The sequence below is a fragment of the Gastrolobium bilobum genome, unplaced genomic scaffold (assembly GCF_033153095.1).
Source record: "Gastrolobium bilobum isolate Gb01-03AN ecotype WA unplaced genomic scaffold, APGP_CSIRO_Gbil_v1 utg20048, whole genome shotgun sequence".
NCBI lineage: Eukaryota > Viridiplantae > Streptophyta > Magnoliopsida > Fabales > Fabaceae > Gastrolobium > Gastrolobium bilobum.
In genome coordinates, this window is record NW_026898170.1 from 386,483 (window position 1) to 446,183 (window position 59,701).

The 59,701-nt window shown below is 35.2% G+C and overlaps 6 protein-coding genes across 11 annotated transcripts; 2 read left to right on the forward strand and 4 right to left on the reverse strand.

The window, feature by feature from the left end:
- Nucleotides 1–1,849: 1,849 nt before the first annotated feature.
- Nucleotides 1,850–2,646, reverse strand: LOC133313517 (ATP-dependent 6-phosphofructokinase 7-like). Its single transcript, XM_061514899.1, has 4 exons — nt 2,641–2,646; nt 2,444–2,495; nt 2,186–2,340; nt 1,850–2,095 (listed from the first exon to the last, which is right to left on the reverse strand). Exons 1-4 carry the CDS (start codon nt 2,644–2,646, stop codon nt 1,850–1,852), a joined length of 459 nt encoding a protein of 152 aa, XP_061370883.1.
- Nucleotides 2,647–3,629: 983 nt separating this feature from the next.
- Nucleotides 3,630–8,592, reverse strand: LOC133313519 (phosphate transporter PHO1 homolog 3-like). Of its 5 annotated transcripts, none has more exons than XM_061514905.1 (13): nt 8,083–8,592; nt 7,237–7,550; nt 7,098–7,146; nt 6,743–6,814; nt 6,508–6,637; nt 6,301–6,421; nt 5,899–6,157; nt 5,707–5,811; nt 5,561–5,605; nt 5,294–5,443; nt 4,117–4,395; nt 3,877–4,013; nt 3,630–3,729 (listed from the first exon to the last, which is right to left on the reverse strand). In XM_061514905.1, the coding sequence occupies exons 1-13, from the start codon at nt 8,590–8,592 to the stop codon at nt 3,630–3,632; spliced, it is 2,271 nt and encodes a 756-aa protein (XP_061370889.1). The 5 variants fall into 5 exon arrangements, with proteins under 5 accessions (XP_061370889.1, XP_061370888.1, XP_061370887.1 ...); XM_061514904.1 differs by having other exon boundaries at nt 7,237–7,561; nt 7,998–8,592; XM_061514903.1 differs by having other exon boundaries at nt 7,237–7,579; nt 7,998–8,592.
- A 10,558-nt stretch (nt 8,593–19,150) lies between these two features.
- LOC133313526 (ribulose-1,5 bisphosphate carboxylase/oxygenase large subunit N-methyltransferase, chloroplastic) lies at nt 19,151–22,110 on the forward strand. The gene is made up of 6 exons (XM_061514914.1): nt 19,151–19,714; nt 19,820–19,848; nt 20,051–20,262; nt 20,487–20,612; nt 20,994–21,398; nt 21,607–22,110. Exons 1-6 carry the CDS (start codon nt 19,236–19,238, stop codon nt 21,823–21,825), a joined length of 1,470 nt encoding a protein of 489 aa, XP_061370898.1. The 5' UTR covers nt 19,151–19,235; the 3' UTR covers nt 21,826–22,110.
- A 324-nt stretch (nt 22,111–22,434) lies between these two features.
- Nucleotides 22,435–26,679, reverse strand: LOC133313518 (rhamnogalacturonan I rhamnosyltransferase 1-like). The gene is made up of 8 exons (XM_061514900.1): nt 26,412–26,679; nt 25,869–25,936; nt 25,698–25,786; nt 25,449–25,611; nt 23,879–24,168; nt 23,234–23,438; nt 22,810–22,967; nt 22,435–22,708 (listed from the first exon to the last, which is right to left on the reverse strand). Exons 1-8 carry the CDS (start codon nt 26,677–26,679, stop codon nt 22,435–22,437), a joined length of 1,515 nt encoding a protein of 504 aa, XP_061370884.1.
- A 2,509-nt stretch (nt 26,680–29,188) lies between these two features.
- Nucleotides 29,189–42,646, forward strand: LOC133313524 (transmembrane emp24 domain-containing protein p24delta9-like). 2 transcript variants are annotated; one of them, XM_061514910.1, is made up of 5 exons: nt 29,189–29,220; nt 37,858–38,038; nt 38,186–38,395; nt 42,087–42,163; nt 42,321–42,646. In XM_061514910.1, exons 1-5 carry the CDS (start codon nt 29,189–29,191, stop codon nt 42,463–42,465), a joined length of 645 nt encoding a protein of 214 aa, XP_061370894.1. In that variant the 3' UTR covers nt 42,466–42,646. The 2 variants fall into 2 exon arrangements, with proteins under 2 accessions (XP_061370894.1, XP_061370893.1); XM_061514909.1 differs by lacking the exon at nt 29,189–29,220 and having other exon boundaries at nt 37,706–38,038; nt 42,321–42,645.
- Nucleotides 42,647–43,786: 1,140 nt separating this feature from the next.
- Nucleotides 43,787–49,615, reverse strand: LOC133313527 (serine/threonine-protein kinase VIK-like). The gene is made up of 11 exons (XM_061514915.1): nt 49,164–49,615; nt 48,964–49,038; nt 48,764–48,880; nt 48,385–48,479; nt 47,772–47,892; nt 47,587–47,666; nt 46,134–46,193; nt 45,806–45,927; nt 45,631–45,716; nt 45,432–45,547; nt 43,787–44,330 (listed from the first exon to the last, which is right to left on the reverse strand). The coding sequence occupies exons 1-11, from the start codon at nt 49,425–49,427 to the stop codon at nt 44,204–44,206; spliced, it is 1,263 nt and encodes a 420-aa protein (XP_061370899.1). The 5' UTR covers nt 49,428–49,615; the 3' UTR covers nt 43,787–44,203.
- Nucleotides 49,616–59,701: the final 10,086 nt, after the last annotated feature.

Below are 59,701 nucleotides of genomic sequence, written 5' to 3' on the forward strand. Positions count from 1 at the left end.
ACATATATATATATATATATATATATATATATATATATATATATATATATATATATAATATTAAATAATTCCATATCTTCTTAATAAGTCACCCTAATAATCCTCTTAATTATCAAAAGAATAAAAGGGAAATATATTGTGACAACCAAGTTGTGTTACTACCAAGTGACTACCAATTAATCTCACCGTTAGATCGATTATGTTGATCCAACGGTTATATTTATTTCCATCTTTGTATGTTCATGGTTTTCTAAATTTAATACTTTATATTTATTTTCACCTTTGTATGGTTATGATTTCCCATATTTAATGCTTTCACTTTAAATATGGGAAATCATAACCATAGAAAGATGAAAATAAATATAATCGTTGGATCAACATAATCAATCTAACGGTGAGATTAATTGATAATCACTTCGTAATAACACAACTTGGTTGTCACAATATTCTTCCTCAAGAATAAATTATATAATATTTTTTGGGTCTCCAAACATGATAAGTACATGCAATTTCAAACCGAGCAACACTAATTATTATCTTTAGAGCTGTTAAAATTGATCAGCTCGTCCAATTAGGTCTCAGCTCATGGGTATTGGGGCAAAAAGACCCATAATAATAAAAGCTTGCACGGGTCAAAACCCTAAAAGTTTGGGCCAACTTGTGGGTTATTTATAATTATATTTCTTTTATCAAATTCAATGCATTTAAAATTATATTAACAAATAAATATTTAACATTTTGGTAAAATATTGTATATACAATATTAATTTCTCATAATTTAAATTTTTAATGAAAAAATATTTGCATACAAATATACAAGTGAAATGTAAGCAAAATTTTAATTATTTTCCTAATAATCCTCGAAGGTTCTATATCAAAAATATTAAAGTTCTAGCTTCTTATTATATCTTGGAATATTGACATTTATTAGGGCAATACTTCTCTCATTTAACATGAGAGAAAAAAATTTTCCCCGTACTAACAAGAAATATGGAGCCCACAAGCTAAAAAAAAAAAAAAAAATGTAGGCATGTGTTTCTATGTCTATGTGACATAAGATTGTTATCTCTTACAGTTGGAGAAAATAATTTCCCTATTTACTATTAAATAATACTTACAAAGAAGATTTTTATTGTTCAGTAAAAATTTTAATATAGGTTAAAGTTTTAACGGTTTGATTTTTCAGTAAAAATCAATTAAACAAGATTTTGTAGCCCTCTCAACTTTTTTGCTGCAACAAATCAAATAATGTCTTAGAACGGAATGGAGAAAATCTATAAATATGGTGGAGGGTTAGACCCGTTGTTATTCCTATGTTCTAGATGGTCCTTTTTTAGTCTTTTTCCCCTTCATCTCCCTCACTTCTTCTTGTCCCTTTCTTTTTTACTTTTATTTTATTTATATATACATATCTATATACATATATATTTTATTTTATTTTATTTTATTTTTATTTTTTCAACTGTTTTGTATCTTTCATGTGGATTTATCTACCACCGACCCTAATTAATTTGGGATAAAGGTAATGTTGATGTTGATGTTTTTATAATTTTAACATTTTGAAAAGTATGAATGGATGTTCATAACTATAGAGTTATTTTGTGTTGCTATACAATAGTTAGCAATTAATTGATTTTTTCTTAATAAAATTTGTCAATAAAATTATGACCATTAGCTTATTAAATTTAGGGGTGACAATTCTGGTTTACACGACTAGGGGTGGCAAAAACGAGTCAACCCGTCGGGTTGGCTCGTAACCTGGCACAAATAAGCCGGGTTGGATTGGCATAAATGAGCTGCGAGCCAACCCGACCTGGATCCAAACGAGCTAGCTCGCAGGTTAAACGGGTCAGCTCGCGAGTTGGGAATTTTTTTTTATTATTAAAAATAGTAATATCATTGTGTAGCTGATTTCTTTATTCACCAAAGTGACATCTGAACAATGTCCATCCTGCAACTGGTCCAATGGTTCTTCTCCCTTCTTGTCTTCATTGTCATCCCTAGCACCCAAAAAGCTAGGTTGATTTGTTGAAGATAAAAGCCTAGCCCACATTCTATCAGTTATAACTACATGGTTCTGTCTCTCGGTGATTCTCTGCATAACAATGCAACAAAACATCCGAGAGTTAGCAAAAAATCCCATATATTCTGCAGAACCAACAAATATCATGCCTAATTAACTTACATAAAAGGGTATATAAGTTTGTCTTCCATTGACAAGTCCACTTGTATAGCCAGTATATCCTGCCATTGCTCCATGAACAGCACTTTGAGCAAGAAGGGTGCAGTACACATTGTCAGAAGCATTGCTTGGAACAGCTCGGATCATATAGGTTGGATCTGTAAAACAGAAAAGAAAAGGCAATACTCTTTCAGCCATTGCTCCTTTCAGTTTGTGTGTGTGTGTACAGATACAATTCTATAAAGTTTAATCTTTACAAACCTATATATTTGAGAGTTATGACCAATGTCTTCTTCTCTTTAGCAAAAGAATCCTGGAAGATGAAAATGAAAATATCTTTATAACCATTTGTCAGTTGTGAAAAAATTGACAGAATAAAATACAACACAAGTTATGGCTGTATACTTTTGTGCATTTATATAATTAAGTGAACTAAATGCGCTTGAATGTTGTCAAACAGTCATGGGTATTTTGCTTGTATATTTCCTTGTTTTGTGTACGAGTTATATTTATATTATTTATATAACTCACACTGTGTTTGTCTACTGCTATGTTGGTATTTCTTAATTTATTGATTGTGTTTTATTAGTTACTGTGTTTACACCATTATTCATCAGGCAATCAATAGCTTTGGCAGTGTTGATAATTTTGTGCAGTGTTGAAGAACAAATAAGATTGTTCCATAAAAATCAATTTTTTTGAGCCAACTTGCGAGCCAATCCACTGGCAATATTTCGAACTAACCAACTCGCGAGCCAACTCACTGACATCATTTTGAGCTAACCTGCGAAGTTTTTTTGAGCCAACCCGCGAGCTTTTTTTCGAGCCAACCCGCGAGTCAACCCTAACCCAGCTCGGGTCGAGTTGGGTTGAATTTTCTGGCTTGTTTTTTTTTTCGAGCCAACCCTAACCCGATCCGTTTTTTCGGGTTGAGTGCGGGTGCATCAGGTTAATGTTGTAATTATCTTTAATTATTAGTTTACTTTATCTTATTAGGATTTGGATTTATCCTTTTAAGTCCATTAGTCTCTATATATTGTAACATATTATACGTGTTCAATACACAATTTTATCAACTGTAAGTGTATTATTATTATTATTATTATTATTACAAAATTTCAAATTGAAGTTACGCTTCCTAACTTCTATTAACAGTGTATTTTATTTCTCATTAAAACTTTAACATTATAATTTGGGACTAATTTAATGTTGAAATCCAATAAGATCTGTCCAAGATCCAGGATTGGTGGACCCAGGTTTAGAACAGGTTGAAAAGTGGTATATAGTGCAATCTTCAGCCACACTATTTTGCATTTGAATTAGTGAAGAAATCGAATTTATCACTCAAAAGTAACAACAGCACGCAAGAACGCCGTCGAATATTTGCAGTTACAAAGTTGAATACGCATGAAAATGTTATTGTTCTGTGCTTGCTATTCCTGCCAAATCACTCATCCTTATCTTCACCTTCATCGTAGTTGAAGGGTAGTGGCACAGACTTGAATGCACGGTACTTGCCAACATTGTTCAAATGCTCATTCTCCACTCTGAACAACATAATTGTACGAATTAATTAATACATATTTCAAATGAACTTTTAAAATAAAGTTTCTCGAAATGACACATGAAATATTTTGGCACTTGGTGCATACACAAACAGAACTACAGAAAAACAATATTTTCCCTTGGTTTACCTAAAGAAGTTCCATATGCCACGACGAATGATCTCTAAGCTGGCAATAATGCTGACCATGGCTTGTTTATGCAGAAAGGAAAAATTAAAATTCAATACTGTCTGTAACCATGCAAACCTTAACAAGACATTCAGCACCTGCATGTATATGGTTTGTCACATATCAGCAACCTTTACAAACAAAACAGAAGCAAAAGTTCAACGTAAACATACTAGAAAATTTTCCTAGTACGATACATACCATAGCTGAGAAATATACACTTTTGTGAGGGATTAGGAGTTTATCTCTGAGCCAGCGATTCTTGGAATGTCTTTGTAGAAGGCCCCAATCTATGACAAGGTCCCAATAGGTGGAAACAATAGCTGTAGATATTGAGAACACCCAAGCAAGCACTTTCCAACCAATTGCCTCATCAAGACTATAAGCTGTTCTTAGGCAAACAGCTGCAATAGTGAGGAAATATTTCAACCCGTTATATCCTTGCATTGTATCTTTCTCCTCAAACATGCGCCTTAGGCACTGACAAGAGAAAGAGGAATATCATTTTGCAGTCTCAGTCATTTCTTAATCAAGACTAGGCATATTTACTCTCTTCATTCTTGTTTTTTTGGAGAAAAATGGAATGAAGTTAGTGTTCTGGACCAGCCTCATGGTCCTGTTTTATGGGTTGGTCCTTAGATAACCGTTGAGATATATAAAATTATTAATGTAGCATCATCCAAAAGCTTAAGCTCTTGGGTTGAATTGGTTCTTTACATGGTATCAGAGCCTCGTGTTGCGGGTTCGATCCTCGTCGCCCCTCACTTTTTCTAGTGGAATTTCTTTATTCGCACAGGTAGGTGGGTCTGTGCATCGTCTACTCTTCAAGCCCAGTCGGCTCTCGTGTGAGGGGGCGTGTTGAGATATATAAAACCATTAATGTAGCCTCACCCAACAGCTTAAGCTTTTGGGTTGAATTAGTTCTTTACAATAATCATTTAAGAGATCACTTCCTGCATCCCAAAGTGAGACTTTTAAACCCTCGCCCTAGAGGATTTCTCACCCACTGTATAGCTCATCCGTTGCACATTGGAGGTGCGTTACCTCATGCACAACAATGAGGACACTAGGCAAAAACGGTTATGGCTCTCTCTCATTTATAGGGAATATTTTCCCACCTATATATATATATATATATATATATATATATATATATCCCTTTCACCTATTGAAGGGGCATCTTGCATTCATCACATTTATGAGTTGTTGTTCTGCCAAAATATATAGTCAACCGTGTGTCTCTTAGCCATCTCTGAGATGACTCCTTAAAAGAGTTTTGGTCCATACCATTGCCTCTAGGATCACCAATATAGCAAGATGCTTTACCCTCTCCAGGATACAAACCTAAGCTCACCACACTATCAGTTCAGTTAGGTACCTGAAGAAAACGAGACCAGAATGGAATCACAACAACAATGAATGAAAAAGTTAAGAATATCCTGCTTGACTGGCAAGTGCTTTGTCGTTGTTTGAAGTCACCCCAACCATAGTAGCATATGTAGAACACAAAACTTCTTAAGGCTTGTCCCTGAATGAGTAAAAAGGTTCATTGTGTTTCAACGATTACTGAAGGGACAAAGAGCAGAAAAGCAATGACAAGCGAAATAGAAGAGCAAAGTATAATCCCATTTTGCTTTTCACAAACCTGGCTAGTAAATTGATCTACCAAGAAAAAATCTGGCAGTGTGACCTGATAACATTTAAAATGAAAGTGTTAGATTTCCAATGAAAATTGGAGTCCAAATAAGTGGTGTCCTTTGCTGACCTATGTTAGCTACAATTTTTCTTTACCTTGTAGAGAGGAGCACAGATGCAGTGAAACAGACATGTGAGGAAGTACATTCGGCTAGATCGATATATGATGTTTAATGGGCATAATAAAATAGCAATCACAATCTGCAAAGTAAAAATGAATTCATCATTTAATCTTAGAAATAAAACTTAATGACATGGTCTGTGAAAACTGAAATGTAATAGCCTTACAAGAACCAGGATCAGTGGCATAAGTTCAGTGAATGCTTTGTAATCTTTTGTCACTGGATCTATTTGCATGTCTAGGTTTGCAAGCACACTTGCTAGTGCCAATGTTGCAAGGACAAAACTAAGGTGAAGGATTTGATGATATCCTAACTCAGTGCCTTGCTTTAAACCAAATATGAATGAGTGGTTCACTCTGTATCGCCTCCAGAAGTATATATTTGCAGCATACATCAGCATGTGTAGAACTACAAATCCAAACAAACTGCAGAGTTTGAAATGGAAAGTTAGTTGCATTTTTCGGCTTCTTTCTTAGATCATCTCTAGTCCAAGCTTTTATTGATGTAGGAGGTTTAGGATTTAAGAGACAGGCAAGACATCTATTTCAAAATTTGCAAATAAAGTTACCTGTAAAGAGGAAACATGATTTCCATGTACTGGCTACTTCCTGAATGATCCATGATTTTATGGGTTCGAACGATCATAATAAGGGCTAAGGTTAGAGCTGCAGCACATCCAGCAAAGAAACCTGAAAAGTTTATCAAGATACAAAGAGAGTCAGGGAAAGACTATGTGTTATATTAAATATATATGCTATATTCAATCTTTGTTTACCCATGGAAAATGTAACCCTATGCCTTTCTCTCTTTGTTTTTGGTCTCAGGATGCTCATTCCTTTATTTCGATTTGAGTTGGAAAAGTGCTTAATGAATACTTTTTCCACCCTCTCCATAAGCCTAGTGACCTGCAGGGGAAAGTGATTCATAAGGAAAATTTAGCAATTGAAATCATTTCATATGACTTGAAAATGATGATGCTATTGCTTAGGTCCATACTACAGAATTCTCACTTCATCAGAGCTTCCAAGGTTGGACTTGTCAACCATTTTCATGTAAGCTTTTGCTGCACCTCTTGATGTGATCTGAAGCATAAAGCAAAACAAGGTGAATGGGCAATTTTGTTTCATTTGATCTCCAGTTTGCTTCAGATACTATTAGAAAAAACCTGTGTAGCAACGGAATTTCAATAAAATTTTCCTCGCAAAATTCGTGGCTAATTCGATTTCCCTAGCAAACTCCGTCGCAAACCTCGTTTGCGAGGGAATCTGCTACAGAAAATAGTTGCGAGAATGAAATTAGTGAGGGAAATTCCATAGCAATTCCGTAGTTTTTTCTAGTAGATAATTTTTGAAGGTTGAAGAATACCTTATCATATTTCTTCATTATCTTTGAAAATGCCAATATGTTTAGAAAGCTGTTTCATGAATTACAAATTTATAAGAAATATGAAGGCAATATTCTTATTGATGTAAAAGAAAAGATTATTTATGGTAGCATCTACTGCCTGTATTTCTTCAGAAGTTGAAGCTTGTAATAGAATTCAACAAAAGCCCGTTTAAGTTTTTCTTCAACTTTGCTCAAATTTTCCTTAGTGAATTTTAACTCTGTTGGGGATTGGATAAACCCTTTTATAGTTGAACGAGGAGTCTCACAAGTGTTATTCAATTGCACTCGATTAAGTACTTCCAAGGGAGCTGGTTTGATGCCTTCAAAATTCTTCTTTGTCTTGTGTACTTCAATTCTTTTGTTGGTAGTTTGATTCTCATCACCTTTGTCATCGCCAGAATCATCTAATTGTCCATGGTGGGTACTGCTATCCTCTTTGATTTCTTCAATTACCATGGAAACTCTTCCTGTTCATGAAGCAGAAAAACGACTAAACATGTGGTGTCTAAACTTCTCTAATACTCAGTTCAAACATTAGAATTGAGTTTACTCAGGATAATTAAATTTTCAAATTTCAATTTGACTCCATCTTTTCTGGTTAATTACTAATCATTCATTCAACATAGATCTTCTGAAAGTCTAAGCAATTAGACAAGATCAACCAGCATTATTTTTATTTCAGCCCCACACAAAAGCCACCACATGACCATGAAGAACCTAATATAACATGAAAAATAAAAACAAAAGCTTAAGCTGTAAGATGATGAGGCCCATGAATGAAATCTATCTCCCGCGTGTCACTAAATTTGCAAATCCAATATTTGTGTGGGAAATAAAAAACTTCAAACCAGTTAAAGCTAGATCAAGATGGTAACTTACTGTTTAGTTTGACTCCTCTGGGTGTAGAAGCAGACAATGCAGTGGTTGAAGCAGCAACATCTGAAGCCAGATGAGTCATCTCAACTGAGCAATCAAATGACTCAGTTGGATTCTCAACTTTTATTCTGAAAGCTATTAAGGCATCCATTTGCTTGTCTAATGCAACTGCTTCCTTCATTACTTCTTCCACTTTTGACTTATAGAACTTGTCCACTTTGTTAAACTCATCATCTAGCCTCCTAAAGTACATTAACTCGTATTCTCCACCTTCTTCTGCAGCCATAAGAAAAGTAGTTTCATATTTTTCATAACCATCTTTCACCACTGAGTTCACCAAAATGGGTTGGTGGTCAATGTCATGTTCAGAGGGACTCAAGGGTTGGTAGTGTTTCTGTGTGAGACCACTGAAAGCTCTATAAAGTGAAAGCTTTCGTTTAAGACCTCCAGGGTTAACAGTTGTGCCATTGGGGTGTGGCCTGTTTCTTTGCTTCTTGTGTAGGATTTCTTTCAAAAGAGCTTTTAGATAACCATAATCCATGTATGCTTCTTGCCATTCTGGCACCATTTGTGCTGTAAATTCTTTTCCAAACTTCATTTTTGGCTTTTTGGGTATTTGGTACTAAAGCACACAAGCACTTGGTTTTTTGCTTATATGACCAGCTCAGGCAATAATAAGAGTGAATGAGCAATGACAAGGAAATAATAATGGATAAAACTGGTTGCCAAAAAGAGAAAAATGCTTTCTTTCAAGCTTCGGCTCATGTTTGCAATATGGAATCTTGAGAAACTTTTTTATGAAGAAAGGTGGAGTCAGCATTGTCCTTCTTTTCCAGAGCCAATGGCAGATAAAAGGTGTCTTATTTATCATGCTGAAAAAACAGAGTGAAATTGGGTTTGGTTTGGTTCTTCTTGCATTATGACAAATAAATGGACCTCACTTTCTGCATTAGTGTACCTCTGCTTAAGTGGGACAATGTATGAAAGGGAGAGGCCCGAGTTAAAGCTTGACAGGCTGTAAACCAAGGTACGAGGGGTTAGTTTAAATCTTTGAAGACTAAGCCAATATGAATTAGATTAGTTTGATGATAGAAACTTAGGTGAGATTTATTAGATTGAGCCATGAATATTTGTTAGAAAATATTTAAGTGTGAGTAATGAATGATAAAGTATTAGGTGCATTAAAAATGAATTAAGAGAGCATTATGTAAAGTTGTGTCATTTTAAATGAGAGAAAAAGATAAATTATAAGGAGATAGAGTGGACAAAAAAAAGAGTAAAGGTGTGGATCCCACCTCTTAAATATGTAATTTAAAAGGACAAATATTTTTCTTATATAAATGGAAAAAAAATATGTAAGTTTACACGCTTGTTTGAGAGTTACTTTTAGGAGGGAAAGAAATGAGAAGGAATGACTTTATTAATTCCTTCTATTGTTTGTGAGTTTAAAAAAGTGAGAGAAAGAATTTAGAGATTCTCACAAAATCCTCCAAATCTATTCTTATTCTTAAAATTAAAGTTTTTCCAATGTGAGGGTTTTAACTCTCAAACAAGGGGAGAGAATACTCTTCATTTCTTTTTCCTTCCTTTCCCTCCTATTTCTTGAATTCCTTTCCTTCCCTCCACTCCAAACTTTCAAACAAAATCTTAGGGGATGTTTGGTAGAAGGTTTTTTTTTAGGATTTCCGAGAAACTGAGGTTGGTAATCTTATTTACCCATGTTTTGTGTGAGATTTTTAATTTTTTTTCGAGAATCTAATTTTCCCAGAATTTTATTTTGTGTGTTAAATTTTCTAAAAAGACCATCCTAGAATACCATCTAGGATTCCCATAACAAAGTAAAATTTAACACAACCAAACATAACATCAAAAAAGTTAACCAAACATTTTCAGAATATTTTAGCCTACCAAATAACTTTTTGATAGGAGTGTCAAAACGGGTCAACACGACATGAATTTGACACGACACAAATACATCAACACTAACACAACACGAACTTTTATTCGTGTCAAAATCTTCAACACTGACACGACACGAATTTTTTGCGGGTTGACACGACACGACACGAATAACACGCAAAATAGGGGTCAAAATGGTAATTGACAAAAAAAATTAAAAAAAAAGGATCGATATTAAAAAATTTAAAAAATTTAAAAAAAAAATTTTAAAAAATACGGGTCGACACGAACACGAATACATCAACACTAACACGACACGAATTTTTATTCGTGTCAAAATCTTCAACACTGACACGACACAAATTTTTTGCGGGTTGACATGACACGACACAAATAACACGCAAAATAGGGGTCAAAATGGTAATTGACAAAAAAAATTTAAAAAAAAAAGATCGATATTAAAAAAATTAAAAAATTAAAAATAAAATAATTTTAAAAAAATACGGGTCGACACGAACACGAATACATCAACACTAACACGATACGAATTTTTATTCGTGTCAAAATCTTCAACACTGACACGACACAAATTTTTTGCAGATTGACACGACACGACATGAGTAACACGCAAAATAGGGGTCAAAATGATAATTGACAAAAAAAAATTTAAAAAAAGGATCGATATTAAAAAAATTAAAAAATAATAATAAAAAATTAAAAATAAAATAATTTTAAAAAAATACGGGTCGACACGAACACGAATACATCAACACTAACACGACACGAATTTTTATTCGTGTCAAAATCTTCAACACTGACACGACACAAATTTTTTGCGGGTTGACACGACACGACACGAATAACACGCAAAATAGGGGTCAAAATGGTAATTGATAAAAAAAAATTTAAAAAAAGGATCGATATTAAAAAAATTTAAAAAATAATAATAAAAAATTAAAAATAAAATAATTTTAAAAAAATACGGGTCGACACGAACACGAATACATCAACATGAACACGACACGAATTTTTCACGTGTCATTTTTCCCAACACGAAAACGACACGAATTTTTTTGCAGGTCAACCCAAACACGAATTTCGTGTCGTGTCACGGGTCGACCCGCGTGTCAAAATCTTTATTGACACCCTTATTTTTTTGATAATATTCTCAGAAAACTCATTTTTTACCATATTTCTTGAAATTGTGGTTTTTGGATAAAAAAAAATTCTTGTCTATCAAACACTCCCAAAAGAGAAGTGAGTATTATATTTACAGGTGAGCCACTTTGCTATAAAATAATGTATCGCTTATCTTACTATCCTCGTTGTTGTACATCAGTTCTTGTCCATTTGCATTATGTAATTTAAAGTGCACTGTAATCTTAAAATACTCACATTTAAAAATACATGCATTTTCATTTATGTACTTTACAAATAAATTCACTAGAGAATTCTTTTATTAATTTCTTATGTCTTGGTTGGTAATTGACAAGTCAATAAGTTCTTCCTGTCATTTTAGAAGCTAGCTAGCAGGCTATCTAACTCTCAACAGCTACAATAATGAATTGAACACTTCTCTTTTTATTGTATCAACGGTGGGTCATCTGACCTAAAACTGCAAATTGCAGCAAATCAAAGAAGTTGGACAGAAAGTATCTCAATAAATTTTTTACTTCTAAGTTAAAGAATATTTAACTATAAATATTGTATTGTGAATCAAACTGATATAAAATTCTACAATATATAGAGATTCTAATGAGTTTAAAGAAAAAGTTCAAAGCTAATCAAAATCCTAAAATAAGGAAACAAATATTTACACACAAGAATGTAAATACAAATAATATTTTTATTTCTAACACTCCCCCTTAAGCTGATGTGTATATATCATAAGCTCTCAGCTTGTTACATATGCAATTTATTTGGAGACCTCTAAAAACCTTGGTAAACACATCTGCAAGTTGATTATTAGAATTGACAAATACTATCACGATCTCTCCTGATTGAATTTTTTTTCGAACAAAGTGACAGTCAATTTTTATATGCTTAGTCCTCTCATGAAAAATTAGGTTAGAGGATATTTACAATGCGGCTTGACTGTCACAAATGAGTTTCATGAGCCGTTGTTCACAAAGATGTAGTTTCTTAATCAATTATCTTAGCTAGAAGAGCTCACAGGTTATATTTTCCATTGCCCGATATTCTATCTCTGCACTTGACCTGACTACCACAATTTGCTTCTTACTTTTTCAAGAGATTAAATTTCTTCCAAGGAGAACACAATACCCCGAAGTGAAGCGTCTATCTGAAGAAGAACCTTCCCAGTCAGTGTCTGAATAGCTACACACATTTGTATTCCCTTTATTTGTATATAATAAACCTCTTCTTGGTATTCTTTTGATGTATCGGAGAATCCTGACAATTGTATCTTAATGAGAGTCACAAGGAGAGTCAAGGAATTGACTTGCCAAACTAACTGCAAAGAGATGTCCGACCTTGTCACAGTAAGATAATTCACTTTCCAAATAATATGCGATAACGTTTAGGGTTTGCCAATGGCTCCCCCTATCAGGTGATAGCTTAACATTAGGATTCATATGTGTATCAATGAGCTTATATCCCAACATACCAATCTCATGTAGGATATACAGGACATACTTTCTCTGACAAATGGAAATGCCCTGCCTGGATTATGCCACTTTGATCCCTAAGAAATAACGAAGTCTACCAAGGTCTTTGGTTTGAGATTGACTAAATAAGTACTTATTTAACTGATCAATCTCAGCATGATCGCTACCAATAATAATGATGTCATAAACATAGACCAGAAGGTAAATGCATTGATCAGAAGAGCTATGTCGACAGAAAACAAAATTATCGGCTTCGCTTCGGGTTAAACCGAAGGCTTAAACAGAGAAACTGAAGCAACTAAACCAACCCCGAGGAGACTGCTCCAGGCTATATAAGGATTTATGAAGCTTACATAACATTCCAAAACACTCCCTCTGAGCAACAAAATCTTGTGGTTGCTCCATGTATACTTCTTCTTGCAAATCACTATGTAAGAATACATTTTTGATATCAAGCTGAAGGAGGGGCCAGCGATGAATGACAGTAAGTGCAAGAAAAAAACGAACAGAAGCCATCTTGGTAAAAGAAGAGAAAGTGTCCACATAGTTAAGGGAAAAAAATTTGAGTGTATCCCTTGGCTACTAAGCGAACTTTGAGGTGGTGACAGTGCCATTAGGACCAACTTTGACTGTAAATACCCATCGATAATCGATAACTGACTTCTCGAGAGAGTACGAACAAGATCTCATGTACCATTGGAGTGAAGTGTCATCATTTTGTCAATCATCGCTTGGCGCCAACCTGCATGACATAGTGTTTCACCTATGGTCTTAGGAATGGAAATAGAAGAAAGACTAGAAACAAAGGTAAATTATTGTGAAGAAAGTTAGTCATAACTCAGGAAAACATAAAGAGGATGATGGTCGCGAGTGGATCAGATACCTTTGCGACGGACAATGAGAGTAATCTTTGATGGAGGATCCAGAGGGAAAGAGACAACCGTTGAGGGCGGTGAGTAAGTTGGAATAAGGTCTGCAATAGGGCCGACACCTGCAACTAGTAAAGATAAATCAACAAGAGGAATAGAAAGAATATGGTCAATATGTGACACTGAAGTTTGGGAACTAGAGAAGGATTATTGATCCATGAAGGTGACATATGAAAACACAAAGTAGCGTTAGATGTCAGGAGAGTAGCAAGGATACCCCTTTTGAAAGTGAGTATAACCAAGGAAAATGCACTTGAAGGCTTTGGATGTTAATTTATCTTTTTCCGGAGTGAGGTCATGAACAAAGCAAGTGCATCCAAATGCATGCGAAGGTAGTGGATAGGGAGACGCACTTGGAAATAAAACATTGTGTGGGACTTCATTATTAAGCATGGAAGAGGACATGCGATTGATGAGAAAACAAGAGATGATAATAGCATCTGCCCAAAAACAGAGTGAAATATTCATATGAATGAGAAAGGTACATGCAGTTTCAACCAAATGTCTATTTTTATGTTTGGTCACTCCATTTTGTTTTGGAGTGTGAGGACAAGTGGTCTGGTGTAACTTCACATGTTTCTCCAAAAAATCAGAAAATTCAAGAGACACATACTTTTTTGCATTATCACTACGCAAGACTTGAATAGAAGCACCAAATTGAATATTAATCTCAACACAAAAATTTTGATAGATGGAAAATAATTCAGAACCGTTTTTCATTAAATAAACCAAAATACAACGAGAAAAATCATCAATTAAAGTCATAAAATACTAAAAACCCAAAATAAACAGAGTTCGACTCAGACCCCAAATATCATAATGAACAATAGAAAAGGAAGCATCAACTATTGTGTTGACTCTATTGGAAAAGGAGGAAGGAGTGTGATTTAGTTGCTGACAAGACTGACAGTTTAAAGACTGCAGACTGGACAAAAAAAGAACCATATGCTGAAGTTTGAAGAGACTTGGATGATCCAGACGACTGTTGATTAGTTCATGAGACTCCGTGAGAGAGCACGCCACTAGTGAATGAGGCACGATCATATAGTAGAAACCTTGTGACTCACAACCCGCTCCAATCGTCTTCCCCGTACCTGGATCTTGCATAGAGACAAATTGGTCAGAGAAGGTAACAATGCATGAAAGAGAATGAATCAACTGGTTAACAGAGATTAAATTGAATGGAGTGCAGGCATATAATAAACAGAGGTAAATGTCAAATGGGGAGTTGGGTTGGCTTGCCTAATAGCACGAGCAAAGGCCTTAGTGCCGTTTAGGGGTGTAAATGAGCTGAGCTGGACTTTAGCTTAAATAGGACAGGCCGGTATAAAATATTTTCGGCCTGACCTGGTGTGTTAGCCTTGTATAAGCTCAAATTATAAGTCTGGTTTGTCCTATATTTAAAAAATAAAAGCCTTAGCCTATTTTAGCACATTAGGCATTCAATAATTAAAATAATATTATTTTATTATTCAAAATCATTAAAATAATGATTTTATTTAAAATAAATAATATGCTATAGGCTAACCTGATGTAGGCTAGGCTGTAAGTCCTTGTTAGGCCATCTGGCTCATTTACACCCTTAGTATCATCAGAAGAGTAACAAATGGTACATTATTAGAATAAATAAGTGAGGTAAAAAGATTCTTATTACCACAAAAGTGATCAATAGAACATGAGTCTCTTATCCGGGGTCCAAGGGATGATTGAGAAAGATAAGCAACATAATTATCAATATCTTGGGTAGGAGTCCGAGAAGAAACCTTTTTAAGAAGTGCCTCATAATATGCACTCGAAATGGTTACTCATCCAGTAGTAGGTGGCGTAGCATCGGGCTGAGGAAAGTTTGAAGTTGGTGGCTTTAAGTAAGGGTACTTCCTGTAGCAACGCTCTTCAATGTGTCCAAGGTTCTGGCAATAGTTAATGAAGCCTCTGTCCGCGATCACCCTGTCTACGGCCACGTCTGCGACCGCGTCCATTGTTCCAATTGGAATCATTGGCACGAGAGATGAGGGCAGTTGAATTGGTGGCTAGCACATGAACAAGTGTGGGTGCTGCTTTATCTTTAAGGTTCAAGAGGCGCTGGAAAGTCTGTGACATGCTAGGAGTCCCAGCACTAGTTAAAATATTCTCACAAACACTTTCTAACTCCTCTGGAAGATCGAAAAAGGTTACAACCATAAAGAAATGCTCCACCTACTTCTTGCACTCAGAGGCATCTGCAGCATGAGGTAACATAGCTAAGAATTCCTGCATCAAAAAACAAATCTTACCAATATAAGCCTCCATTCGAGCATCTCGTGATTTGCACAATTCCATTATTTGAGAAGCAATATAGTAAAGTTGCTTAATGTCGTTAGAGTAGAGGCATTTGGCTTCCTCCCTACGTCATAGTAGGTCTCAAAGGGGATGAAAATATCTATAACTGCCGGATCAATGGATTAGCAAAGGATGCTAAGGAGCTGGGCATCAAACTTTTCCTAATTACATTTCTAATCCTTGGGAATATAAGCAAACTTGGTCGTGAGATGTTTCTCGTGTCCCTAACCAGTAAACCAGATCTTAACGGATGTAGACCAAGTCTTGTAAGTCGCAGATCCGATTAGTTTCATCGTTGTACCAGTAGTGCTTTTGTCCTCATTATTTGATCCCTCCATCACAAATTAGATGTAAACATGCAAAAAAATAAAGAAGCAACTGGAGAATAACATGGAAGCAAGGAATCGCACGAAAAACGTCACAAAAAAATGACCAAACAGTGAGTTTTTCATCGAAATCTTCTTGTAAGATGGGATCCACAACAAACGGAGACCAGATCTGGAAAGAGGACTAGAAGACGAGTAAGATGGTGGTAGTCCGGCCCGGACAGAGCCTCACGTGTGGGAAAATGGTGTTATCGCCGGAATCTTCCACTGGCGCGTGGCTGCCCCAGTAACGGTGAGGCATGGATAAATGTGATTGCCTTCTCGAGTCGGTCCTGGTCGCACAACTATTTGTCGGAAAAGTGCTTCGACAGTGGTGAACAGTGGTTTTCGGTGATGAACGATGGTTGACGGTGGTTTTTCTGACAATCGGAGGTTGAAGACAGGCAATTGGTGACCAATTGAGGGTTAGGTACTAAAAGTGGGTTGCCGGTATGATGCACAACAAGAATGACTTGCCGGAATTACTCACGACAAGGTTTTTCTATGGAAGCGAGGTTTCCTATAACACAAGATCTGGTACCAAGTTAAGAATATGGAACTATGAATATTGTATTGTGTATTGAATTGATACAAAAATGTACAATATATAAAGACCCTAAATGGGCTTAAAGGAGAAGCTCAAACCTAACTCAAACTAAAATAAGGAAACAAATATTTACAGATAAGAACGTAATAAATACAGATAATATTTCTATTTCTAACATTCTGTAAACGATGTTATGTAAAAATTGTGAAACTAAAGGAAAAGTAGTCTATTTTGCCAATAAATTATGGAGCAAAACTTTGTTACAAATTATGTAATATCTGGTGAGAAGATACTAAACAAAACAAACGGCAAGTGAAAAAAAAAAATGGAGGAAGGATGCAAGCCCCCAAAATGGGTGATGAAGTTAAAGGTATAAGAAGAATCTATGACTCTATACCCTGTTCATTTTGGATTTTTTTTTTTATTTCTGGGTTTGTTTTGGACTTTATTTTGTTTATTTATTTTTAAAAAATGATTTTTGTATTGATAATTTGTGCGTTCACGCTTGGAAAAAGTTAAATTCTCATAAACTTGTTAGAAAATAATATTTCTCATATTATAAGAGATAAATTTTATTTTTTATACTATGCACACAAATTTTATCTCCTAGAATATGAAAATCATTAATCCCAATTTGTTAACCAACTTGCTATAAGCTAAATAGACCGGCCCAAGAGGGATACCATTGTCCTTATAAAATAATACCAATAAAAACCCTATTTATTTTGTTGTCAATTGGAACAGAGAGGAGTTCATAGACGATTTGGAAAGAATATTTACAAGAACCAAAAGTAGAAACATTTTATTTCTTCTCTATATGTTTTATGAATGTATACTTAAAGTAAATTCACTATATATTTTTATGTTTTACTTTATCTTATTCCATTTTTTATAACTGAGGAGTCATGTCCAAATCAAAAGATATTAATACAATTGAAAAGCAAACGAACTAAAAAATAAATATTTATAGAAATAGCAAGGTTAAAAAAACATATTTAGAAAAGCATACATGATATTCAAATAAAAAAGTATAATAAATTAATCAATTCTTAATAAATAAACATTCCGACATATTATATATGAACGAATAAATTATATAGTATCGTTATCCCATCATTAGATTTAGAGGTGGCAAAGTGGGCGGCCCATCCCGCCCCGCTATCAACCCGTCAAAAAATGAGCCAGTCCGCTCTGCTTTTGAAAATGGGCTGAAAAACTCAGCTCGCCCCACTCCGTTTGACGGGTTTGGCGGATTGGCCCGCCAGCTCGAGCCTATTTTACATTGACCTGCCTCGACTCGTCAAAAAATGAGCCCACCCCGCTCCGTTTGATGAGTTAAACGAATTGGCCCGCCGAGCCGAGTCCGTTTTGTCCGCTATAATTAGATTCATTACCCATTAGTATTAAGCAAATAAGCAGCAAGAGACAACTGATTTGAAACATTTCAGTATCACAAGCATGGGTTTTCAAATTTTTAGATTTTTATATAAAACAAACTTTTTGAACGATTGTGATAAGCTTCGTTAATTTAAAATATGTCTTGCTTTTGTTTTATAATTTAAAAAGGAGCATAATCAATTTATATATGTAAGAATAATAAATTCTAAATTTAATATTTAGCATTGATTTACTTGCACTTAATAATTATAGTTTATTGAATTACATTTATTAATTAATTATTAATTTTTTAAATTATTATTGCCTCTTAAAAAAAATATGTAATATGATATATGTAAAAAAAATATCTAATGCATCTAAGCCGCCTCATATAAATAATACATTAGAATAGTTAGATATAAGAAAAATTAAAAACTAAGATAAAAAGTAGGTAGGTGTGCCATAATATATACGGTAGGTAAATAAAAAGTTTAATACTTTTTATATCAGAAAAAAATATTTCTGAAATTACTGCAGATAAGTTATCTGTATTTACTCGTAAAATGATGTCATTTTGTAATTGAAATATTAAAAAATTATAATTATAAATACTATAATAATCCTGAAATAAATTAAAATTACAAAAATACTTTAATTTTCGTCTCATATCGTATTGGACTTACTGCAAATAACTTATCTCCCGTAACTAATCTTTTTAATATTATAGAAAATAAATTTATCTCCTGTGTATAGTAGTGAGTTCTAATAGGTACATGAATACCTGAATTCACACTCGTATAGTAAATTCTTTTAGCCTGGATACCAATCATAGAATAAATTATAAATAAAAGGGAAGAGTGTGTTATTTTAAAGGATGTAAAGATTTTAAAGGAAGTAAAGTTGTGTTATTTTAAGAAAAAGAAAGAGATAGATAAAAAAAAAAGAGAATTGACAAAAAAAATAAAAATACGAGTCCCATTTTTTTGTGAGAGTAAAAAAATATAAATATAAGTTATATTAAAGAGTTTCCTAAATAAAATTGTGGAATGCGAAATGTGAGCTTAAACTTTAAAAAGCAAGAAGGGTAGAGTCTTATCCATAACCACGAGGAAGGACAAGATCGAAGACTCACCTTTGAGACACAACACAACACAGTATACAAAAGCAGGAACAAGAAAATGGCTACGGTCTTTTCTGTAGGTTCAGGATGTTCTTTTCTTCTTCACAGCAGGGGCTTCTCCTTATTACCCAAAGGGCCACTCCTTCACCTCAAAAGGCCTCTCTCTGCTGTTAACTGTGTTGCTTCTTTGGGAACTGAGATATCAGTGCCTGCAGCGGTTGACACCTTCTGGAAGTGGCTGAAGGAAGAAGGTGTTGTCTCTGGCAAGACACCAGTGAAGGCTGTTGTGGTGCCAGAAGGCTTGGGACTGGTTGCACTCAAAGACATTTCAAAGAATGAGGTTGTTTTGCAGGTTCCCAAGAGGCTATGGATAAACCCAGATGCAGTGGCAGCTTCAGAGATTGGGAATTTGTGCAGTGGGTTGAAGCCATGGTTGGCTGTTGCACTTTTTTTGATAAGAGAGAGGTCAAGGGATGAATCACTTTGGAAGCATTACTTCAGTATTCTGCCTGAGGAAACTGATTCTACTATATATTGGTGGGCTTCATTTGCTTTGCTACTATAACATGCTTAATGGGACTTTTTTTTTTTTTTTTTTTTTCTCTCATATGTTTCAATTGGTAATTGGTTATTCCAGTGCAGGTCAGAGGAGGAGCTCTCGGAGCTTCAAGGTTAGTCATGTCAATGTTTTAATGCAACCCCATGTAAATGAATGATAAAAAAAATTGTGCTTTGGAGTAGTTTCTTGTTTCTTATATGGTTTATTTTTGGAAATGATTTTAGTGGTGTGGTCATTTAAAAGTTGCCAATTACCATGTTTGCAATTTTAGCATTTCACCACAACATGTACCTGATTGAACTGATTTGTGGTAGGTACTCAACTTCTGAAGACAACACTGGGTGTGAAAGAGTATGTGAAGAATGAATTTCTGAAATTGGAAGAAGAAATCATACTCCCTAATAAGAAGTTTTTCCCTTCTCCTATAACACTGGATGACTTCTACTGGGCATTTGGAATTCTCAGATCAAGAGCATTTTCTCGCCTTCGCAATGAAAATCTAGTTGTGATTCCACTAGCGGACTTGGTAAGGTCCTTTTCATTTTTCTATCTTTCTGTATCCTGCAGTATGAGGGATAAAAAAGAGAGAGATAAACATAAAGGTATAAACTGTGTATGATATTCAGAGTAGACATCATTTTTCTTGTTTTTCTTTTAGCTGATTTTGTCTTGTCCAGTCAATGTGATCTTCACCTTGCATAAAAAAAAAAGGAAAAAAATGACGTTTTCCCAATTCAATTTCTGGATCAGATAAACCACAGTGCCAGTGTAACTACAGAAGATCATGCTTATGAAATTAAAGGAGCAGCAGGCCTTTTCTCTTGGGATTACCTATTTTCCCTAAGGAGTCCCCTTTCTGTCAAGGCAGGGGAACAGGTGAAGTGTTGTTGCCTCCTCTTTTGTTTCTTTTCATGTTCCATTTATACACAATATCCCCTTAAAATAATGAACATATCTATGTCCATCCAAGGGATTTTCTCCAATATGAAGATCATTGTATCTAAGAAGCTTATATATGACCTAGCCAGCTCTTATGTATCAAACAAAAAGAAGCATATTGTGAAATAAGTGCATCAGTGCTAGAAAGTTGCAGTAGTACTTCACAGCTCATTTATATTTAGAGCACAAACTAGCTTTTTCATGGTGACAATTTCATGCTTTTCCATTCATGGTCACCTTGAAAACCTTGTAGTTGGTAACATAAATTACAATCATAGTATAGTTACATATAACAATTGAAGGAACTTTTTACTGCAGATATACATCCAATATGATTTAAACAAAAGCAATGCCGAGTTAGCTCTGGACTACGGTTTCATTGAACCAAATGCAGACCGTAATGCATATACCCTGACACTGGAGATATCTGAGTCAGACCCCTTTTTTGGTGACAAAATAGACATTGCTGAGTCCAATGGTTTTGGGGAGACAGCATACTTTGACATCTTCTACAACCGTCCACTTCCACCAGGGTTGCTTCCATATCTGAGACTAGTAGCTTTAGGTGGTACTGATGCTTTCCTATTGGAATCACTATTCAGAAACTCCATCTGGGGTCATCTTGAATTGCCTGTGAGCCGTGACAATGAGGAGCTAATATGCCGAGTGGTTCGAGAGGCCTGCAAATCTGCCATTGCTGGTTATCATACAACCGTTGAAGAGGTATGACTCTGCATATTAAAGGATTTCTTTATAGGTATCCATATATTCCATCAAGAGGATAACCAAGATGAGATGAGGTTTGGTGTATATAACCAATATATCTAAAGTAACTACATTACATCTTACAATGGTATATGCACTTTAAATTGTGAAAATTTTGAAGCTGATTGAGCTAAAGAAATAACTGAACAAAGCATGTGAATGGCAGGATCACAAGTTGAAAGAAGCAAATCTAGATTCAAGGCTTGCAATAGCGGTTGGAATAAGAGAAGGGGAGAAGATGCTCCTGCAGAAAATTGATGAGATCTTCAAGGAGAAGGAATTGGAAATGAACCAATTAGAATATTATCAAGAAAGGAGGCTCAAGGACCTTGGACTTTGCGGAGAAAATGGTGATATCCTTGGTGACCTTGGAAAATTCTTTTAATCTCGGAGGCAATAGTTGCACTCGTTAAGGAGACACTACTGTCTAGTGTCTACATTTCGGAAGGACGAGAAAACAGAACACTTCGGTAAATCATAAATGGAATCTTCCAAGATGAATCCATACTATGCATTCAATCAATCTTTAAAGAGGATCATAGTCAAGTTTGACTCAGCCCCATTTATTGAAACCCATTACTTGACTACTGCTTGTACAGAGAAAACTGTAATACATGAATTACTCTTCTGTACCGGTGATAATTTATAAAACAGTTGACCGTTGGGATTGTAACGAGAATGAATTTCGGAATGCGTGATGTGAGTCTTAAGGGAGCAACATAAACTATTATTATAACTATGCTGAACTTAAATTTGGAAGAAAAAAATAATTAATTAATGGTAAAAATGAAGGTACAGCTTTGCAAGCTTCAATAGAAGCTGATATTTCTTTCTCTTTCTCTTTCTTTTTCTCTTTTCCTTTCTTTTGCATGGTTTCCTACAAAATCATGTGTACATACTTAAATCTCATAGACCTTATGCTAATCTGGATTCTTGAACACAGCACTCGAGCTGCCTAATGGAAAGGAGCAAATTTTAGATTCCTCTTGCAAACTCATGGTACTTGACTAGAGTTACGAGGACCTAGCATGTTATCACACTTTGTTCCCTCACAAAAGCACTCATAAGGGTTGGCATAGAAATAATCCTCCTCCTTTGGCTTGTCTACATTAACTCTACGATAAGTTGGCTGTCCCATTCTCTTTTCATGAACCTGTCGCACAGCATCTGCAAACTCATTCCATCGAAGGGTTCCATTTTGCTGCATATCAAGCAATCCTACAAGTTTTTTCCGATCCAATAAGATGGATTTTTCAAAACCAGAATACCTGCAAGAGAACTAATTAAAAGTTTTCTATAAATTTTCGTCAAGGCTGCTTTTAGCCTTCTATGTAAAATCAAATTGCAACAAGCAAGAGTACATACATACCTGCGATGGCCTTCCACCAGTTTTGCCATGTTCCCATCATAGGAAGGAATAAAGGTGTTACTGGCTACTGAAACCATAAAATCCAAAGCTGCCATTTGCGATGAATGGTTCTGAAACTGCTGCAACTCATCACGGGCCAGCAATGTCTCTTTTTTTACCTAAATTAAAGTAGAATAATTTTAAAAGGTGTGAAGAAACTATGACGACGATGAGAATATGAAATTTCTTTCAAAAGTATTTAGTTGAATCTGCCATATAATATGTGATACAAATTGTAAATGGACAATTTTGCATAATCCCCAGTAATCCATTATAGCACAAGTCAGAATCATTCAGCAGCAGTATACAACATGAAATATAGAAGATTCAAAATATAAACAGAAAAAGAAGAGGGAAGGGAGGTGGATATAAATGGTGAACTCACAATTCTTGGAAATTTAGCTCGGAGTTGTGCAAGTCTACGTTCACCACCATAAATCTCACCAGCGGCAAGATAGACCTGTGTCTCCCTATCAAAACCTAAGGCTTGCAAAATTAAGGCTGCCTCCTCTGGTGTCAAAGGACAGAGACCCTGTGATCTTCTCTCTTCAGACACTATCTCCTTTTCTCTCCACGAAGGGAATTCATACCTGAATTACACAAGCAAGACAAAAATTTTACACTAGATAGATCTCTCTTTCATCAGCTCGTTACAAATAACTTCAACAGCAAGATTCTTAATTTTTTATGAAGTGAAGGTAATTAATGTGTGATTGTGAAAATATGCCAAATCCATTATATCGTGTAACTCAAACTATTGATCCACTACTCTCCTCCAAATAAAAGGTGGAGCCACCGGCACAAGCAACTAGCATCTAGGAGTCTCTCAATAAAATATGTTCATTTCTCATTTTGGATCTATGATAGGACAGGAGATATAACTAACTATTTAGAATCGATAGTAATTTATCTATGATAAAAAATATATTATCATGATCTGTATCTTCCCAAGTAACTGTCAGATAAGAAGCCAATATCTCATAAAAACCTATACACAAATATGTGTAGCAAAACATGGAACATAAATGACCTCATCCGCTTGAGCTCCTCAGCTTCTTCATTAGTGCAACCATGAGTACAACCAGAGAAAGCCAACATGTCCATCTCATATCTCAGATGCAATGCCACAAAAGGTCCCTTCTCACTGAGTATCCGAATCAGTTTTTGCCCCAAATTCTCAATTTGAGGAGTGAATTTAAGTGCCTGGTAATTAACACGACACCTAAGTTTCTGTAGATCAAGTGGGAGACCATTATTTGCGAGACGTGCATCAGTTTTGTTGAAGTGTACCACCTTATGCTTGGCAAAAAGTGGCAGAATCTGCAGTGCCGAGTCAATAGCATTGAATCAAACACAAGAAATGTACTACTAAAAATAAGGGAGGGGAGAGAATATAAGCATAATTTAACTTCCACACACTCGAAGTGCTATTTTGGAACCTACTTTGGGTTTTGCCACAACAGAAGCAGCTCATTTTAGTTACTAAAATAGTAGAAGCCATCCATATCTTAAAATTGTATTTTTCTTCATACAACTGATAGTCATTTCAATTGATATGTTGAAATCCTCCATTCAAATTGTAATATATTTTGATAATATAACCAATAGATTCCACTTCCTACAACCTTCAACATCTGTCTTTCTGTATCCCTGTATTTTCCTTTCCATCTGTCATTTCCTCTTTGAAAAACAAGTCAGCAATAATGCATCTAGTAATTTGCAGATTACCAATTCTCAGCTGATAACTGCCAGCGCAGATGATGAAGAAATCAATAACTTTGGGAAGGGGGAGGGGGGAGGGGAGGGAGTGCCAGGCATTTCAAATCAAATCTGCAAAAACTAGTTGACATTCATAGAGAGAAAAAATAAATTTAAAAGAAAAGTTCTCACACGGAAGAAAACCTTAGCTAGTCATTGTCCCCAATTCGCCCTCCCATTTTGGAAAGGTACAAAAGTAAAGAGGCAATTTACTATCAAGACAATTATTAGAAATTCTGCTGAACTCCCATTTTATATACAATTTCCCACTGCTTTTAAGTCTAGGCACATCTAATAACAAGATCAAGGGTACACGTCTACAACACAACTAGTAATTAGTAACTAAAAAAATGATTCAGAACAGATAACCATAATAATGGATGAATGAAGATAACGCTCCCAATTAATTTGGAAACGATACAATTGCTGGCATTTACAATCCGCCTTACCATCATCATGTAAGTAATAGTTTGAAAAAGATGACCATTACATACCTTACAATAAAAAAAATTAACTGTCCTAAGATATTCTCAAAAGATCCCATTTACACAAAAAATAACAAATTAGGGAAATGTTAAGCCACCAAAAAAAAAAGCACTGTATTATTACAGTAAAATTAGCCCCTCAAAATCAACCTAAGCACAAAACATGGCCTTCCCTTAGACTGAAAAGTTAAAGAGGCCATACAGTCCTAACACTCTAAATGTCAATGTCTTAAAACCTAAGGTGAAGAATCATTCATCAATCATTGTATAAAACCATAAAATGTCAAACAAAAAAAAAAGCTCGATTATAAATATTACATAGTTTTTAGCTAAATGCAACTAATAACATCTCCAGACCTGCTCCAAGTAATACTTTTCATTTGACCAGCTAATAGGAGGCATCTCCAGGGTGGAGAATCCATTTTCCCTACTAAACCTTTTGGGCACTCTTTTCACTATTCGAACTTCATCTCGTAGAGAATGAATGAAATGTCTCACATCAAAAATGTCCTCGAAATTACTGCAAAAAGAAAACTACTAAACTTTAAAATGACAAGGAAGCTAAATTAGAGAACACTCAGAATTTGTTCAAAACAAAGTACTTACCTAGGGTCTGCCCAAAAGGATTTCTTATCAAGCTCTGGAACCACCAATGTGAGATTCAAAAGTCGAGCAACTGTCACCATGTCACAAATCTGAAATGCCAAAACTGCTAAATGAACTTTTAAGCTTATCATTGAATAGAAACAAAGTAATGGCAGAATAGGAAGTACAAACCGCTGCACGCATTTGATTCAAGCCCCCATTGCAGGATACTCTTAGAAAACCATTACTTGTATAATTTCCTGCAAGGTTTCAGGTCATAAGGCTTTTATATTTGACAAAAATGCGTAAGAAAAGAATGGTACAAATAACAAATAACACCCTATCTACGAAACCCATCTATTTATACATGTGTGAAGGCCTATAATGGCACATCAAGTCATTTTCCAATTTCAGTAGGTTTACACCAAGGTTCTGCATTAAATACTTATCTTTTTGCCCGAGTTATGAATGAGCAAACAAGAGATATTCAAGACGAGGTGCCATGGTGCATGCTATTTGTAAATGATATTATACTTATTATCGACAAAACCATAGCTGGTGTTAACACTAAACTGGAATTATATATACAGGATTTACATTAAGTAGAAGAAGTAACACTGAATACGTGTGTTGTATATTTTCCAAACCCACATCAATAACTATTGAAGCAAACAATAACTTTGCTGATACAGAAAGCACTTAATATAAGTAACTACGAAGCAAAGAAAAACTAACTTGCGGGAAGAAAAGGGGGAGGGTGTTGAGCAACTCCATTTTCTGCTTGGAGAGGACTTTGAGTTTTGTGATATATTCGACTAGTAATCCCAGAAATGAAATGTGAATGCCGTAGTTCAGTCACTGTAACTAGCTGAACCAGACATGTCCACAGCACAATGCTTGAACAAACTCGAATGAACCAAACCCGCAAACGTGTCCTTGGAATCACAGGAGCCTGAAGCTTATCGTCACACCTCACCTGAATACCCTCCGATCTAACCTCCATTTCTCTGCCACACACCTCATTGCCGCTTCATCACCATAACCTTCACACAGTTTCCAACAATCCCACAACAACCAAATCAACACAACACCCCATACACACACAAAAGAAAACAAAAATAAAGAAAGAAAAGTCATCATTCATGCACAGTGCATTGCAGAATTAGTAACCCCATGAAATTGCAGACCTACCTCAGACACTGTTTGCGGCTTATGAAGAAATCGAAATCGACCCAGAATTGAATTTGAAGCGGGCGAATGCGGGTGGGGCTCAAAAAATGAACTTTCTGCGTATAATTTCTTCAACAGAATTTGAAGCTCTTCAAACAAAGTGAAAAAAATAAAATAAATAAAAAGGTTGTTATGGAGAAAGAAGAAAGGAAGCTAGAAAGGGTAAAGATGCAAGGGAGATGAAGAGAAAGTATCAAATCCGAACAACCAAACACAGAAGGCTCATGCATTTCCATTCCTTTTTAGGAAACACCATTTTTTTTCTCTCTCCTTTTTTTTTCTCTCGACAATTTCAATGGAAAGAAAATGTATTTTTCCCCCTAAAATTTATTTAGGGGAAGAATCAGATATTATCTTTATTTTTTTTCATGTTTATTTTATTTATTTATTTTCAACATTATTATATTACAATTTCAATTGACCTTCCTTCTTTTTCTATGATTTTACAATTTGAGATTATGATATAAAAATATTAAAGAGAAGTAAATAAAGTAAACATAAAAAATAAATTTAGACACAATATCGTATGATTCATTCAAATATTCAACTTTATTAAAATATAATAAGAAATTAAATGAAAATTAAAGAGGAGAAATGAAAGATATAAGTAAAGGTGTATGCATTGTGATTGAATTAGTTTTTTTTTTTTTTTTTGGGTGGTTAATTGAATTAGTTCATTTCATGTAAGAAAAAAATGAAAGATTTTTCAAAAGATAAAATAAAATATCTGTAAAATAAACTGCTACAATCATTCATTTCTAAGATTATTAGGATAAGTTAAAACTTATTAGCATACAATGCAAACTCTTGACCTTATTATTGGATCAACACAGAACTATTCCCACTAAAACGGGAGTTTTAATCAACAATTGTAAATGATATTATAATTTAATTCATACATTTTATAAAATGTTGGAAAAGCAATGGGAAAAATGGTTGTTATTCAATGCAATCTCGGTTGCAGGACACATAGTAAGATGTTTTCTTTGTATGAATAACAAAAACATTCGACACAATTCTCTCTCCCTTTATTGCTTATCAATTTATTCAATAATATAGTAGACTTACGAAACTCATGAAAACAAAATATCCTCTAAATTTCACCCAGAACAAAAGTTAAAATGAAGTCTACTTAAAAATGTAGCGCACAATCAATCCAATAATCACAACATAGTTGTAAAAGAGCTGAAAAAAATAAAGATAATGAGCATATTTCATATGTAGAAACTAAAAAACTATTAGAGTTGTTAAATATTAAGGGTTTCTATGATAATTTGTTGTCCATTGTTGAGCATATTGCGACTTAGGGATTCATATCTCAAGCAATGCATCATCTTATCATATCCGCTTCTAATATTGATTAACCAATTATTAAGTATTGCCCTTAAACCTAATCAATCAATGAGTTAAGTGGTCCAACACACCGAAGAAAAAGCAAAGGATTGAACTATATTCTTATTTTTTATGGTAGCTTTCTTTAATTCAAATTCATTATTTGAGTTGGATGTCCGACTAAAGATCTATTATTAACTATTAATGCGCATTTAAAATAGTAATAAATTTGTTTTTTACTCATGAAACTTTGAGCTCGTGTATTTTATGTTATTTTGCTAGCGTACTGCTTTGAAGTTGTTTATATTGGATGAAAATGAAATCATATCTATATTTGAAATGAAGAGATGTATCATTCTTATGAAATTTTAGTGAAGTCTTAATCTCTAACTTCTCAAGGAGGGGACCGAAAGCTAAGAAGTTAAGATTAGTTTACAAAATTAATTGTAATCGAAGGATTTTTATGCATATGAAATATTTGTTTTATTCAAAAAAAAAATTATAATCACTTTGAAATTCATGGATCAATGTTTGTCAAAAAGGAGAAAAATGCAACACCATCCCCTCAAAGTATGTGAAGAGATTATATAATATTTGTTCTGGACTGATCGGATAGTCTTGTCTGACTGTCTCGATTAACCGCCTAACAAGACGAAGAGCACTTAAAATCTAAGGGCACTTGGACCCTCATTACATGTGTCTCCCTCACGCATCCCATGCACATGTGCCCCTTCCACATTATGAGTCATGTAATCTCCCGTCATCGTAGGGCTTATAAGACTACAAACAATTATGAAATCACATTTCCCTCACTTAAAGAGAATCTTCCCCACTTTATAAATAAGGTATCACACCTAAGGCATCTTCTTCTCCATTGCTTCCCTTGTAGAAACTCTGTCAAATTTCCTACTCATTAGCCATAATTGCACCCTATTCATCTTTTTATTTACATGATTCTCAATTCACCTGAGATTTGGACAGTGGCTCCACAGTCTTCAACCATTTCATTGCCTCTTCGGTCATAGTCAAATTGAAATAGTTCACCCAATTCAGGAGATATCCTACTATTTTTACTTTCTGTCAAGTTCAATATCTATATGTAAAATATTTAGAAAAAGAATATACTTTAGTGTTAGTGAAAAATTGCGACAATATTTATATGATTAGACGGAGAAAAAGATCAAGATGGACACATGAACTTTGGACCATTGAATAGTACCTGATGAAAAATAAATGTTTCAAAGCTTGACCACATACGAGTTGCATCACATGCATTATGCTTAATAATTGTAAGATGTTACATTTCCCTAAAAGCAAGAGCACCATTATTGGCTTTCAGCTTTTCTCGCATTAATTCCACGATAATAATAAAATATTATCATATAATATTATCTAGCTCGTGAGTAGAAAGAATAAAAAGAAACGGATGATCGAGGAGGATTGTTACCCATTGTTTGAGATAACAAGAGATATAGAAAGGCTCGTGCGCATAATCTTTTTTCTCATTGTTTGTGGGCATTTGCTTGGTCCAAGTGTACAAAGTGAGTTACATACATACCCACAAAGGGTGAATGTGGGAGATGGGCTTGACTAGGCTTACTTTGTGCTAAACTATGGTTTAATCTTGATCGGGTCCTCTAGCATGCCTTCAATGAAGATTTGTATTTAGGCAACCCCTCCTATCCCCCATTGACTCTAAGAACTATTGAATTTATGCGAAAGCGATTTAAAATCTAGTATATTAATATGCTTAGTGAATCATTATCGTCTCACAAACATACAGGGCATACCTCATGAAGTGCAGAGCTTTGAGCAACTTCCTCGTGTGTAAAGTTGTCTACATCATAGCACGATCAATCTTCTTGAGTCTGGCTAGTGGTGGTAGATCTTTCTGATTATCTCTCAAGGGGGATAAGACTGGTGTGTTAGCACTCACTATCATGGAGATTACCCCCGCCTCTGCAACCACCAAAGTGAGACCTGTTAGGCTAATAACTATAAATGTAAAATATATATGTTCCAAGAAACCCTAGCCCTAAAATAAATAGGTTCTAAGTTTTCTTGGGTTCTTCTTACATATTATGTACGGACTTTAGTGAAAGAACAAAACCCAACATTGGTCAAACCACAATTTCTTCCGTTGTTGTCCCTCTCTAGTTCTCTTTTTCTCGCCTCCTCAATCCTGAAGCAGACTTTGCTTGATTCCACAATGGCGGGTGATTCCTCTCCATATTAAAATTTAATGTCCATGGCCAAGTTGGCGGGGCAAGCCTTTTCTGCTTGTAGATTTGGTTATTCTAAGTTTTTTTCGACTCAATCGATTAAGTTGGGTCTTGCTTTAAACTTCTCTTTGATTTGTTGTGAGATTCTTAACTCTATTGATTGTGCTTGTAACTAGGGGTGCTAAACAAACCAGGGGCTTTTCAGGAGCCTTTGGCTCGGCTCGTGAAGGCCTGAGCTTACATGTCTAAATTTGGTTGTTGGCACCAGGCTTGGACTTGTATAAAAGCTTGTTTAATAAAAAGGCCTCATGCTCCAATTCAAAAGCTCGACCTTAAAGCCTCTCAGGCTGGTCGAATATATTATTTTTTATTTATATTTTATATTTTGTATACTACTTGTAATAGCTCTCTCTTTCTCTTCAATCCATTTCACCCCATTTTATTGGTTAAACAGACTTTTTGAATGATTTTGTTCTACATTATGTTGTTTGGATATTGTTGAAATGAGATAATATTTGCTGAGTTGTACAGTTGTTGGAATTTTAATCATTGATTACACAATTACATAATCATAGGAGATTTGTATTAAATAGATTAATTTTCTTATTTGCAGTTGATTGACATAATCACAGGAGTTTTGTACATTGTCTAGGAATAATATTTGGATAATTGATACAGGTGCTTCTGATCATATGATTAAAGATTCTTCCCAGGTTTTCAATCTCTGTAATTCTTCACAATCCGTTATTTCCACTGCCAATGGGGGTACCTAAAAAATTACTGGTCAAGGATCCTTAACCCTTTCTGGTAGCTTATTTCTAGACTCTGTGTTGGTTGTACCCTCTCTTGAATACAACTTACTCTCTGTGAGCCAATTAACTTCAAAGCTTAACTGTTCAGTAACTTTTTTCCCTCTCACTGTGTTTTTCAGGACATTCCCACTCGGACTACTCTTGGTTATGGTGTTAGACGTGGCCAGCTATACTTCTTGGAGGTCCCTGATCCTAGCCATCCTTCTTTGGCTACTACATGTGCAACAACCGATCCAGAACAGTCCTGTGCTACCATTTGGCTTTGGCATCGAAGACTTGGTCACTTTCCTTTAGTTATCTGAAAAAGTTATTTCCTCGGTTGTTTTCCCCTTTGAATAATGCTGATTTCAAATGCAGCATTTGTGAATTGGCCAAGAGTCACAGAGTTCTTTATTTTCCTAGTACTAATAAAAGTTCTATTCCATTTCAAGTTGTTCATTCCGATGTTTGGGGCCCTGCAAAGGTGCCTTCTTTCTCAAAAGCTTACTATTATGTGACTTTTATTGATGAATGTACCCGGATGACTTGGTTGTCACTGTTAAGACACAAAAGTGATGTCTTCGATGCCTTCAAAAAATTTTACAGCATGGTCCAAACCCAATATTAGTCTAAGGTTCAAATTCTACAATCTGATAATGGCAGAGAGTATTTAGATGGCCGTTTTATTGATTTCTTGAGCACACAGGGGATCTGACACCAAACCTCTTGCCATTATACACCCCAACAGCACGGCCTAGCTGAACGAAAAATAGACAACTACTACAAGTGGTTCGTGCCTCGTTTTTTGGTATGAATTTGCCTAAAACATATTGGGGTGAAGCTGTTGTGTCTGCTGCCTACCTCATCAACCGTACTCCATCCAGCGCCCTTCACTTTAAAACTCCACAACATACTCTGGAATCTTATTTCTCCATTCCTCACATTCCCAACCTTGAGCCTCGTGTTTTTGGGTGCACGGTGTATGTCCATATCCCCAAGGTATTACGAAACAAATTGGATCCTTGTGCTAAAAAATGTGTATTTGTGGGTTACTCTAATGTACAAAAAGGTTACAGGTGTTATGATCCCGTTCTCCACAAAATGCATGTCACCATGGACGTTTCTTTCCAAGAATTGGAACCATATTATTCATGGGGAGATTCTGTTATTTCTTCTCAGGGGGAGATACCTACTACTGGAGAAGAAATAATAACTCTTCAACACACTCCTGGACCGGATGTTACCCCTCCCACGAATGATTTTGCTACGCGTCTAACACCTATAACTGAGGCATTATCCCTGGATGTTCCTGAATCCATACCTGAGGTAAACACTAATCATACTCCTATTTCTTCAAATGGACCTTCTATTACTAGCATAGATGGTCCTATCTTACCTGTTAGAGTGTCACAAAGACCAAATAAAGGTGTATCAAAACAGCTTTATGAACCACATCCAAACTCTAAGGTCAAATACCCTATCAGTAACTACATGTCCAATCATAGGTTGTCAGAATAATATATTGCATCTGTTAATCAATTGTCTAGTATATTTGTTCCTAACAATGTGCAGGATGCTTTGGATGATCCAAATTGGAAGAAAGTCATGAATGTAGAAATGAAGGCCTTACAAAAAAAACTCAACGTGGGACCTGGTTCCTTTACCAACCAGGAAGAAACCAATTGGATGCAAATGGGTGTTTACTGTGAAGCTTAAAGCAGATGGAAGCCTTGACAGATATAAAGCCAGAGTATTTGCTAAGGATACGCACAAAAATACGGGGTTGATTACCAAGATACATTTGCACCAGTAGCAAAACTGAACACAATTCGTATTCTGATTTCTATAGCAGCTAACAAGGACTGGCCACTCAAGCAGTTTGATGTAAAGAATGCATTTTTAAATGGAGACTTAGAAGAAGAAGTATATATGGAAATTCCACCAGGCGCCAAACATGCCAACTTGAAGGGAAATGAAGTGTGTAGATTAAAAAAACACTATACGGCCTCAAGCAATCACCTAGAGCTTGGTTTGGCAGGTTCTCTCTAGTCATGAAGAAGTTTGGATACAAACAAAGTAATGCAGACCACACCCTATTCATAAAACATAATGGAGGAAAGGTAACAGTGTTAATAGTGTATGTTGATGATATGATTTTGACTGATGATGATTTATTTGAAATGGAGTTATTGGAAAGACATTTAGCAAATGAGTTTGAAATGAAAGATCTAGGATCATTAAAGTACTTTCTTGGAGTTGAAATTGCTAGATCAAATCAGGGAACTTTTTTGTCACAAAAAAGTACATTTTAGATCTACTTGCAGAAACAGGAATGACAACATGTAAACCAGCAGAAACACCAATTGAAATGAATCATGTATTGGGTTTATATCCTGATCAAGTACAGACTGATGTTGGCAGATATCAAAGGCTAGTAGGAAGGCTAATTTATTTATCACATACTAGGCCAGACATTGCTTATGCAGTTAGTGTTGTGAGCAGATTTATGCACAATCCAAGTGAGGATCACATGGCTGCTGTGTATCGAATATTGAGGTATTTAAAAGGGTGTCCAGGGAAAGGTCTGCTTTACTCAAAAAATAATAGTCCCGGAATTAAAGGCTACATATATTCAGATTGGGCTGGAGATAAAACTATCAGACAGTCAACTTCGGGATATTTTACTTTTGTTGAAGGCAATCTAGTTACTTGGAAGAGTAAGAAGCAGAAAGTTGTGGCTAGATCGAGTGCAGAAGCAGAGTTTAGAGGAATGGCACATGGAGTGTATGAATTGTTGTGGATTAAGAACATCCTACAAGACTTAGGAACCTGCTACAATCAGCCTATGGAGTTACATTGTGATAATAAAGCTGCTATTGAAATTGTTCATAATCCAGTTCAACATGATAGAACCAAGCATGTAGAAGTGGATATACATTTTATCAAGGAAAAGCTAGATCAAAAAATTATTCAATTTTCCTACATCAAATCTGAAGATCAGTTAGCCGACATCTTGACAAAGGCTGTATCAGGAAAAGTGTTTGAAGAAGCAATTAACAAGTTGAGCATGATTGATATCTATGCATCAACTTGAGGGGGAGTGTTGAAATGAGATAATATTTGCTGAGTTGTATAGTTGTTGGAATTTTAATCATTGATTATACAATTACATAATCATAGGAGATTTGTATTAAATAAATTAATTTTCTTATTTGCAGTTGATTGACATAATCACAGGAGTTTTGTATTAAATAGAAATAGTAACAGGTTATTTCATTTCCTTATTCATAGCTGATTGACAGTTAATTTGTAATGGACCTAGAGTCCTCATTTTATGTATATAATTACCCCAGTAGAGAAAGAATAATCACACAGAAATATTCATAATATGGCACCATTGTTTTGACAATATAAATTGAATTATGAATATTTATGGAATTATTAGTGTTGTTGATTGTATATTCTGTTTGAATAAATTTGTGTTGTCTTATTTTTTTTAAACAGGCTAAACAATACTTTTATTTTTTGTAAATAAGTCAGACCACAGGCCGGTAATTATATTTATAACAGGTAACAGACTTGATCAGACTAACACATTTAAATAAAAGCTTAATCTTTTAAAATCAAAACTCAGTTTGCCTCGACCCGTTAACACCTGCTTGTAACCTTGTAAAACAACACAAAATTTCAGCGGATGCCACTCTCCTTTTTGGCACAAACAAGGGCATACCACGAATAAGAAGGTTAGAAACTCTTTTGACACCTAAAGTCACGTAGTAATGAGGAATTGACTAAAAGCGTAGCACTTTTTTTTTTTCTCGAAAATACAGCGTCATAGCACTTTGACACAATGCCTTTAAGGGCATTTGGTACAGGAAATTTTTTTTTGTCCGAAAATTTCAATTTTTATAAATATAATTTTTACATTTAATTTGTGATAATATCTGAAAATTAAAAATTTAAAAAAATTCAGTTTCCCGAGAATCTTCATGAATCTCACGTACCAAACGGGTCCTTAACGCATATGTTGTAGAGCTCGTAGGAAACTCATTGATATTGGAAAGGTCTCGCTGATTCTCTATTGTGTAAAATAATAGTAATAATGGTGAAATAATTTTAAAAGATAATGCAAATAATATATTAATTGCGAACTCTGATATATCTACAATTGATTTTAAATGTATATCTTACAATTCATGTTTTCGAAATTGCATCAGTTGCGACATGAGTTTGGATCGTGACAAAAGAAATAAAGAAGAGGATGGAGGAAGACTAAGAAAATAAAAGAATACGTGTTTTTCTATTTTCCTTTTTATGTGTATAAAATTTTATCATGAAGTTTAATGACTAATAAAAAATAAGAGTTTTGGTGATGTCGTTTGAATTATCTTTATCTTGTTCCTAAGTTATTTTAAAAATCAGACAGAGTATAATTTTTTATATTATATTGTATTTTTTTAATAAATCAAATTCATCTTTAAAATTTAAATTGATATCTACTTTCTCTAACTCTAAAGGACCGGATTGATATTAAAAAAGTTTAGCATAGTTAATTAATGTCATCTATCACCTATATTTTATAAAATGTATGTGCACTCAAAATTTTCTTTTGATTTCATACTTTATATATATATATATATATATATATATATATGGGAAAAAAGTTTCCGATGTTACTTTAGATAACTTTGTCTAATGTTCATCGAAACGACGTCGTTTTGGGGTTAAAAAATTAGAATGATAAAGACCATTATAACCCTGAAATAAATTAAAATTACAAAAGACACCATGATTTCCGTCCCAAAACGACGTCGTTTCGATGAACTTTAGGTAAAGTTATCTAAAGTAACTTTAGAAAAAACAAACCCTATATATATATATATATATATATATATATATATATATATATGGGTTTTATAAGAGTTATGTTGTAGGAAAAGTGATTGTGTAATGTTATAGAGATTCGTTTTGCGTGCCTTAATTTTTTATTTATTTTTTTGTTTTAAAAAGTGTGAGCCCCACAAAATGTTGTGAGTGTAGGAAAGTTTGTTGTGTTATGTTAAAGGATAAAACGAAAACCCTATATATATATATATATTATTTAAATTTTAACGGATAGGATATTGTAACAACTAATTAGTGTTACTACTAATCAATTTCACCGTTAGATCGATTATGTTGATCCAACAGTTATATTTATTTCCATCTTTGTATGGTTATGATTCTCCATATTTAATATGAAAGCATTAAATATTGGAAATAATAACCATACAAAGGTGAAAATAAATATAAAGTATTAAATATTAGAAATCATAACCATACAAAGATTAAAATAAATATAACCGTTGGATCAACATAATCGATCTAACGATGAAATTGATTGGTAGTAACACTAATTGGATGTTACAATATCCTTCCTTAAATTGGTTGTTACAATATCCTACATTGAAACCTTAAATTACTTTGGGGCTTTTGAAAAATAAGTTTTTTGTGATCTATTGATACGAAAATTGTTTGAAATAATTTCCTATATGGAAGTAATTTCGTTCATGAATGTATTGTTACGAAACATATGGTCCATATTATGAAAGTTTCAATCTTTCTTTAAATCGATCTTGTTTCATTGACGTAAAATGAAAATTGGTTTGTGGGATTTTTGCTCTCTTGTTGTTTTCCCATTGTTTTATGTTATTTTTAATACAAAAATCACACATTTTTGTGCCAAGAGGAATCGTGACTCATAACCTGAAGAATCATTTTTTTAAACTTTCAAAAGCTATAAAAAAATCGCTAAAAAATATGCTATTTTTGAGACGGGATGTATTATATTAGAATTTTGTTGCGTTATTGTTTTTGGGTTGTTTTGTGATGAAAATTGCTCAAAAATATGTTATTTTTAAGCTTTGATGAAGCTCCCATAACGTAACCTGATTTCGAGCGAGTCAACCCGCAAAAGGAAAGGAAGAAAAAGATACTGTAATATAGAAATATCAAAAAATTCTAGGGATTAAGATGAGATTGTGAGAGAGACATTCTATTTATATTTTTCACTAGAAAATCTCACGAAATTCGTACCAATAGAAAATCCACTAAACTTTTTAGATTTTTGAAATACTACAAGATTGTTTTGACTTTGTTTAAAATTCTAATTGAATTCCATCAGAGTTGGATGGACACTAAAATAATTTTTAAAATTACTATTTTTCAATCTTTTAAAATCATAATTGAATATCAATGAATTTTTTTTTTTGTCTAAAAATAATCAATTCAAATCCTTTAAAATCTGATCCAATTAACTTAACCTATTAAAAAAAAATATTAGGAACTGAAATGATACGTGTAGCTTCCAATGAAAGACGACCACGTAAGAACCAAGGTTTGACATCCTGTTGGGCAATCTTGTTTCATTGGAGATTTCAACTTCCCATATTTAATTCTCAACGCTCATCACCGATTCTCTCTTTGATTCACCTTCTTCTTCTTTTCCATCTGCATCTTCTTATTCTTCTTCTTCTCTTCACAACCTAATCACTTCTTTAACTTTTTCTTCCATCCCTCTTTGACGATGATGATTGGGCTTAACCACAAACCCCTTTTGCATCTTTCTCTTCTACTTGTGTTGCTGTTTTTTTCTTCGACTGAATCCCTCAGATTCGAGCTCCAATCTGGTCACACCAAATGCATCTCAGAAGACATCAAGAGCAATTCCATGACAGTGGGAAAGTACTCCATCGTCAATCCCAACGAGGGTCACCCTTTGCCTGATTCACACAGAGTCACCGTTCGGGTATATTCCCATTGCAATTCAATAAAAAAAGAAAAAAAAAGGACCAAACTTTTTCGCGACCCGGATTGAATCTGTGTGTTTTGAATCAAGTTTGATGGTTTTTTCTTAATGGGTAATCATGTGTTTGATTTTTTTTTTTTTTGTCAGGTGACTTCGTCTTATGGGAACAACTATCACTATGGGGATCGCGTTCAATCGGGTCAATTTGCATTTGCAGCAGCGGAGGCTGGAGACTACATGACTTGTTTCTGGTCTGTGGATAACAACCCTCAGATAACTATGACTATAGATTTCGATTGGAAGACGGGTGTTGCAGCCAAGGATTGGTCTAATGTTGCTAAGAAAGGACAAGTTGATGTGAGTCACTACTATGCATTACTTTAACACTCTATATGATATATCCCACAATTAATCTGGTATTGAGTACAGTGTTGTTTCCTTGGTGCCCTCTGGATATTTTAATAGGTTCAATCTAGTTTGCTGCTTATTTATTTTTTTATTTTTTTATTTTTTTAGTCTGTGTTTTCCAAGATCTTTTATATAGGTTACCTCAATTAGTTTGGGATATAAGGTGATGGTGATATTGATGCTGATGTTGTTTATTCCAAGATTGACTTGGTTGCGTTTCAAGAAATAGTTATCTTAGGAGAGCTGATTTCGACTCAACTCAGTATTACTGTGGTATTTGTGGCTATTTCAAGATTATCTGAGGCTAGAATATCTTACTGTGTACTTGATCTGGCTCTGGATGATTATATTAGGGGTATGCTCGGATTTAGCATATGTGCTTATGTGAAAATTCAAATGAATGAACAAGTAGCTCAAGTAGTTTTGAAATATCAAGTTTTGCTTCTAATTTGGCGCTCGTGATTGTGTTACTCTCATGCGGCCAAAGAAATTTGTTAGGAAGTCACCTATCATCAAGGTGTATACTAGGAGGGGCCGTAGGGGATTAGAATCCTAGGCAAGGCAAGGAATGTATGTGATTAATTTTAGGTGTGAAAACTCTTTGTAACAGAATTGTATCAGAAAAATAAAAAGGGATGAGGGGAGTGAAGGAAGGCAATCACGAATTATTTTGAAATTGGGAGAAATAAGGCCTCTTGAATGCCCATGCTATATGTTTTCTTTCTTTTTTTGTTGTACACAGAGTCACAGACCATGCCTATGTGTGATCCCTCTGATACAGTAGCTATAGGTTCAATATTATACAGTTTCTTCTCTTAATTTCGTGTGATTAAACCCAGTTCCTAGGTTATTCTCTAATATTATACAGATATTAGAGAATTTCTCTTAATTAAGGATTTCAAATTCATGTTTTGGGTATGGTGCATACTCTCCTAGAGATGTGAATATCTAGCTATAGGTGCAATATTATACAGTTTCTTCTCTTAATTTCGTGTGATTAAACCTAGTTCTATCAGCTGGTATCATGTAGGAGTTGTGGGTATGGTAGCTACAAGAATGGACACTAGATTAAATAAAGTTGAAATTAGATTGAAGGAGATGTCAAAGAAGTTTGGGAAAATAGATCTTAAGATGGAAGCAATTTCATAGTTCATGGAAGGAAAGGAAGCTAGGTTTGATGCAATTAAGGGGCACGTGAAATAGATCAAGCAATTTATGATGGGAAAGCTAGAGGAAAGGTAGCGACAACATCACACGTTTTTTCTGCGATGTCCTTAGAAGATACTCCGATGAAATAAGAGATTTGTGTGGAGCTGGAGCTAGCTGAGGGCTCAAATGCCGAGAGTAAGGATGAATCTCCCCGAACTGACATCGTTGGGGATTTTTTAGAGATATTAGAGAAGAAGGACGTGTTTGAAAAAGAAGAGATTGAAACCAAGAAGGGGACAAAAACTAAAAAGGAGATCGTAGCGGTAGATGGAAACCATCCACTAAGTCATGTGATGAAGGAGCAGAAGAAAGAGGAGTTCGCGATGAGAGAGCAAGGAGAAGAGCTTGTGATTGTGATGGAGATATCCGAGCCTCCATAGAACTGCTAAACCCAGATGCTTGTGTGGCGGATTATGAGATCCCTACGGGGGAGTGCAAGCAAAGAGGGTTGTCATACCACAACCTCACATCTGAAGCAGGGGAAAGAAGGAGGAGGGACCTAAGTCAAGGATGGAATTACATAAATTGGATCAATATGTTGACTTGATAGGTCAGGTCTAAATTACTATTGATTGGTTGCAATCCCAACTCAGGGAGGGACACTGGTTCCTTTATCTCTGCTTGGTGTGAATATTATGCTTGTAAGCCCATGATTGTGTCTAAACTGATTGGACCTAAAATACTAGGTTCCTATCCATCAAACAAGGAGGCCTTTCTTCCGTCATCTACCTCTTGGACAACTACGTCCATAAATCAGGTTTGGATAATCGTTTGTTGTCTTTGAATTCTCATAGGTTGTTTGATTTCAATCAGCCGAGGGAGAAAATGGAAGGGGATGAATGTACTATTCTGTGGACACTAAGACATGAGGCCCTACAATCCTCAGTCGACTAGCTCTGATGTGTTGTTCTACGACACTGATTGCATGTGGAATTCCCGAGCCTGCTACCAGTCTTGCATTGAATCCCACAGAGGACCCAATGTTGATGTATCAAAACCTTACTGGCTGTTCAACTTGGATTTTTTGAGTACATTCATGACTCCCTATTTGGGCATTTTGAGTCAATGCCTGTGATAATTTTGCGTGGGAAGTCGACTGGTGCTTCTAGGTTCTTCTAGTTGAATGCACACATGGATGAGTATGGGTTTTCACATTGCAACCATGAGAAGAATTTGCAGGAGCAATAGCAAGCGAAGAGTAACCTGGGAGATGATTGTGGTGCTCCTGGATCTGTTGGTGTTAGCACAATAAGTTGTACTTGTAGGGATTTACTGTTGTTAAGATCGTCCATGACCCCTAGATCATAGTCAAGCCGTGTTACAGTTCCAAGGTAGATCTCACCTTCTGGGACTGACTCAGTGGCCATGAAAGGCAGAAAGAGAGGGGTTGCTAAGCTTGGTCAGAAGCAACCTGTGTCTAGGAAATTCGTTGACAAGGCATAGATGGACTTGTAGATTTGAAGTGCATTCATTGAATAATAGTTACATGAAGGAAAGGGCAATGGCATACCGGTGGAAGTTATTTTGCATCATGCATAAGTTGGTCCTTACATTTTAAGCAATTGGACCTTGGGGGAGGGTTTTCGCTGCCTTACCCTCACCTTGAGGAAACATAGGCGGGAAAACTCGTTGTAACAGAATTGTATCAGAAAACATAAGAATAAATGAGGGAAGTGAAGGAAGCAAACAAGAATTATTTTGAACAGAGAGTTGGGAAACACAGGGCCTCTGCCCATGCTTAATTTCATGTGATTAAACCCAGTTCTATCAAAATCAAAGGTTGCACTTTAATCCATCCCCTAGCTTATGCTGCATGTACTTGTATGAAGTGAATGTATGACCTCTACTAGCTGATGCTCAATCTGATTGGTGAAGTAGTGTAGTAACCGGTTAGATAGGTAGATATCTGATTATGGACTAGAGTGTTACAGATTTGCAGCCTTACTGGTGAATTTCTAATCATGGTAAGCTTATACGGATGTTGTATTTCTAATCATGGCAAGTTTCTGTCTCTATGATATGTATATGAATGTGACCGCATATCATCCTTGCATATGTCATTTTCCCTGTACTTTTGCTTTCCAATTATTTGATATCCGTAAGTGGCAGTGATCTCTTTTGTTGACTTATTTTTCTATTGACAAGTTGGCTTTAATGATTACTAACCTCCAAATATTTATGTATTATTCCTCCCTTGTATCTCTTATGTGGATTATTTTGCAATCCCGTGGATATGACCAAAATTTATGCCCTATTCTCGAGCAAATCTGGACCTACTCAAAGCCTCCCTGTCCCACGCATTTGTCGTTGGAGGCATAAACCAACACATAACTCCATGGTTTATCAATTAGTTTTCAAAAGTTGTACTCTCTGCTGACTTGATGTTTCATAAAAGAAAACTTTTTACACAGATTTCATTCACATGTACCAGGTAATGGAGCTAGAGCTGAAGAAGTTGTATGAAACTGTGACTTCCATTCATGACGAGATGTTTTATCTTCGTGAAAGGTAAGCATTCGCCTGTGAATCCTTCATTCCATACATTGACATTGGATATTTTAACAAGCATTGTTCTTATTTTTGGTAAATTCTTAATTCAATACACTGACCTAGGATATGTTAACATGCATTATTCTTTTGTTTACTTTTTTTTTTTTTTTTCCAGAGAAGAAGAAATGCAGGAGCTCAACAGAGCAACCAATACCAGAATGTTCTGGTTGAGTTTGCTTTCGCTTTTTGTATGCTTATCAGTAGCAGGGATGCAACTGTGGCACTTGAAGTCCTTCTTCGAGAAAAAGAAGCTCATTTAAAATTTTGTAGTAGTTGTTTCATTTTTCTTATGCGTTCTTGTAAAATATACCGGAATTAATTTATCCAGAGTATACGCATAATATTAGTCTGATGATTTTTTTTTAAGAAATCAATTAAGCAAGCAACGTCCCTTGATAGACACCAACTATGAACACAATGGTCGGTAGCTTGTAAAATATAAAAACAAAGCTCACGTCAGTAGTAGGATTGGAAGTGATTTAACTTGCAAGTTATTTCTGACATGGTTCATTAATAGTTGAATAAGCTGAGCTTACATGCTAACAATTTGAAGTTGAGCTAAAGATTTTGGTTTATACTTTCCTATAGTCAACTTATTAATTCGTGAGCTGGTCTGAATATATATATATATATATATATATATATATATATATATATGGACTTATCATTTCTTAAGTTGTTTGAGATAATTTTATCTCTAGTTACTAAATCATAATTGTGCAAAGATGAATCAATGGTGATAAAGGAAGAGAGAGAAAAAGAGAATTATAATTATTTAAATGTGAATCAATTAATATAAGAAAAGAAATAAACAAAACGACGTAGTTTTGGAGTAGTCGGAGATAAACTTATCTAAGTTGTCAGAAAAATATTTTTTCCTCTCTCTCTAGATATATATATATATAGACACACTCGCACACACTTATCAATAACTTGTCAAGCTAAAGGTCACTTCCATTGCCTTGATCACCCTACAAATTATGTGGAATGTAGGTATTTTTCAAAATTGTGTTTATATATGATCATGTATATTTCTCGAGATATAGGAAATGAACAAGGTTTGTATTTCGCCTGAAAAGGGGGAAGGGGGAGGCATTGTTTTACAACGAAAACTTTGGAGCAAAATAATGGATTAAATTAGTTTGTTGTATATAAATATAAGATTTAATGTTTCTCAAGTTATAACTGATAAAATTATCTCTTACGTATATAAAAAAAATATAAAATTCTTGTTTTCTCTTCTTTATTTTTTTTCTCACGTGGCTCCATACAGACTCTACACAACTTTATGTATATATAAAATATAATTCTATCTGACTATCTCCTTAAAAAAACATTAATCCCTTAAATATAACATGCTTATAAAACAAAGAGAATGTAGGGAACTTTTATATCAATTTCTCTTCTTTTTGTTCTATTTTCGCTTCTAGGCAGAGGTGGAACTGGAGCTGGCGACTGTTTGCTCATGATGGTACGTAGCCCATTAAAGACATCATTTTTTTTTCGCAGCAGATAACTACATTCACGTGAAACCAGAAAAAAAGGAACTCCTATGAAAAGGCAATTCCAAGAAAGATGGCACCATTTACACCACAGGAATTGGTACAACATAATACAAAAAAGGAAACTATTATTGATTTTTTAAACGAAAGATGAAACATAAAACAGCGGATAGCATATGTGGTGGCCTACTTCCTCAATTTGTTTGTACACTTAAAACGCATTACACTAAAGCAACAACTTGAATATGCTCCCTTGAATGGAACGGGAGCTTTAATGAGATAAAAAGCAATGGAGCGTAGAAACCAGAAAATGGCAATCTACATTGCCTGTTCTGTTCATTAATCCACACAGTTGAAAATAAGTATTGACTTTGCAGGTTTTCCAGTTAGCTCTACCAATCCATAAACCCAGCAGCAATAGGGAAGGCAAACCGCCTGAATGGTAATGCCAAGTAAATCATCTGAATTTCTGAACATATTAATGTTCGGAAAATATTTATGAAGTGAACAAGTGCCAGTGATGATCTGAGGGTAAATTTTCCTTGATCTTTTCAAGCCGTTTAAGGATCTCTATGAAGGAAGGTCTTTGATTCATGTCAGCAGCCCAACACTGCTCCGTTAACCTAAGAACATGCAAGGCCATAGTCTATAAGATTACTTATATGATTAAAGCCAAAAGCTGCTCTATTAAAATTTGATGTAAACGAAATAAGTATTTACTAGCTATAACTTCTAATAGCCTAATTCACAAAGCATTCCAGAACCTCTAATTAAATGGTCACCAAAAAAGAGTTTATATCATATTTATGCTAGTCACACTTGGGGCTTGTGAAATGGAATTTCTAAGTAGCAAGGGTAAGCATATAGGTTCTCAATGTTCTTCCATGTACAGTGGAGGGTAAAATCACAGTCATTATTAACCATGCCTCTTTCTTTTCTTTTCTTTTTTTACAAACTGTCATAATAAATCAGACTATCAGAGATTAAAGTACTTCCCGCACAAAGTAAGATTATAGATGCTGGATCAATGTAAAGTATATGAGGGATAACAAATGAATATGTCTTTCATAATTTCGTGCAATATACAATATTAAGCCCAGTAATGGTGCATCATATGCCTTGAATATCACAGAATATTTAAACACACCAAAGCACATGCAGTTGAAAATCTCAAATCAAATCAAACTGAGTTTTTAACAAGGCAAAGAGATGAAATCAATCCTAAGTCAGATGTTGAACAAATAGGTCAGACTTAAAATGTGGAGGATATGATTAGTTATAGGGCTGTATAAACTAAAGTAATATCTTCTCCATTGGAAGCACTTTGGTAAGTACTCATATAAGACCTAGCTAAGTAGGTTGACTTCTCACTACCATTTTTAAGACAACTCCTTTTTCATACAACTCTGGAAGTGCAATTAAACCACATTATCTGCATAAGTTTAAGCCAGAAAACATATAGCTTCCATTTGAGTATTTTTAATTTAATAATGTAAAGGACCTAATCTCTTGAAAGCTTTAGCTATTAGGTGCAAGCCTTAAAGTGATTTCTATTCCTCAAATATGGCCGGTCATGTGAAAGCCTTTTGGGTTTGAAGTATGGACCGAACATAGACCCCACCACTTGGCCAAAGAGACTTGATACCATGACAAGAACTAAATCTTGTAGGTCGTAATAGAGTGCTAGGAAATTGGAACAAAGAAATATATCATAAATGACTTACTCTTGCAATTCAGGGATGTAACCCTTTGCCCGAAAACTAGGCCTGAATCCTTCAGCTGCGTGTTTTGCTCCATCATAAGGTTCATAACTTGCAAAAGGTGGTTCACCTTCAAGCATCTGCATGAGATGAAGATATTATGAATTACAACTAGCTTCAAATTGTATCACATAAAACTCTTATACTTGAGCAGCAGAATTACCTCATACAAAATCATTGCAAAGGAGTACACATCAACCTTCTTATCATATCTCCGGTGTTTGAAAACTTCAGGAGCCATATAGCGGTCTTTTTTATCCCCGAGAAGAGGGAAATTAAATTAAGTTTTGCATAAGAATAACAATTAATGTTTTAAAAGAACTTCTAAGAATACTCACAGCTCCCAGTTTCACCAGTCATCTTGTATACATCATGAGAACTCTGGACTGTGATAAGCTTACTCAATCCAAAATCTCCAACTTTTAAATGGTCAGCACTAGAATTGACTAAAAGAACATTCCTGAAATTTTAGAAAATAAATTTCAACGTATATACATAGACTTCTAAATTCTAGATGCATGTTCTAGATGACAAAAATTGTCAATCTAGGATAAAAGCAAAATTTGCTTCAATTTTTATAAATAATACATCATGACATACTGTCTGTTGCAGGCCATCCATATGAAGATAACATATTCATATATAGGTTGCAAATAACCAACTTACCTTGGCTTTAGGTCTCGATGAATAATAACATTTGGCTCATTGTGAAGATAAGCCATTCCTCTACAAACAATATTCACAAAATATAGATTAGCATCGTGATTAGATTAAGCGAAGTTGAATGTTTGCAAATGCTTCTAGGCTCCTAATGCTATTATCCCAGCATTGATAAAAGACAGGATGCTCTGAAATTGGCTAGTTATACACTGGTCATAGTATTCAGGGCATCTTCCTATTCCCCACCTCTTCAAAAAGATCTACTTGGTTTACTTAACTGCAATTCAGTAACTGAAAAGAAATTTCTACACGATGTTGTTTGGTTGCTTGGTTCACTTCTTTTTAAACAAATGATACATTCTGTTAGCGTTTCCTGTACTACTCAAATACAAAGCAAAGATTACTTGGCAGGAGTATTCGCTTGAAAGATCTCAGTGGAGACTTCAACACTTACCAATAGAACATCCCTTCCTCTTTTCCCCTCCCCCATCCCCAGACCCTCTAGAAGGGTCTAGTGCAGACTACGAAAAAAAAAGTTGATTATGATAAAAAAAAAATTAAGGTCCGTATGTCTTAACAGGGTTACTGCCTTGCAATTTCTTTCAGGAACCAGTATTTCAATGTATTCTTCACAGCATATCCATAAATCCTTAGGAGGAAATTCTATCTCATAGTCAGAAATCAAGTTACAGATCATACTTCATGGATAGCAGTGAGTGAGTAGTGAACAGCATAAGTAAAAGGTTGGACGTATTCGCTTTTATAGGATTCCAACTTCCAAGAGCTTGGTAACTTTAAAATGACTTTTTGGGAATTTTTTGAGCAGTAAATTTACCCTCCTCTTGAAATTTTTTCAATCACTCCATTTAAGCAGAGCATCAAAAGAAGGAAAAAGTGTAAGCTTTGTTGGAAGAATGCTCTCCTTGTGGAGCTGGTGTGGCTGGAGCACAATGTCACAGTTTTTCAATAAACAATAGAGGTTTGGCGGCCACTTATATAACAGATCATGGAGCTAATTAGTTCTTATCTGGCTTCCTTTGTTTTGTTGTATTTTAATTGTTAATAATTTCCTCCTATCCTCCTTTTATGAAATTCTCTTTTATTCTTGTTGAAATTATAGGAATTTAAGTAGGAAGGAAGAAAAGAGAATAAAAACTGAATAATCTGAAATTTATATTGATTTGATATGAAAGGTGTGTTATGATACGATACAAAAGACAAAGCACTAAGCTCTATTTATTCTAATAGAAGACTCCTAATCCTAATTAAATAAGAAAACAAATCATGAAAAATATGGATTCATTGAAACCAAGCCTATGGGATAATCTAAAATACTCTAAATTACTCTAAGATACAATCAAGATATTATGAGATATTTTTCAAACATTCTAACAGTTCTTAATAATTTGTTTTAATAATATTAAAAATTAGAAAGGAAAAGGAAGGTAAGGCACCATACCTAGCAATATCCATCGAAAAGTTTATAGCTGCTGAAGGACTAAGTGAACCTTTTTCTTTTAGGTATTGATGAAGATCACCCTATAAAGGAATGTAATAGAAGTTTAATTTTAAAGCATATATTTACCAGATAAAAAACTAGGTGTGGAGTGCTCAATTGGAAGGAATTACACTTAATTTACATACCCCTCTTAGATACTCAGTAATTAACATAAGGGGCTTCCTGTCAGTAACAGCTCCAAGAAACTGAACTATGTTGGGGTGTCGAAGCTTCACTAGCAAATTGACCTCATGCCTGAAGTCCTGACTGTATTAAAAATTAACACACAAAATAAACAGAGAGAAAGAAGATAAGTCGCTGACACACGAGATAGCAGAAAAACACGGGATGGAGAAAATATGGTTTATTGCTGCAAAACCAGCTTAATCACAAGGCTGTACGTGACCGGTGACTCCCTCCCCAACCACCTTCCTTCCTTTAGTTTTCATTAGTCATTATAAACAAACATAACTACACATCCAAATATCCTTTTGAATCATTTGGCCCTAAAGAGGAAGTAGGTTAAATCTGAACAGAATACCTTCAGCAAAAAATGTTCAATTACTTGTTGAAATGTTTCCCTATAGCCCCATGCAAGTAAGACTTGACAGAGGACATGTAAAAGCAAGTCATCCGACATTAGTTTTAAAAGATTCATCAGCAACATGCAATCCGAAGACATTAACATCACAAATAATCACAAACCAGTAGCAAACCAAATTGAACACAAATTCTAGAGATGAAAGAAAGTTATCTCACATCACCATTCTATCTTCTGAAAGAGATGGAAGAATGCGTTTGACAGCAACTGGTGTTCCACGCCAATGGGCTTTTAAAATCTCACCAAAAGATCCCTGCATGAAACTTACATCATTGATAAGACCAAATCTGGTATGCAAACTTAGTTTATCAGTAGCTTATATGCAAAGTAAAAGTGAAATGATACACCTAGCAAAGCAACAGCAAGAAACACTACGTGAATACAACTTAGAAAAATAATAATAGTTAAAACTAGTGAAAAAATGAACAAAAGTAAAATTGCAAGAGAAAAAAACACTACGTGCATTAAAAAAATAAAAAATAAAAAATTAAGCTAGCAAAAATAAACAAAATTAAGAAAACGCAGAAGAAGCAACACCTTTCCAATACGCGCTGAATTAGAGAAGTCCAACTCAGTAGGTTCTACTTCCCAATCACACTTGTTCGGCAACGGCGGCGGAACAGGCTTCGGTTCAAAATGGCTTCCATTTTGGCCCTGTCTCATCATTCAACTTCCCTTATCATTCACCGAAGACAAAATAGAAAAAGAGAGAGCGAGAGAGAGCGTAGCAAACTCACATAAGACAAGCCTCCATGCGATTTCAAAAGCTCGATCACTTCAGTCTTTTTAGCTCCCTCTGCATCAGCCAGAGGCTATACAAAAAATAAAAAATAATAAAACCATAAAACCATAAACTAAAACCTAAATTTCACTTCGCAATCAAGCAAGCACACACGGAAAGAAAGAGATAACAGAAGAATTAGAATCAGTGAATCACAGTGTTTTTCCAACGATCCTGCGCGTTGACATCAGCGCCGAATTCAATCAAGCATTTGGCGACGTCGATCCAGCCGTGTAGGGAGGCCACGTGGAGCGGCGTACGGTTGTCATAATCTCCAGCCTTCACCAGCGACGGATCCTCCTGCAGGAGCTTCCGCACCGCCGCGGCGTCGTTTTGATGTGCGTGCCACAGTATCAACGACGTGCGACTCACCCTCGCCTTCTCCTTGTCCTTCTGCTTTTCCGTGCTGCCTGAACTCATGGTTGTTCTGTTGAAAGTTGAAACTGATTGCTTTCGGTTAAGAAACCAAACGACGTGTCGGTTATTCTCCTCAATTTCAGCTTTGTATCCATACACTGTATTATAAAATTGACCCTCACGCGTTCCGATTCCTACTTTAGTGTGTCAAGGGCGAAGCATTTCCTTCCTCTTTAATTTCCTTATCTGCCTTTGGCTTGTGGGGTATATGCTTACTGCTTTGCCTTTAAAATTTCCAACTTGAGTGTGTCGGTTATATCTTTCTATTTTCGTCGGAAATGGATCCCTGTGGTAACATGTAAAAGATCATAATCATACAAAAATAAATCAATGGTTATCTCTCCTTCTTTATTATTATTGATTCACTTTTGTATGGTTATAATTTCACACCTAACGTGATCATGCAGAGGAACGAGATCCATTTTCGTCATTATTACCGGAACGGAAAACTGAATATGTTACTTGTTATAATTTAGTTTTCGGGAGTTATATTTATAAATTATTTATTTATAAATGAATTTAATTAATCAAAAATAAAATTCGAGTAGAATTAAGTTAAAAAATCAATTTGATTGCGATAATGAGTAAAATTAAGTTAAAATTTAAGAAACCAGATAATATGAATCAGGTTTTGGGTCAAGTCAAGCAACACCAAGCATACACATAATCTTGACCCTTCAAGCTCGAATTTACCCATGAATTTTTTATTATAAAATTAAGGAAAATACTATATTTATAAATTTTTTGTTTATATATTTTTACAAATTAACCTATGTATTTCAGAGAATACACAAAATATTTTCTGGAATATATAGTTTAATTTATAAGAATTTGTAAACAAAAAATTTGTAAATATAACTTTTTTCTATTATTATATGTAAATTGTTTTTATAAAGTCATCCAGTTTAATTAATCAATTTATGATTAAACTTGAACTGGAAATTTTATCTCTTGGCTGTCAATATCAATTTGGATATAATCACATTTTTTTGTGTATTAAGTAATGCTCGGTCATCATACTTAGCTGCCTCTTAAATTGATCACTTGTTCTCTACATATATATGCACCAAATCATGTCGATAAAATTCAGAATTTGGATTGAGGAGCTTTTGGCTTTATCGTAAGTGTACTTCTTTCAAATATTTGTCATTTATATTGTTAGAAATCTATGTTAGTATCATTATCTTTTTATATATTAATTAATTAATTATACTATATAGTGCGTCTAATATGGAAATGAATACTTAAGAGTTTAAAATAAAACTGCACCAAATGCAATTTAACTAACGAGTGAAAATTCTAAAACTTATATTTTAATTATTATTTTATCATAAAAAATAAATTAAAGTTGAGATCTTCTGTTGTTGAATTCTCAACTGTAAAAGACCATTATCCATCTAATATATGATATATTTTTTTCGAAAAGGATAAAATAATAAGATCAATGTCGATGTTTGAGTTCAAGACCTAAAGTGGAATTAACATGACTTTGCTTTGACATTTTGAATTATGCTGTGCCAATTAACTGTATGCTTAGGTTGTAGTCAAATAAGCGAATTACCAATTACTAATAATGATAGAATTGTATTTATTTATGAAGATTCTTTTTTTTTTTTTTTAGTAGGCTGATTTATGAAGATTCTTAGTACGTATATCTGAAAGTGTCAAGTTCCAAGGTATCCATATGTGCTTTAAAAATTACAGAACAGGGTCAAAGAGCGAAGGTAACGTAACGCTGCAAAAAACTGGCATGATGCTGATTGACGCTGCAATAATATAATTAGCTGCCAATTCGGTGCACCGGAACCTTGCGACGTGATGATAAGATTTCATTCAATTGTGCAATCTGAAGTAAGAGTTGGCTAATCTTCTGCACCAACAAAGTAATTAATTAGGATAACGCTATTTCATATTATGAACTTGTTTTGCAAATGAGAACGGATCATGCAATTAAAACTGCAATTAGAACTAGTAGAGTTTCATTCAAATTCCTAACATCAACAGCTGCACTTTATATAAAGAATCAATAGATTAACTGTCTTTTTGGATGGGCTTTTATTCTTAAGAAATTGTGTATATTTTAAATTTGGGACAAAGTTCTTTTAAAGTAAATAAGTTGAAAGTACTTTAAAAGAACTTTGTCCCAAATTTAAAATATACACAATTTCTGACCATTGGATTGCAAAATTCAGGAGATTCCTTACTATTCATTATTTTTATGAAAATATCCATACTCTTAATAACAAGTAGTTAATATTTGGTTGTGTTTTATTTAATAAAAACATCATTACAAAAATGATGTATTTAATTTTTAGAAAGGATGATATATAAATAAATATTACCAAATAATATTAAAAAATATTTGATATCCTCATAAAAAGAAACGATACCAAAAAAACTTCATATAAAATTAATTATTTCATTAATATACGTAAATTACTTTAGGCAAATTATAACACATTAATAAGCTTCATTATCTCCGGCCCACATTTTCCATTACTAGAAGGTATGAGGGTTTTAATACAGGAAAAAATGTTATAGAAAATTTCTAATTTTATGTCATGATATAATAAGTGTAAGATCCACCTATAATAAAAAACAGAAAAAAAATACCCCTTTTTATATAATGTCTGTTGGAATGATTTGTTTTTTCTTACTAAATGAGAAAAACAAATCCTTTTAAAATAAGAATAAAAATGAAATTATGTTACCAAAAATAACCTACTCATCAATCTATCATATATTTGGTTAAACTTATTCACAATAAATAAAATAAAATAAAATGCACATTGAATAACCCACAAAATTATAATTTTTATTGTAGGTCCTTCGCTTAAATAGCTTTAAATCAAAAAGGGTGATTATTTTACGGCAGTCACATTAAGTTTCTCGTGCAGTTGTTAAACCCGACCCGGCATCGATCCGGTCGGGGTACTGGGTCATTGATCGGGTCGGTTAATCCGGATATATATAGATATATAAAAATATATATAAATATGAACATATAAATTCAATTATATTCTTCATATTCAAAATGAATTAAACAATGTTCACTAAATAAGCTCAAAAATAGGAAGAATAAATAAATAAAAGTGCATGCTATTACTATATCAATTTAAATTGCAACTCAGAATTTCTATAAACATACCTCTCAATGACATTGAACTCATATTTTTGAAATTCAACTACATTAAAATGACATATATCACATTCTCTAATTTATTATTCCCTAAATTGCTTCAGTATTGGAAATTAAGAGGTCATTGTAGAAGAGTATACTAGCAAATAAAATTATAAAAAATTTTAAAAGTGAGTTTTATATATATTTTTGATAAGATGAAATGGTTTTGGTTTTTTTTTTTTTTTTTTTTAAATGCATGATCTGACCGGATCAACGGTCACCGGATTTGACCGGGTTTTGGCCAGGTCAATGCATGACCGGTCCAATGCTTGATCCAAATCGACCTAATAATCGGTTCACCGGATTCCGGATCGACCCGGCCGGGTCGGGCCAGATTTTACAACAGTGTTCTCATGTCATTACAACTGTGAATTTTGTTTTTTGTTTTTTTAATGTGAACGCATCATTAAATACGCCCAATATTTAAGGATGTTGTCAATTAGGTTCAGATAGGTCAATTTGGATTCAATTAGATTCAGGTTTGCTTAGATTTAATCAAATTTAATTTAGACTAATAAATTATTAGCTTAATTTAATCATTTACTGGCTATGGATTATATAAATTTACTTTTTAGCCAATATTTTCTTTTCTATTCTTAAAACTAGAGTAACAAGGCTTTTTGACCCTTATAACCCTTAATTAATAACTAATTACCAAATTGCCCTTCATTCAAAACTATTTCGAAAATTTACCCTCCCGACAAACATAACACCAATCTGTCCCTGTTTGACCGTTGACCACGAAGCCTACCCGGGTACACCATTACCTACCCGGGTAAATTTTGAAACTTTTTATCTACCCGAGTATGTAGGGGTGTACCCGGGTAGAGTTCTTGAATCTGGGAAAATGGTTGAATTATTTACCCGGGTAAGGAGCAGTGTACCCGGGTAAACATCGACGGTAGGGTTTTAAAATACCCCAGCAGCCCCATTTCGAAAACCCACAAAAGGGGTACCCGAGTAGAGCTGCTGGAGGAGTGTCTTCTTGAGCGATTTCAGGCATAATCTTGCACCAATTCGTCTTGTTTCTGATCATCATTCGCGGACCTTGCAACCTCTCTGCCTTCTACCGATTGAAATCGATCAAAGGTGCATTTTTTTTTCAGTTTTTTCAATTATGTTATGATTTCTGTTCTGATTCATTGTATTTTCGTTTATATCATTTGATTCTGTCCGAATTATTTTATCAATTTGTATGTCATACGCTTACCCTAACCCTGAATCTAACCCTAACCCTAACCCTAACATGTATCTAATTTCTGATTTTGGTTATTTTTTCAGTTTAATAGTGTGACACAATGACCTCTCGACGCGTTTCAAAGCTGCCAGTGACCCATTCCGAGAGAAGAACCAAGAGTCGTCACGATGGGTCGTCATCCTCTCAGCCCCAGGCTGGTTCGAGTCAGGCTCCGGACTTGACGTTCGGATATTTGTTTGAGGATGACATACCTTCACACGAGAAGTTCGTGAAGTTTTTCATGACCCGGAAGATCTGCGAACCGAAATCACTGGATTCGGCATTCTTCAACCTAGAGCGTTTTGACATTGTGCCGCTTCTTGAGCAGACACATTTACTTCACCTGGCGGAGATGCGGTGCCCATACTCGGAGGTTATGGTAAGAGCCTTCTACCAGAACCTTGGCTACTCGCAAGGCGAGCTGACTTCCCGTGTCTGCGGGATTGATATCATCATGACTGCTCCTATCTGGACGGAGCTACTGGGGTTCGATTTTGATGGTGTCACAGGAGCAGCACTATATGATGGAGACAGCCATCATATATTTGGTGATTATAACCGGGAGACCATTGTTACAGAGACTAGGAGGGCAGACGCTGAGCCCGGTCATTTTGCTCATTATCCTGTTAGCAACTTGTCAGTTTCTGCTCGCATTCTTCATTATGTGGTGATACATATTATTTTCCAGCGCCCGCATAATCACTCAAAGGTGCTGGAAGGGGACTTTGTCATCCTGTGGGCCCTCCTTCACAGTCAGCAGGTGAACTGGAGGCATTACATATGCATACTGATGTGGAAGGCAGCCAAGTCAAAGAAGGCTGAATTGCCTTTTGCATTTCTGGTGCAGAAGATTCTGCATAGATTTGGAGTGCCTATGGCAACAGAGACCTTGAAGACCGCCAGAGGCTGGAATGCTATATTTGGTGAGAGGCTCCTGAAGCAGTGTGGGATCCTACCGAACAGAGCGGGTATCTGGATGTGGAAGAAGGCACCAGAACCACCTGAGATCCCATTCCACCACGATGCTGAGATGGAGGATGCACCTGCAGGTGATGTGTTGGTCTTTATGAGTTTATGCAATTTTGTGTTGTTTAATTTTTAATGTGGTATTTATAAGATGTGTTTTTCATGGTTTATGATGTAGGCCTTGATGATGATGACGATGATGATGGCGTTGCTGAGGTTGATGTCAGACCGACACGTCCCACCCGCAGTCGGCGACCACCAGCTCCTCCTGAGGGTGGATGGACACTTGATCATGTCATGGCATCCATATATGATCTGACTACTGACTTTAGAGGATATAGACAGAGCACGAGCAAATGGCGAAACCAGATGGACACAAGGGTTGCACGGTTGGACACAAGGGTTTCACGCTTGGAGCGTTTAATTGGCGAGGGTGCCCATACTCAGGAGGAGGAGGAGGATGATGATGACAATGGGGATGAAACACAATCGGATGAAGAGAATGGGGAGGACACGCCATCGGATTAGTGTGTCCATAGGGTTTCATATCATTGATTTAGTTTGATGTAATGTAGTCATTTTGGTACATTTAGGAACTTTACCTACATTGCATGGATGTTTTTGTACTGGATGTTCAAAATTTGAATGAATGAAATTTTCGTTTTGCGCACTTTCAGACTTGTTGGTTCTATGCATTAGTATGGGACCTTGCATTAATATTGTCATAATTAATTTGGAAATCAATTCAACCCAAAGTACTTTAATATTCATGTTCAACTTTCATTGGCGCACATCTTGATTACTGCATCCTATTTCTACGAAATCAATCCACCCCCAAGTCATACTGTATGTAGGTATTACACAACAATTACCAAAATGCAAAAAAAATGGCCAAAACAGCATCTGCAACAACATCTGCAACTGGTCTACCCGGGTACCACGAACTGGTCTACCCGGGTAGGATGTACTCGGGTATATCATTACGAGTTACCCGGGTAGACCAGTTGCAGATGCAGCAGCAGGTGCTGTTCAATCCATTTTTTTTGCATCTTGGTAATTGATGTGTAATACAATAACCTTAACTGACTCGGGGAAGGGGTAAATGGGTATGGTAGACATTCGGATTGCACAATACGGAACGAGTGACTCGCTAAACTTAACGGATACATTTCAACAATACATTTCAACAATACATTTCAACAACACAAGAATACAGTTTAGGGTACAAGGAAACCAAACAATACGTAAAGTGATTGTCATTACAAAACAAAGTACTACACAAAAACAATACGTAATCATGCTTGTCTTAGTCTCAATGGACATGTACGAATGTTATGTCCAACTTGCTTGCAATGCTTACATCTGCTCTGACTGCTAGAGGGTTGAGACTCAACCCAATCCATCTCATTCTGAATCCTTGAAGACTTTGGTCTTCCTTTTGCACGTACCAACTGAGCATCCGGAATTATAGTTGGCCCAACAACGGATGGAATCAACAATTCATTGCCAATAGGAAACCAGTGTGCAACATATACTTTAGCAATGGTTGGAATTTTGAAAACATGATCCACATAATCATAATGGTTTAGCTTGGCTACCTTGCAAACTGCTAATACATGACTGCAGGGATACCTCCTTGCTGTAAACCTACCACACTGACATGTACGATTGATTAAGTCCACTCTTATGGTGTCACCGACCTCGTGTGTAGATTGATTGTAGGCATCCTCAACCTCAAACAATAACAGCTCACTATCATATATCCTCACACGATAAGTGCCAGCCAATTCATCATTTTTTTGCAAAGCTGCCTCAACCTTATTTGAAATTATCCAACCTTGTGAGATATCTTTTTCAATCCCTTCACGTCTCTTGACGAAATACTCAACGAGTCTACTGAATGTCATCTTGACCAATGCAGTTATAGGCAGATTTCGTGCTCCACGAAGCACCTTATTCACACACTCAGATAAGTTAGTTGTCATATGACCAAACCTACGTCCTGTCTCATCATACGACCTGCACCATTGCTCTTTCGGAATCGCATCCAACCATGAAGCAACTTCAGGATTGTTCTCGATAAATTCCTTGTACCTAATGTCGAAATTTATCTTTGAACATGTGTACCCTGCAAAAAACCATGACATATGCATTGGTTAGTGAATTTCATCAACGTTTTCTTCAAATGGTTGAAAATGTGAGTAATTATACCGTACATTACCTAATTTCATCAACGTTTTCTTCAATTCCACATTCCTAAAACGGGTATTGAAGTTGCTTCCGATGTGACGTAGACAAAATACATGATAAGCAGATGGAGGCTGCCACCCTCCGTGATCTTTCACCGCCCTTATGATGCTTCGATGACGATCGGATATTAGACAAATAACATGCCTATGTGTGACATGAAAACGTAAAAGGCTAAGAAACCAGGACCAATCATCCAACCTCTCACCTGGAGGAACAACAGCAAAGGCAATAGGTCACATGCTTTCACATACCCCAAAGCAAAATTATCCATCTCCATCCTGAGATGTTGCAATCAAGAGAGTACCTCTGTACTTCCCATACAGATGAGTGCCGTCAATTTGAATTATAGGCTTGTAGTGTTTGAATGCTTCAATGCATTGGTGAAATGTCCAAAAAACCCTTTGAAATACGGCCATGTCTGTATAAACCCGACGTTCATCAAAACATTGATTTGTATCAAGCTTGAACACAGAACCCACATTCACCTCTGTCATATACTTCAGCCAATTTGGCAAGAATCCGTACGATTTCTCCCAGTCACCAAACAACTTAACGATGGCCTTCATTTTTGCCTTCCAGACCTTCCTGTACGTTATGTTGTATCCATATGTTCCCTGTATCCTCTCCTGTATCAGAGCTGGTCTTGTGGATGGATCTTCCTTTAACATATCTGAAAAAATAAAATAACTTTACCATATTCTCAATTAATCTGAATCATTAAATACACAGTAGAATACATCCTCATTATAGCCGCGCAAATGACATTTGAATCCAACTGTCTATGATCCTGTGATAGGCCTTGATTTACGCATGTGTGACCTTGACCCCATTTACGGACCACCCAATTAGCTCCCTTCTTCGGCTTAATTGCCCTCATATACCAGGGACAACCGTCAGCATGGTTTTTACACTTCATAACAAATCTTGACTCGTCGCTTTTTTCAACTATGGCTGTCCTGTGCCCCTTCATACAATGTATCTTCACAGCATGTTGCAATTCTGGTTTGGACCCAAATTCTTGTTGCACAAATAACGGATCTCCTAACTTCCAACCTCCGTGCAAGTCATCATCGCCATATAGGATCTCCAACTCGTCATTAGGGTGCACCCAGTTAATGAATGAATAATGTTGGCTTTCATTCCAGAATGGCTCCACCTCAGTCCCTGCATCTAAAGATCAACTCTCATTTGTCTGAATGAATACCACCACAAATAATAAATTGTCTAAAGCAAATGTTCAAATTTAATAACTTACCACTATTGACTGGGTCGACATGAAGTGGTGACAAGGCTGGGGTACCCAGACTTACGGCGCTCATGTCAGCCTCAAAATTACCCTCCACGTCAGTGTCTGACGAATCACCTTCTGGAATAGCACTTTCAGGTTCTCCCTCATCTTCGTTGTCCACATAGTCCTCGTCTTCATCCTCTTCATCCTCATCCAATGCTACCTGAGGAGGTGCAGAAGATCGTACAACTGTATCTTCTTGACCGGTGCAGTGTGCAGTAGTGGTTGTATGCACCGGTAAATATGAAGATTGACCAGCATCAACTTCAACATATATCTCAATATATTTTAATACTTTCCATTCAACAAACGCATCTGTTACGAACTCCACATCTTCATCATCATTTATATCGTTTCCAATGTAGTATATTGTATCCATATCCACTACAGTCTCTAACCTGGCTATCATGCGGTGGATGGAATGTATGCCTTATGACCCCATTTTTTGAAGAATTCTCTCCTTCAGTTCATTGCATGTAGTGCCCACTTTGATTTTCATCGTTTTTGTTTTTCCTTCAAATCGGACACCGTTCGGACCTTCAAAATGCCTCCCATTGTAGTAAATAACTATAGGGACCATGTTTGGACTTGAACTCATCTTTCACACAAAAATTAGATCTAGGTTTTGGGTTTGGAGGTTGGTTCGGATTTTTGACCACAAAATGGGAGTGTGGAGATGTAATCTCGATGTCCCACCAAGATTCAGCTTTCTGAAATGATGAGATGAAATATGTGTGATGTTTCGGATTAAAGAGGGTAAGAGAGAGAGATTTGGGGTTTCAAAAACCCTATACCTCGCAACAATGGCCGAAACCCATACATATTGGGGTTTCTGGACGCGATTTACCCGGGTACACTACTCCATACCCGGGTAAATAATGCAACCATTTTTCCAGATTCAAGAACTCTACCCGGGTACACCCCTACATACCCGGGTAGATAAAAATTTTCAAAAATTACTCGGGTAGGTAAGGGTGTACCCGGGTAGGCTTCGTGGTCAACGGTCAAACAGGGGCAGATTGGTGTTATGTTTGTTGGGGAGTGTAAATTTTCGAAATAGTTTTGAATGAAGGGCAATTTGGTAATTAATTATTAATTAAGAGTCAAAAAGCCCATCAAATGAACTTATTTTGTTTACAATCAAGGTTATTTAATGACAAGCTACTAGGATTGGTCTGGTGGTGAGGGATTTTAGTAGTTTGTATTAGGTTATGTGTTTAATTTCCATATAAAAAAAAAGTTTATTTAGTGACTTATTTATTTTTTCATATAATAATCTTAAAAGACAAAGAAAAAAGAATTGAGTAAGTACTAAAAAATAAAATAAAATTGGAGAGCTATCTCCCAATATATGA

Bases quoted from the DNA above. Each gene is read 5' to 3' on its own strand.
- LOC133313517 (XM_061514899.1), bottom strand. The intron at 2,341-2,443 runs GTTTGTAAAGAT...TCTGTTTTACAG, and splicing joins CATAACTCTCAAATATATAG to ATCCAACCTATATGATCCGA. The intron at 2,096-2,185 runs GTAAGTTAATTA...ATTGTTATGCAG, and splicing joins AAACTTATATACCCTTTTAT to AGAATCACCGAGAGACAGAA.
- LOC133313519 (XM_061514902.1), bottom strand. From the start codon at position 8,592: ATGAAGTTTGGAAAAGAATTTACAGCACAAATGGTGCCAGAATGGCAA. The intron at 6,638-6,742 runs GTGAGAATTCTG...TTTCCCCTGCAG, and splicing joins ACCTTGGAAGCTCTGATGAA to GTCACTAGGCTTATGGAGAG. The intron at 6,158-6,300 runs GTAACTTTATTT...CAAACTCTGCAG, and splicing joins ATCATGTTTCCTCTTTACAG to TTTGTTTGGATTTGTAGTTC.
- LOC133313526 (XM_061514914.1), top strand. From the start codon at position 19,236: ATGGCTACGGTCTTTTCTGTAGGTTCAGGATGTTCTTTTCTTCTTCAC. The intron at 19,715-19,819 runs GTGGGCTTCATT...ATTCCAGTGCAG, and splicing joins ACTGATTCTACTATATATTG to GTCAGAGGAGGAGCTCTCGG. The intron at 20,613-20,993 runs GTGAAGTGTTGT...TTTTTACTGCAG, and splicing joins CTGTCAAGGCAGGGGAACAG to ATATACATCCAATATGATTT.
- LOC133313518 (XM_061514900.1), bottom strand. From the start codon at position 26,679: ATGGAGGTTAGATCGGAGGGTATTCAGGTGAGGTGTGACGATAAGCTT. The intron at 25,937-26,411 runs GTTAGTTTTTCT...GAAACCTTGCAG, and splicing joins TCCCCCTTTTCTTCCCGCAA to GAAATTATACAAGTAATGGT. The intron at 25,787-25,868 runs GTTTGTACTTCC...TTGGCATTTCAG, and splicing joins TGAATCAAATGCGTGCAGCG to ATTTGTGACATGGTGACAGT.
- LOC133313524 (XM_061514909.1), top strand. From the start codon at position 37,817: ATGATGATTGGGCTTAACCACAAACCCCTTTTGCATCTTTCTCTTCTA. The intron at 38,396-42,086 runs GTGAGTCACTAC...CACATGTACCAG, and splicing joins CTAAGAAAGGACAAGTTGAT to GTAATGGAGCTAGAGCTGAA. The intron at 42,164-42,320 runs GTAAGCATTCGC...TTTTTTTTCCAG, and splicing joins ATGTTTTATCTTCGTGAAAG to AGAAGAAGAAATGCAGGAGC.
- LOC133313527 (XM_061514915.1), bottom strand. From the start codon at position 49,427: ATGAGTTCAGGCAGCACGGAAAAGCAGAAGGACAAGGAGAAGGCGAGG. The intron at 48,881-48,963 runs GTGAGTTTGCTA...ATGATGAGACAG, and splicing joins CGCATGGAGGCTTGTCTTAT to GGCCAAAATGGAAGCCATTT. The intron at 45,717-45,805 runs GTGAGTATTCTT...GGGATAAAAAAG, and splicing joins GACTGGTGAAACTGGGAGCT to ACCGCTATATGGCTCCTGAA.